Below are 51,508 nucleotides of genomic sequence, written 5' to 3'. Positions count from 1 at the left end.
TCGTGTCAACGACGTAGTCACGTAGCAAACCTGGAAAAAACTTTAATAAACTCCACATCCCATCTGCATCGAGAAGATAATTACGACTTGATAAAGAAGGGGAAAAAAGCGCAGAAGAGAATAAAATCCATTTTAAAAAATAGTTTAATTTAAGACGGATCGAGCTAGATTTGCATATAACAACTCACCAGCAGAAGTCATAGCCTGAAATCGAGATAGATCAGTTTGAGGAGGAGGAGGAGGTTGACGAAGATGGGATGCTGTAGTGGTGGCATAATACCTATCATCGGCACCCGGGGGTGGCGGCGATACCGGAACTTGAGGGGTTGTAGCAGCGGGATACACTTCCATGAAGACTACAATGACCTTAGAGCAGACTACACATAACCCGCGACGTACCACTTCAGCCACACGAAATCCAATGGCATTTCAGTAGTCGGTAGCGCCCTCCAACTTCAACAACTGCTCCTTTCTCCGCAATAGGAATTTTTTTTTCCCTCTTGTTATCTGAACACTATCCAGACTATTTACGCTGTTATGCAAATTCTTTCAATAATTCCTCGTAAGTTCCGACGCTCTCGGTAGAAGTAATGCGTGTGTATATACATATAAATGTAGTGGAAATATTTAAAAGGTCGCTTCTAATCGATCTATTTTCCTTTCCGCGAGAGAAAGGGAGAGCGAGTTTTAACAAAAAAAAAAAAAAAAAAAAGAGAGAGGGAATTACGTAAACTGTTATAATTTAATTAATTCCGACTTAAATCTTCCACGTTTAATGATAAAACACGCGTTATTTTTATTTCCTTAATTAATGAATTTGGAGTGCGCTGAATCAAAAACATTGCAAAACCTAAACTGGATTTTAAGTGAGCGATTGATTGAAATTTAAATATAATTAACACGAATTCTGATAGATGAATTATATCTAGCGTTAAATTTATCGCTAATTTTGAACGGGGATTAACGATTTGTCATCATCATCGTCGGGGCGACGCTTTAGATTTTCTTCATCCATAAATCTTAATATTCCTTTATAGCTGGGGAATTTCTTCGCTCATAAAAAGAAATTATTAAGGTATTTCGACTTATACGTGGAACGGGAAATTTTTAAAAAATTGCTACTTCTAACGTTTCCGGAGCTTCAGTTTTTTTTTTTTTTTTTTTTAAATTCGTACAGAACTGTACTTGTATTTTGCCTTTAAACTAAGTCAGCGCGATCTACTCAAACGTAGGGGATTTTTATTTAAAAAATTTATACGATATAACGTATTAAAAACCGAAGAAAAAGGCAAAAAAATATATATATTTAAAATCAGCTTTAAAAAAGTTTATTTTAAAGCGTAAAGCTCGAAAGTTGCGTAAGATTCAATTTAAAACAAATTTAAGGTTACAATATAAATGTTAATATAATTTACTAATTTACACTTTAAATATAAAACTCCTTGAAATCTTAATTTAAAAAATTAGCTTTATTCAAGATTACTCAGGCATATTTTGTCCTAGAACCAGTATTAAAATCCGTTAATTCTTGTGTGAATTTCACAAGTTTTACGGATTTTAACAGTAAAATTTCCACGTAAAAGTACACTTATTGCAATAAAATTCGCATAGAAATATATGGTGTATCTCACAGAATTGGATAAGAAAATAAACTGTATTAAAAATTTAAATTAAAAAAAAGTCTTATCCATTTTCAACTAAACAAAAGGCTAATATATATTTAAAATTTAGCGCAATTTCTTCTAAAATTTTAATACACTTAAGTTAATTATCTATTTAAGCCCTATAAAATTTTTCTAATAATATATATCAATGTCATCAATTCATTATCATTAATTAGATTTTATTGCCACTTGGAACAAAAAGAAAAAATTGCTAAATAAATTAAGTAAATTGATGAAAAACTTAATTAAAATTATTCCTAATTAAAGACAAAATAATAATAATAATAAAGATTTCCCTTAATTAGGAACAAATATTAATAAAACACTGCTTAAATATAGAAATTCTATGCAAGTTTAAATCTTAAATATTTTTAATTAAAACCATTCTGTTTTTGGAATTAATAATAATATTTCATATTAATTTTATAATTGGTTTCACACAGGAAACACACAATAATTAGATTTAAAAATTACTTATTTCTTACTGAGGCTTCTATTCAAATTAATTTTTTTAAATTTTAATTCAAACTGATTAATTAAACAAACAAAATAATTAATTTATCTGATTTATAATTAATATAGCATAATTAAATTTGCAATGAAGACATCAATTATTTAAATCTACACATTTGATGTATGATTCATGATTGATGCATATATTAATAATTTGCATATAAATTTGTTATATATTTTTATCTTTTATTAATTAAAAATCCTTTTCATGTCTTAAACATTGTCTTTAGGCATTGACAAAATTGTTTTTAATTAAAAACTTAAGGGCATATGACATAATTACTGATATAATTAATTATATATGATCTTCATAGTTTGTTTACATTAATTTATTTAGTTTAAACCCCATTCAGCTATGTTTAATATTTATTGCATTGCTCAAAGCTGCTATCAAATACAAGATTTTAATATAGATTTTAAGCAGGAGTTTGTCTACAAATTTAAGAATTTTATATAAATATAACAAATGTAATTGACTGTAAAAGATCATTATAGTTTATTTTGATTAATTTATTTAGTTTTAAACCACATTTTTCAGCCATATTTAATTTTTCACATTAACTAAAATCATAATGAAGCATTTAAAAATATGGATTTTAAACAGAAAATTAAACAAAAATTCCTCGATTTTATATAATTTCGAAGTTACATTTACAATATTGACATTAAAAAATCATTTATATTTACGAATAAAACGTATATTTGAATTTTGTATGTAATGAATCACACGCAACCAGGAATTTCGTGAGAATTCTTGGTTCAGGAGAGACATACAAGCGTTTAAATTTAATATTAATCGTGATTTATATTGTTACAATCATATTTATAGAGAGAATAAAAAGGTTTTGTCAATCCTTCGATACTAACACGTTAAAACGCGGCGCGAATAGTCGCCTCCCGTCGCATCAATACACGCAGCGCGCGTAGAACATATATCCTATAAAAAAACAAAAATCTGTTTCGTTTCCTTTAAACACGCAGATATTGTTTAAAAAACGTAACTTTAACATTGGGAATAAGTTTTAAAACATTATTTGGTTAATGTTACCTATGGTTCCAAGATGGCGGCTCGTCTGATTCCAGCAAGGAAACAGTGGAGACGCACGTTCTAGCCTAGCCTAGCCTAACCTATTCTAATAATTTTGTTGGTAATAATTATGGTAATTTATTATAATAGGTTAGGTTAGGTTAGAACGTGCGTCCCCACTGTTTCCCTTCTTCTATTTGTTGGAATCAGAGACGAGCCGCCATCTTGGAACCATAGGTAACATTAACCAATTATTTTTATTTAATAGAATTTATAAATTATTACTATTATAGAAATGCAACCAGCGCGCGTTGTGACGCGACGCGACTCAAAGTGTAGATAGCGTAAGTACTTTATCTCGATAAAGTTTAAGTTATTCTAAATTAAATTAGGATTTAAAATTAAACAAGAAAATTTAACAGTGTTTTTTTGGTCAGTGCATCATTACATTATTTAACACATATATTAAATCTGTTAGCTTTTGAATGAATATTCATATAGACGATTTCCAACAGAAACATTATAACTCAGCAAAAATTCAGTTATAACATGAACAGAAAAATACCTAGAAAAGAAATTTTAAAGTGTTCTGTGCTGAAATTTTACATGAGAATAATCGAAAGTTCACTTTGTTTTAGTAATTAGTCAGCAGAATATTTAATGAATAATTACATAAACTAATGGCGCTAAAGTAAACTCGTATCCGCCGCACAAACTGACGCATTCTATAAAAAATGCATAACAGATGTATTAAGTGCTACCTTTTTGTCACCCAACACGCTCAAAATGCGCATTTAATCTTTATTTAAACTCGAAATTAACGAATTTCTTCTAGAGTACGCGGTGTCATTTTCTGTTGCGTCACGCGCAAATTATGTGCATTACGAATGTACAAGTGCTGTTTGAGTGATTTGACACTCAAAACGCACTCTTAACCTATATTTAAACTTAAAATTACCAAAAATAAAATAAGGAAATTGAGTAGAAATTAAGCTTGGAATAATTAAGATTATTAAATGGCTCAATCGATGGCAATTATAACATTTTATTAACAAAAACCTTAACGATCTTTAGCCCACTCTATAAATTTAAGAAGTTAACTTAATGGTGTCAAAACTTTATGCGTTTCTTCCTATCGAAAATACTCTTAACTTGATTATAATTAATTTTAAAATATTAAATATTGAAATAAAATCCTTTAAATTGTTTAAAATTACTTTCTTTTAGAGCGAAAAAAAAAAAAATTCAATTTTCCCCCTTCGGCCTTTATCCAATATTTAAAACACGAAGAAAAATATCGATCCGCGCTCTCTTATACAAATCTCTGCCATTAGCAAGATGCATTTTCCAACCGACTTTACGACAATTCGTTTATAAATTATCGAAAGCAAATAATTTAATCAAATCTCGTGTAAATTTTATGATTTTCTTCCTATTTATAAACATTTTAATGGTTATTATTAACAATTTTACCGTCGAACTACATTTTTGCGTCTGTATATTACATAAATAAACGGTTAAATCGGGCGTAATAAGTTAGAAACAAACTCTCCTCCTTCCAGTTTCAAATATCGAATTTTTCACGCAAAAATAAATAAAATTAATTATATTAATATCGATTAAAGTATTTAAATTTTTATTATTTTGGAATTATAATAAAATTTTGAAAAATCCAAAATTTATTATTATTATTTTTTTTTACATATATTGCAGCCATGGCCATAGACATCGTTGGCTGCAATATAACAACTGCGCATTTACATATGTTTTAAAAAAATAATAATAATAATAAAATATTGTTAAAAAATTAATTCAACGTTTATGTAAAAATATTTATAAAAATATAATGTATAACATAATCGAATTTAACTAAAATAATAAAATTCTAAAAACGTAAAAGAATTAAGTATAAAAAAGGGACAGAATTTCGGAAACACCATTAACTTTACCTAAGGGAAATTTTATAAATTGCATGGCAGAGGAATAAAAAAATTTTTTCTAAAAATTATCTTGGATTTATTAATTACGAATAAAAATGATTTTTTTTTTCATTATTTTATTTTTTCTAATAATCATCAGTAAAATATTTTTAAAAGGAAGAGCAGCAAGAAAGTGGGCTTACTATTTTTTTTTTCTTTTGTATTCAATCTGACATTAATTTGTAGCCTTATCTCTAGAGAAATTCACTTCCCTTTTATCAAATTTCTGAATTTAAAAAAAAAAAAAAAAATCCTAATGGATCTGTCAATCTTTTGTCATAATCAATTTAGGACAGATATTGCTTTGAAAAAAAAATAATTTTTTTAATCATAAATCTTAAAATAGCAAAAAAGTGAATTAAATATTTTATTAATGTATAAATATCTGTCTAAATATAATTAATAGCAATTAAACTATTTTTTCTTCTGTTATTTTTCAGATAAAGGAAAAAATTCACAGGGTGGTCCATATTTTCTTTTTTTTTTTACACTAAAGTAATCATAAAAATAATAACAATGCTTCTTTCTCTATAAATAACATTTGACCATGCTACTTCACATAACTGGTTAACCAATTTTCTTATTAAATTAATACAGTAATATTACTAAATGCAATTAATATAATTATAATTGATTTCAGAATAAGTGTTAGAAATGATATGTTTAGACCAGTTATTTATGAATTGTTTAATCTTATTTGTATATTAGTATAGTTATTATTTAAAGCATTTAAATAATCAAACTTATGACCTGCACTTAAAAAATTTGTTATTAAACACAAATTAATTAATCAAATTAATTTTCAATGAACTAAAGTTCTATTTCCTGAATTAGATAAGTAGAGAAAATATATTAATAATGATACTCGACTTTATCAATATTATAATGCAATTAAACATTTTCGAAATTAATTAAAAATGTATGACGAATTAATTAACGCACAACAAAATTATAACATTCCTCTACAATTATAATAAATGATGTACTTACTATTTATAAACCAATACTGTAATGGATAGATTTGATTCACATATTTTAAAATCAATTTTATTTTTATGTAGGTGGCATTTAATAATACAGGTGTACGAGCATCTCTTCTGTTTATTTTCAGTTGCTAATTATATTTTTTGTACGTCAGTGCTTCGTGTTTATCTTGTTTCCTTCAAATACGTCGCCTACTGCTTCCCTTACTGCCGATACGAAACTTACTACATATTATCATTATGGATTACATATTTTTTTCTAATTAAACAGAGTAGCACAGAGGTTTATCTATATTAGACATCATTCATTAACTTAAATTTATTAGAAAAATGGTTAGAATATATATTGTCAGCCAACTTTGGCGTATAAATGAAATCTGTCTTAACAATATTAATTTTCAGAATTTTTGAATACAAAATCGTAAATTAACTTACTATATTTATGATCATATTACTTATTTGGCAAAAATACAGCTTGTATAGTTTATATTTGTTTCTGTTTTGTTTGGTGATATTAAAGTGTAGTGAGGAACTAAATTAAAAATGTGAGTTATTTATGGCACCGAAACAATATACGTTTCATCTTATCTTATCTAACTCTAAAATTACATAAAATTAATATTTATAAGTACAGAAAAAACAAAAATTCACTAAAATAACTTTTCATACAATAATACAATTTAGTTTTAAGGAAAAAAAAACTGAGAAATTATAATTGATTACCTTCTAAATAATTCATCATTGGCTTCTCTCCTTCTGCCATAATTGTCAAATGTTGATAAAGATCTTCTGGAGGAGATATTGGTGTTAGAAGATCACCACATTCTGGATCAGTTCCAGTATGATCTCCATATAAGGAAAAAAAATGTAAAACAAACTATAGATACGGTACCTGTTGATTAATTATATTCATAAAGAATATATATACATATACAAAATTACAAATGAATAAAATTCGAATTATTCTCTCCGCTGAAAAAAATCAAATACATGAAAATTATAATAAGAAAGCTGAAAGTACATGCACAGAATAACTGTAATTTTGCCAAAAAATTTAAATAATAATAATAAATAGATTAAATATAATTTAAAATTATATTATCTTTAAAATTTGTTTCTTAGATTATTATTATTATTATTAAAGGTTCTTAAAATAATGTATTTGTATGTAACATTTAGCTTTATTTTGCAAGATAAAAAAATCAATTGTAATAAAACAAAACAAAAAATTATACAAAAAAAATTGAAAATTAACTTTAAATTTTTTATCATCATCTTTTTTAACGAATATGGAAGAATATAACCATTTTACAATTTAAGTATTATTATAATACCAATCTTTATACATAGAGATTATTAGGAATAAGAGGTTATATACTAAAAATACATTGATAAATGCAATATACCTTGATTATAGTTCAATCTTTTCAGCTGATGATGCTCTTCTTTCACCCTTGCTTTTGTCCCTACCATTATATTATATATATATATATATATATATTAATACAGTTATAAATGGAAGATATAAAAAAGCATATAATGCTGTAATTCGCTTTTAAAATGTCACAATAGAGCAAACATTATTGTCAACACTCCCACGACACCCATCAAGATCAACCATCAACATTAGAAAAATCTGTCCATTTCAATTAGCGCCATCTGTCGTACGATAATGGCTATCTGGAAAATTATTAAATATTTTAATTAATTTTATTATTGTAATTTTAAATCTTATTAATAATTTCCGTTTATTTTGTGTCAAGGTAATCATTTTTGCAAGTATTAAAATATTTCAACAAAGTAAATCCATTATTTTAAATCTTTAAACATACACAATTTTTAAAGATGCTTATTGGTTAATCTATAATTAATTCGATCCTTTAAATAAATTACATTAAAATAATATGTATTTGTTTAGTAACATTAAGAAATATGTAAATAAATTATGAACGTTTTTATGTCAAGGTAGAAGTTCTTTTGAAATATTTATATTCATGTAAAATAATTGAACGATGATTTAGTATTTTCATTTTGCATAAATATAAATTTGATAGTAATATTATTTAATTTATTGCTATTAGTAAATATTTTAAATTAATACACTTATATATTCATATTTTATATAGTTTTAAGAAGTTAAGCTAGGTCACGTTTGATCACGTGATTTAGGTATTAATAATTCATATGTAGTTTTTTAAAAATTATATTTAAAACATGATTATAATTTATTATATAAAGGCAAAACACTTATAATATTTATTTAATATATAATTTACTTATATCATATTAATTAAAATACAGTAAAATATTCTAAATAAAATTTAATGCTTCCATCTATTGACAAGAATATAAATTAACTCTAAGATGGAAATAGAAAAAAGTAAATATTTAGATGTTTCCTATAATTGATAATTTATTAATTCTTAAATTGTAATTAGAAGTAATAGTTTATAAAAAAAAATTTAATTTGTTTGAGCCTTTTAATAGTTGACAAAATGCTCACCAGATGGATAATATTTGAGTACACGTGTTTACTTGCTTTGGTTAGTTTAGGTTTTTGAAATTGTTTTTTCTCTCTTATTATCTATTTAAAACAAGAAATTTAAATACGTTTATCATGTCTTATATGAGTGGTTTCGGTCAGAAGACATTTAAGCCTGTTCCTCCAGAAAAAGGAAGTTTTCCATTAGATCATGAAGGTCAGACAGTAAATTTTTATATAAACATCAATTTTTCAATGTATTTTTAAAAATAAAATTTCAATTCTGATTGTTTTTTCGAACAATTTCAGCCCTGCATGTGACTGTGATGATCTTATCAGTATTATAGACCATGCCCATAGAAAACATCTCAGTATTATACAATACAATATAAAACTATGGTCATTATTTTAGCTCTGTCAAACACTATTACATGTTGCTATGGTTGGAAGCCATCCCTACACAAAAATCAATGTTTCCTTTTCTTTAAGAATGACTCTTTATATCTTTCAAAACTTCTTTCTTGCAATGCTGAGTTTTAAAAATTGATAAAGATTTAAAATAAAAGAAACTCTAACAGTATCCGAGAGCATATTTTCCTCTTTTTGACACGAGACTAAAAATGCATATGTAATGTGGCATGTATTAACTTGCTATTGTGTATTTAATGCACAATATTGAAGCTGTATAGTGAAATTGACATCTTGCTTTATATATAAAATATGTATTATAACGTTCTTCCTAGCAAATAACTGAGAACCCTTAAAATAAATTTGATCAACTTTTCAGATGTCTTCCAGAAATATCAGCCGAAGCAAAATATATTTTTCATTTTTGACACTGCTCTGTGGGCACTCAACCTGTTTTGTCTACTTTCATTTTTCATGAAGACTTGCTTCTTTTATAGGCTATATTTCATACAATGGTAGTTCCAATGCCAATGATTGGAATAAAGTAATATTTTTTTGCCAGTAGAAATTGATTGGCAACCAATTTTACTTTCTTGGCTGTTATGATGTAATATTGTAATTGTCATGTATGACCCTCTGGGTATTTGAAATCTTGATGTTTTCAGACTCTCAAACCCAAAAAAATCAAAAAAAAACAACTAATATCATGTGTGTCATTTAATATCTCATTATGGAATAAAGGTTAAACAAAATTCAGCACAGTAACTTATATATGACAGGCATTAATGCTATTAAGTTTTGTTGGTTAAAGGTCAAGGGATGGAGAGATAGAGGGAGGTCATGTCATGTCTAGAGTAGTCAGACTTAAATGAAAATTTTACTCATTATTGGCATTTACAATATTTTTAGAAATTCTACCCTTAAAGTTAAGGTTGTTTTGCTTTTTTATAATAGAATCTCATAACAGCCAGGAAAGTTATGTAATTTATTGCTGATTTTTTTTTAATCGCAAACAACTGTAGTCTCCATTGGCAAATTTCAATAATTAGAGAACATTTCTCCAAGAATGCTTTCTTTTGAGCCATTGATTTTTGCCATAGAACCCATACTGATGAAAAAAAATTGGGAAAAAAGTGATGCTTTCATGACTTTTAAGAAAGCAGCATAGTGAGAAAACCTACAGATTACAAATACACCTATTGCGCTTCTAAGAACTCATAAGAATAAATGCAATAATATTTCTTAATGTATTCTAGGAGAATGCTCGAATATCTGTTGTGTTTGCACCAGAGTGACGGTGACAATTCAATGTGTCGCTTAATAGCTAAGGAATATCTTCAATGTAGAATGGACAAGTAATTTCAATAAAATTACATTAAATAATAATAATAATAATTATTATAAATTAAAACATTATTTGTGATTATCAGGGATCTAATGAAAAAAGAAGAATGGTCTAAATTAGGATTTAATAATAAAAATGTTACCAGTAATGAGAAGTAACAGTTTTTAAACGTAATTATTTTTATGGAATTTATTTTTTAAAATATATTCTATTTAAAGCTATCGAATAAATATTTTAAGATGTAATTGTTCTCCCTGATTGGTTTAAAAACTTTTTATTACAGACACTCCCAAATTTCAGACCGCTGAGCATCAGAGGAACTATGTATATAAAACAAATATAGTTAATTGGAACATTTACAAAATATATTAAATCTCTTTATTCCTAGATATTCAGTCTTGAGAAATACTTTTTCAGCATCTGCATCTTACATTAAATTTTTGTGAAGCCATCAAACATTCTAAAGTTAACAGGTAATGTTTGAAACTGTAAAGATCTCTTTTGGTAGTAAAGAATTAAATTTTTACAATTTCAAACCATATGTACAGTACATAAATAATTTTATAACAATTATTTATACAGTATTTACATTTGGCATAAATATACATTGTAATATATTATTTTCTGCCTTAAAAACAATATGTTCATAAAATGCCAAACATAATAAAAGACTATTGCACACGAATTCTTTGTCGGTTATGTAAGCTGCCAACATATGGGGGCAATTAGTTAATTGCACGCCAGGAAAAACCTAGGGACCGATCGTATGTGGGTGGTGGCGGCAGAGGCAAAGATGACAAGTGTCTTACAATAACCGTTTATTTTAACATCAAAACAAACTTACAAAGTAGGCCCACAATACAAGATGCGATCTAGATCGTCTGCGGCAGAAAGCACTCCGGATGACGGCGATCGGAGAATGCTGTCGGAGTCGTCGGTAAAGCCCCGGGGCAGTCGGGTAGGAGAGTCTGATGGGGTCGGTGACGGACGTCGGCGAAGGAGTAGGTGGCTGGTTGGAGTACCGTCGTCCACTTCCTGGTAGAAAGCTCCGTCGTTCCCCCTCTGACCTTGATTCGGGGGTTTTTATACGATTTTCCCTCCTATCTTCCCCTCTTGATTGGTCTTGAGTCCCTTTTTCCTTTTTTCGATTGGTCAGTCTACTGTTTCTAAGCAAGACGAAAACCAAATTCGGCCGGGGACGGCGCCCGGGCGTTGACAGCTACTCACATAATTTACACAGTTTGCCCCCCTCTCGCGGACATCGGGCTGAACCGATCCGCCAAACGTTCTGTGGCTGCCCCCCCCCTTCGCGACGATCCCGGGCTCATATGGTCTAGCAGGTGTCCTTGACCATCTGTCTCTCTTCTTTCTGCCCTTTTTTTGTTAATTGTTTACATCTCGACTCTTGTATACGAGCACCGCGACATTCCCTTCGTCGTTTATTACCGCGTTGTGTTTGTTTTAGAAGAAATGCTTTACAGATGTCTGGTTTATAGCCCGATGCGCGTTCTTGCTCCGATTGACTTTCCGAAATTTCCCGAGGTAGCGATCTTGAAAACAACCGAATTCTCGGCGCCATTTTAGGATCCTCACAGGGCTCCCGACCTTTTAAAAATGTTGCTTACATTTTGGCAACATTTTACCCGGCAGCTCGGCTGCCAGTTCGATCTCCACTTTGCCGGAAGTAGTGATCCTATTTTACTTCTCCCCGATGAATTCCATTTATTCTTGTTGACCACCGTCTCCGTTCTTGTTCGCGACAGATCAGTTTTTGTGTTAATTGTTAGACGGTTCATATAGCAAAAAAAGATTTAATATAAAAATATATATATATATATGGACAAACAGATTTACAAACTACACTACAAAGAATACAACATAATAGACAAACAATGACGAAAGAAGAAAACACATACGGCACATCCAGAAGTCGGGGCCTTCGGGTTTCTTTTCTCCGGTCTTCGAGGTGTCCCCGCCCGGCCATTTCATCGTGGGTTCGGAGACCAGCCCCTGGCTCTTCCCGCCGCTGGGCACCTCTGGTCCCGCTCTTGTGGAAACCGCTGGGGGAGCTCCCGCATCATTCCGAGGCCTCTTCCCATGCCTCGCAGAGCCCGAAGGGAAAAAGCCCCCCTTTCCTCCGTTCTCAGAGGCTCCTGTCCTCTTTCCTCCTCACGACGTTGGCCGCTCTGGGCCCGGAGTCTCCTCTCTCGAAAATGTTTTGCCCTTTGCGCCGCGTACCTCGCCGCTTCTTCCACTTCCCGCCTTACTTCAGGGTCCACCTCTCCCTGCAGGGGTAGGACCACCATCTCCGGAATAGCCTCGTCGGGGGCACTTCTAATGCGAGCGATAGCGTGCCGCACAGCCGTCGGACATACGTGGAACTTTTCCTCCTCTTCTTCTTCCTCGTCACTCCACCCGAAAAGTTCGGCCGCGGTATCTAAGTCTAACTCTTCTAAATCCCAAGTTTCTGCTGCTTCCGCCATGTTGTTTACTCTTGTCGCTCTTTTGTTGTTTACTTGTACTTTTGTTTCGTTGTCTGCCAAATATAAAGAAAAAGGTTTTATTGGTTAATGATGTAGGCGTCCTTTATTGGCGGGTTCTCTCCTCTCTTCCCCCGTCTCTTTTCGGAGATCGGTTTCTATTCGCGATTAGGGTTGCCTTCTCATAAAGAGGAGGTCCGTATTTCCTGGCGTTAGGGTCCTTTTCCTCACCGCACACTCTTGACAACTATCACAATAATGGGTGATGTTCTTATTCATCTCTGGCCAAAAGAACTGTGTCTGTAATTTCTTTCGCATCTTTTTCTTACCTACATGTCCCGAACTAGGGATATCGTGAAACAGTCTTAAAACGTAATCTATCATAACCTGGGGTACGACTATTCTATCCCATTTCTCGTTTCTCTCGGGATTTTCTTTTCGGTGATAGAGTGTTTCGTCGGCGTCTAAGTAGTAATCCGCGATTTCTCGGTTTGTCTCCTGGGAGGACGAGTCTCTCAGTAATTGTTGTCTGATTCGCTTACAAAAGGGATCTTTTAACTGTTGCTCTTTTATTTGCACCTTACTGTATATAGGTTGCATTTCGCTGATCTTTGCCACGGGCATTCGACTTAGCGCGTCTGCGTTCGTGTGGGCCTTGCCTGGCTTATGGATTATTTCGAATTGATATTCTTGTAACGCCAAATTCCATCGACTAAGTCTCGAACTTTCGTCTTTAACATTAATAAGCCACCTAAGGGGTCTATGATCCGTTATTATTGTGAATTTTCTCCCGTAAAGATAGGGTCTAAAGTGTTTGATTGACCATATCACGGCCAAACATTCCTTTTCTGTGGTGCTGTAATTCCTTTCGGCTGGTTTTAACAGCCTACTCGCATATGCCACTGGGAGTTCTCCCCGTTCATCTTCCTGTGATAACACAGCGCCTATCGCGGTGTTTGAGGCATCTGTTGCTAACACAAAAGGACGGCCAAAATCTGGGGATCTTAATAGGGGTGCAGTTATCAAAATTTCCTTTAATTTTTCGAACGCGGCTTTGTGTTCCTCGGCCCAGTGGAACTTTACATCGTTCTTAAGTAAGTCCGAAAGGGGCTTTGAAATTTTTGCATATTGCGAAATGTGACGTCTATAGTACCCTGTCAGTCCCAGAAATGCTCTAACATCTCGCTCATTCTGAGGTTGGGGAAAATTTCTAACGCACTCGATCTTAGACAGGTCGGGCCGGATACCATCTTCCGACACTTCGTGCCCTAAAAACTTTATTCGCTGCCTCAGCAGCTGGCATTTTCGGGGCTTCAACTTCAGACCCGCTGTCGCCAGGCGCTGAAGGACAATTTCCATCCGTTCTAAGTGAGTTTCGAAGTCTGGGCTAAATACCAAAATGTCGTCCATGTAGACGAGGCAAATTTTGTTCTTCAGACCGCTTAATATTAAATCCGCACATCTTTGGAATGTCGCTGGGGCACAGGTAACGCCCATTGGCATCCGATTGTATTGGTAGTGCCCCGAGGGAGTACTAAACCCCGTCTTTTCTTTCGATTCGGGGCTCAAAGGCAACTGCCAAAATCCGCTTAAAGTATCCATGGAGGAAAAGTATCGCGATTTTCCCAGCAAACTCAATGACTCCTGGATATGGGGCAACGGGTACGGGTCTACCTTGGTAACTTTATTTAATTGTCTATAATCCACAACTAATCTGTAGCCTTGGGGCTTTTTAGCGACTAATAACGCAGGTGCCGACCAGGGGGAACTGGACGGTTCAACTACGCCGTTTTTGATCATATTTTCCACTATCTCATCCATTATTTCCCGTTGCGCGTATGGAATTCGGTATGGGGCACGACAAATAGGGGGACTGTTTCCAGTGTCTATTTTGTGCTCTACTAAATCACAATAGCCTAGATCGTAATCGTCTTTCGCGAATACTTGTCTGTATTTGTATAATAAATCTACCAAAGGGGTTAATTTGTCCTTTCCTACTTCGCTAAAATCGAATAAATTCGCAAATTGAACTCTAGTCAAATCGTCTGCATTTGATCGCGTCATCTTATTTTGTTCTGCGCTTTCTTTTGTTTCCTCTTCCGCTAAGAGGAAATTTCCCAACTTACTCCCTCTGTTTAATTTAACCGGTTGTGTTTTTACATTCATTATTCTAACGGGTACTTTACCAAATTGCCGTGTTTTAACTAACGTGCTAGCAATAAACACTCCCTCTCGCTCCTGAGGTGTTGGTTCAACAACTCCTAATTGACTTGTCAGCTGGTTGTGGACCTTCCCTTCTACAATGACTTCTGATCTTGGGGGAATAACGTAGTCGTTGACTAACGTTACTTCCTTAGGAGAATCGTCCTCTCCCCGTTCTAGGCTGTCAACCGTTATTTGTTTTAACTTCCCCCGTTTAGTCTTTCGCTTATATTTTTGTGTACGTTTATTTTTCCTTTTTATCCCCTTGCTTTCTAAAACTCTATTTTCGCTGTCGCTATTTAAGGGTAAACTTAAATCGTCTTTCGGCGGTACGCTTAGCTCGGCGCTTGGTTGCGTGCGATTGTCCTCGGTGATTTCCTTTAATTCCGAACCATTGTCGGGTTTTTTCATATCGGCTAATCCCCAAAACGTCACCGTGTCTCCTGAGGGGAAACTGAGCGTCGCGTTTTTAACCGAGATTGTAACGTCATATTTTTGGATAAAGTCCCTACCTAAGAGTCCATCGTTAGGCATGGTAATTTCGGGAGACACTAAATAACAATCATGGAAAAAGGTCAAACGTCCGATTTGGAATTTTAACTTAAACTTTCCGAATGTCTCGATAACGTGTCCGGTAACACTTATTAACTCTACCATTCTAGTCTCCGCTTGCTGCGATTGCGCCGTGTCGGGAAATAGATCCCTAGAAATCAAGGTAACAGCTGCACCCGTGTCTATCGTCAGCTGAACTTTCCTATTTTCTATCTCACAAATCATGGTACAAGGAGGTAATTCTCTACTTCTTGATTTATTGATTCCCGCTAATTGTGGTACGTCGGGACCTACTGACGGTCGATTTATTTCGCTGTTTCGGTCTCTAAATGCAACTGATGTGACTCTGTCGGGGTCTCGCGTTTGTTTATTGTCTACCGGTCTATTTTCAGGGGCAGGCAACGCTAAAAATCGAGGAGCGGCTACGTTGTTCGGTGTGCGCTCCATTTCGAAGCTACTTCCAGGCCAACCTGGACCGTAACGCGGGGGATAAAAGGGCAACGGGGCACCTTGTCGGTTGGTTTCGTATTCGAATTGTCTAAATCGCGCAGGGGAAAAGGGTATTTGTCCTGACCGACTAGCTCTAAAGGCGTTTGGCAGATTTCTAATGGGGGTTTGCCATTCGGGGGCTTCTTGATTCGCTCCCCACCTCCCGGGATACTGAGGAAAAGCGTTTCCCCCGTACCAGTCGAGTGGCGACGGCATATAACCTCCGTATTCTGCCCAATTAGGATTCATCGCGCGAAATTTTGGTGATCCATCCCCACTCCCTCTCCAAGGGGGCATTGGACCTTGTTCCGAATAGGGACCGTAGCAAGGATATCGCGCACGGGGTTGTCTTTGCAGATTGGCGGGCTGAGATCGCGAGGGAAATTGTTGCGACGGGCGTCGCTGCGCATTCGGGGAATGCCGTGGATTTCGCATCCCATCATTCGCTCTATCAGTTCCTTGTGTCCGGTTTGTTCGCGAGGGCTCATCTGTTTGGAAATTGTTTATGGGCTTAGGCGCGGGCGATTGATCGAGTCTTTTCCCTATTGTCGCTAATTGCTTCGAAAGCTGCGCGATTTTTGCGTCGAGAGCCGATTCTCTTCGTGAGTTTGATTCTTCCGCCAGCGTGTCGTGGCTTTCCACTGCATCAGTGATGCCGGCAATTGAATTTCGCGTCTTTCCCGCCAATTGATCTATCGTTTCTTCGCGAATAGCTATTTTTAATGCATCAGCGAAAGTTTCTGGGTCATGAGTCATGACTCTTCTTTTTAGCTTGTCAGTTAAGCCATGCAGGAACTGAACGCGCAATTTCTCGTCCAGTTCACGCTGTTGGCAGCGTTTGATAATTGCGTTTTCCTCTTCGTTCGCACCCGTCTGATCTATGCTTGTCGCGCTAGCAAGGGACTGCAAGCGGACCGCGAATTCTTGGACCATCTCGTCTCTCTTTTGAGAGCATGTATGGAATTTCTGGACACGTATGCTGTATGGTTCTTGGTCAAAACGCTGGATCATCAGCTTCCGAAAAGTTTCAAACTCCGTTACGCTCTTCATGCTGAGGTCTCGCCATGCAAAATCTCGGGCTACACCCGCGAGTTTGCACTTGGCTATGCTCAAGCACTGCCGAGGGGTCCATCCTGCCAGACTAGCAATCTCTCCTAACGTATCGAAGAAATCGGTGACGCGCCCTGATTCACCCGAAAACGTCGGGATCAATCCTCCAAACGCGGAAAAGGAGGGAAGAGAACCGCCACTGCCACCGTCACGAGGTCGCGTCGGGACACTCGCATCTGCCTCCATCGTTCGACCCACTTGTTAGAAAAACTCTTTGTCGGCGTAACCTACTAAAGTTTTGTGGGGCTATTAAATCCCGAGCTTCTGACACCAATGTAAGCTGCCGACATATGGGGGCAATTAGTTAATTGCACGTCAGGAAAAACCTAGGGACCGATCGTATGTGGGTGGTGGCGGCAGAGGCAAAGATGACAAGTGTCTTACAATAACCGTTTATTTTAACCTCAAAACAAACTTACAAGGTAGGCCTACAGTACAAGATGCGATCTAGATCGTCTGCGGCAGAAGGCGCTCCGGATGACGGCGATCGGAGAAGGCTGTCGGAGTCGTCGGTAAAGCCCCGGGGCAGTCGGGTAGGAGAGTCCGATGGGGTCGGTGACGGACGTCGGCGAAGGAGTAGGTGGCTGGTTGGAGTACCGTCGTCCACTTCCGGGTAGAAAGCTCCGTCGTCTCCCCTTCTGACCTTGATACGGGGGTTTTTATACGATTTTCCCCCGAATCTTCCCTCTTGATTGGTCTTAAGTCCCTTTTTCCTTTTTTCGATTGGTCAGTCTACTGTTTCTAAGCAAGACGAAAACCAAATTCGGCCGGGGACGGCGCCCGGGCGTTGACAGCTACTCACATAATTTACACAGTTTGCCCCCTCTCGCGGACATCGGGCTGAACCGATCCGCCAAACGTTCTGTGGCTGCCCCCCCCTTCGCGACGATCCCGGGCTCATATGGTCTACAGGTGACCTTGACCATCTGTCTCTCTTCTTTCTCCCCTTTTTTGTTAATTGTTTACATCTCGACTCTTGTATACGAGCACCGCGACATTCCCTTCGTCGTTTATTACCGCGTTGTGTTTGTTTTAGAAGAAATGCTTTACAGATGTCCGGTTTATAGCCCGATGCGCGTTCTTGCTCCGATTGACTTTCCGAAATTTCCCGAGGTAGCGATCTTGTAAACAACCGAATTCTCGGCGCCATTTTAGGATCCTCACAGTTAAATTACTACGAAAGTACAACTTTCTGAGTGCCAGACCGAAGGACATTTTAGGAAGCAACGGCAAAAAAGGAATGGTCTCCTTGTTTAATAGTTTATGAATGATGTCCTGGCCGGTTACCCTTTCGTTTCCAACTTGTATTTGAAAGACACTGGATAATGAGGAGTTTTTTATGGTCACCACCTTAAGATGAGTTGGCAAAATATCTTCAGAATGTTTGAATTGACTTAAGATAAACAATTCTAGTGCAGTCTGCCTTATCGTGTACGGCACGTGAGTCAAGTGCTTAGCACGTAGCCGTTTCTGCTCCATTAAGTATACGTCGGCTTCGGGTATTCTTGATACTAAGTTGATTGCCTAAAATGAAAATGGTACTATTAATAATTTTGTTATTAAACCGTATAGAAAATCAGTAATTATCAAATTATGCCATATTATTTGATTGAACAATATTTATAAAATTGGTCACAATAATTTACTTTCTAATTATATTTTTAATTAAAGAATCTTAAACTTTATTCACTTCTAAAATATTTCATTATGGTCATAAATGCAAAACAATTTTATGAATTTTTGCTAAATGTAGAAAATACTTTTGACTTTTTTTTTTTTTAACTCTTTCCGCCCTGTGGGCACTAAGAGGGCCTCTTTTAGAAGGCCCATTATGGGTTCGGCCAGGCCCACAATGGGGTGACCGGGTGGTGAGGGACGGGACCCGACATATCCGAACAGACCACCCCCCGAAAAATTCCTGGGGATTATTCGATCCCGGGTCCCCCAGAGCGGTAGGCTGCCACCTTGACCGCTCGGCCATCCGGCCATCAAATACTTTTGACTGTACTGAAAACTTAAAACTTGTAACTATATTTATATATTTATGTTTAATATACAGTTATAAAAATAACAATAATACAGACTGTAGATATATCTACCAGAAAACGTTTGTTGATTTGATTTTGTTTATTTTCACACCAGTCACAGGCTGTTGTATTTATCTATTATCTATATTCATTTTAAAAGGTTTTCTTTTAACTCCCTTAGACTGGGTGGAAAATACAAAGTTTATGTAAATATATAATATTCCTAGCATTTATTGTCAAATAAATTATCTAATTGATACATTCCCAGGTTCTTAAATGTTACATACTATTATTTAGGTTCATTCATGTGGTATTTTCTATCAGAGGGTTGCCAAGTATGGTCAATTTCCTCTAATAGTCACTGCCCTTTTGTGTTGTTACCTACATAATTCGAGACTAGGCACACAGGTCTAGATCTTCCTCTTGTCTTTCCTTCTAATTTGCCTTGAAGCAGTCTTCATTTCTCAAAGACCCTCTTGTATTGTGCCCTGCATTGGCTGTTTTCATTTGCATTAATACCTTTCCTAGGCTTTTTTTATTTGCAGTATGTATTAAAGATCATTATTAAAAGTATTGCATATGTACACTGTACACATCTTATGTGTTGGTTGTTACATTACAAGCACTAGTCATTTGCAATTATTTTTTATGGACAGATTGCTGTTATTTGTGCATATTATCTACGTTATAACAGATTTCTGTAGACTGATGCTCTGTGTTCCTTTTGTTATAAATTTTTTTCTTATTGTTCCTGCTATTGTAATTCCAAGACACAGTAGTTCTTTTGAATAATTCAACACTTGTGAAATATTTGTCTATTGTTAATTTTAGTACAATCTACAGAATATCAAGAAAGTTTTAGAACATTCGTAGTTAGATGTTTTTGTTTCTCTGTTCGAAGCTGTTTTGGGGATGTCCATAAATGATGTCTATATTGGAAGGGAGGGAGGGGGTTTAAACAAGTCAGGCAAAAGGGAGGATGGGGTTGAACTTCAACACACATCCATTTTATTTCATGAAATTTTATACAATTTATGCACTTTATTATTCATATAGTGATAAAGGTTACGAGGGGAGGTTGAGTTTTGTTGGATGTTTGAAGAAGGGGTTAGGAAAACTTGGACAAACTAGGACAATGGGAGAGGGGGAGTAAAAATTTCAAAAAAAAAAAAAACATGGACATAATTTATGGACAGTCCCTTTTCTACATACATTTTGCCATTTATAGGACAACCAGTTTCAGATTCACAAAAAAATTTAAGGTCGTATTTACCTGGCTTGCTGAAGGCATGTATGGAATAGATAAATTTCTTCTGGATTTCAAAGGCAGATATTTATCGTCTGTAATATTAACTTTTGGTATTATGAGTGTTATATATTTGAAACTATTTCTTAGTATAATTTAGATCCGTGCTAGTTTGTCAATCTTAAAAGAATTTGGTTTTGAGAGGTTATCATCAAATCTCAAAAATCTGTTTTCAAATTATTCACTGGTATAAATTAGAATAAATAAAATTTGACAAGTTATAAGAACAGGAACATTGAGCTTTTATCTACACCAGCCATTAGCAAAACATCAAAACATACATTCATTTCATGTATTTTAGAGAACAAAACTTGTACAACCTTACAATTGGTCAAGAGTATAATTTCCTGTGCAATATTTGATATTATAAATTTTTTCCATACATTCAAGTGTGTAAATGTTTCATTTCTGCATGAGTCCTGCTTTAAACTGTATATTATCACGAGATCTAACTCAGGAAATTGCCTTCAAGAAGAATGTCTACCGTTCAGAGCAGTCAAAAATTTAATGTTTCTCTCTAATTATTGTTGGTATTGTAATTCACAAGAAGAATTATCATCAGAAACTAATTTGAGTTATGGATCAATTTTGGTGTCTTCATTTATATAATCGTTATCTCCATATTCTGATTCTGCATTTAGAGTTTCATAAAACTGTTACATTACAGTTTATTTATATTTTGTATTTGAGTATTGTACTGATTTTCTCTTTACAATATTACTTGTAGATGCCATAATTAAAATCCAAAATTCAAATATTAAGAAACACAGTATACACTAAAACAAAATTTAAAAACCTACCTAACATAGATAACCTTTCTGCATAATAACAAGAGCTCTTCTTATTGACAAAGCACGAGAAACATCAATGATGATAAGCAACAGAAAGAAAAGCATTGTGTAACTCGTTATTAAGAAGGTAATTAGATAATTAAAGAGGTATTTTATACCCAGGCTAAGCATCCTTAGGTTTACTGCCCTAAAGCTGATTTGTTAAATTCTTCAATAAGTTAAATAGATGATATAAAGAACAAATAAAACTTACGTAGGTTATCTTTATATACTTTATACACTTTGCCACATTTATCATATCATTTCCATATTTTTTTATTATTATGTTTGGATTAAATAGTATGAAAACTTAAACAGCATTAGATGATCCCAAGTTTTGATACATATGTACAGAATTTTTCATATGTCAATTATTGTATTGTTAATCAATTACATGAATGAACAATGACAAATGATAATACATTTTCTTCTAGTAAAAATTTCTTTAATATTCATATTAAATTTCTTCATACTGTAAGTGAAATTAATTGTTATGATGCATATTTGGAAAGTAAAGATGCAAGGCCAGGAGAAATCCAAGGAAAATTATTTTTTCACAGTTTGCTGCTTCTATTAGGTTACTTCTGTCATATGACTCAGACCCTAACTGCATCATTATGTTTGCAGTGTGTGTTTAAAATAGTTTTGTTCATTTGTAATCCTGCAAAGTGCAAGATTCATTCAATGATTTGATTCCTTTTAGTGCCAAATGGAGAAATTGCCACTGAAGTTCATTGGCAGCTTGTTTCTGTTTACAGCAAAGATGTTATGAATAGACAAAAATGTAATAAAATGGTGTCCAACTGCATGATAACACCTATTTTCACACTGCTCACAGCATGAAAATTGTTACAGATTTTGAAGTGGGAAGTTTTGGAACATCCGTTGCACATCCCAGATCAGCTGTGCATCAAGTGATTATCACTTGTTTCCAAAATTGAAGGAACATCTCTCTGGAAAGAAATCTGATAAAGACAAGGTTCAAGAGCAGATGATATGGTTACAAGAGCAAGCAGGAGATTTCTATGAGATCAGCATCAAGAAATTCATTTCTAGATTCACTAAGTACATTGAGATTCATGGAGATTATATTGAAAAATAAAATGCTTTAGAAATATTTTCTGGACCTAGTATCTTTACCTATGCTTTGTGATATTATGAGACATCAAGCACAAATGACCAAAATCATTTTTACTATGCACATTTGAAATTTATTTGCTCATTTCTTTTGTGGGTGCTTTTGGTTAACACACTGATCAATATGACATTTTCCAGGTTTAACCATAATACAACTGTATTTCTCATTGGTTAAATCAGGAGAATGCCATGCTGATGAATGTCAACTGAAATATATCCATGGAGGCATTGAGAAATTAAATGGTAAACTGTATAGTAAAAATGCTTTTTGTCAATGGATATATTTCAGTTCCAATAAGAAATTTCAGATAAGTTAAAATTACCAGATTTAACTTACTTCTTTATGTCTAGAATAAAAAAAAAATTAGTTTAGAATAAAGCTTGATTTCATAATATCCTTTCAGTCTGTATGTGTTATTTTAGAATACAGATTGTTCATTAGCAGTGCTGGATGTAAATTGCATGCTGTTGGCATTCTTGAAAATGTCATTGATTGGGCCATACTTTTTCAGAAACGATTTCTATGCCATGTCATCTCCCACATTTCTAACCAGAAAAGGCCATCAAGTTTGTATGATTTGACATCCTGCAACTTTTTCTTTGGGGGGGTTTATGAAATCCCATATCTATGCTAACAATCCATGAACAATTCCTGGCCTCAAGACTGAGATTTGGCATGTTATTGGCAGAATTGGGCCAGAATTATGTGGCAGTGTCATAAAGGAATTTTATGAAAAGAGCACATGTGTGCCACCAGAGTTGTGACATTTGGCAAACATTTCTAAGCATGGAAACAATGACTTAGCACTGAAATGGATTATAATGTTAATTTGCACTGAAATAAAAATATCAGCTATTCAATAAACAATGTATTTTATTCTACAATTAAATCCAGCACTGCTATTGGGATACCCTACATTTTGAAGTTAATGCAGAACATTCAGATTTTTTTATAACTATAAAAGCTATTATTATTCAGACTTTTATACATAATTTTTAAATGTATCGGTTGAAATTTCACTTCTGTTTTTAACAGTAATAACAATAAACCTGATTAAAGATATTTAAATACATTTATTTAAACTTACCTCACTGTAACAGGCATGGATATCATATTTAAGATCATTCGAAACGGGAATTCGTTCCCAGCTGTGAAGCACCATGTCTCGACTCAGATGCGAGACTGTCAAATATGGAAGAGTTAAGTCCAATCCCACAACACTTTTAATATTCTAAATAAAGAGAAAGCACATATAATTAAACTACTCAAATCAATACATATTTTTAGAAAAGAAACGTTTTATTTCTTTAATAAACATATTATTGCTTTTATACATATGGAAGTTGTTATACAATGCATCACTAATTGCTTAAATGTCTAAATAAAAGTTTTAAAATATAACTTGTTGAAATTAACTAGTAGTTATTAAGTTTTATTGTCTGCGTATAATGTCATAGGCCTTGCAGCCTAAACACTGCATGCCAACATCAAGCATAGAGGGTACTGTAGCCATATTTATGCCATTCAGAGGGATCCTACCTTTCTCTACTGTCTCCCTCCTTCCCCTTACCCTCTTTTCTGCCAACCAAACACCTCATATTGCCGATGTCTTTCTTGTATGTATATAATGTCATTTAAAAATAGAATAGTTAACATTCAATGAATTTGATAAAATAAATCAACCCACAACTGTTTACAATGCAGGTGCATTGTCCATTGCATTACTTAAACCAAGGGTGGCGAACCTGAGGCACGTAAGGAGAAATCATCTGGCACATAATGTATCATACAATTTTGATTTGTCACCTATCTTTTTCAATCAGCTTTTTTATATTTTAATTAAAACACATTTGATTAATTTCTTTAAATATTGTTATTCAAAGTCTTTGGCACGCATACACATCTTTAAAACTAAGTATACTTACTATATGGTATGCAGGCTCGAAAAAGGTTTACCATTTCTGACCTAGACTATCTGATCTTCACTTCCAAACTAATTAATTTAGAACATGGTTCTCAATGTTTCTTGTGTCACAGACCCCTAAAATCCCCACACCACAATGGACCGTGGACCCTCGCACAGGTCGAGAAAGGCAGATTTATAAGATATAATCATACTGGTCACACTTCATATTGATTACATGTCTGTGGTCTTATATAAATCATTTAAATTTTAAAAGACAAAACTTCCAAAAAAAACTAGTTTAAGCGTATGTCAATTCCATGTAAACAACACGACTCTAACTCCTTTAATCGACTAAGAACTGTATCCTTGTTTTCATTAAAAATAAGAAAATAAAATTTCCTAGTAAATATTTTTTGGAACTCAAGATTCTGCAGAACACAGTTAAGGAACTACTTCTACAGACTAATAAACTATTTAAATCAAAATTGACCTGGAATTTTTTGTATACTGTATTTCTGAAACAGTATGTCTATTTTGCTCTCTTTATCATGTATTTTATAGCAGAACATCTGCATGTGGCAACATTGCAGAAAGGACATCTGGGGTATTTGCCTTTACATAGTTAGACATAATGACCAACTCAGTCAGTGTGAAAGTGAGACAGAGGTGGATTGTGACATTTTTGCACAATGAACACATCAAATCTGTCAAAATTTACAGTTGATTGTCACATCAGTAGGGAGAGAAGGTGCAGTTCATTTAATACAGGACAAGAGCAGGTTATGAATCTTTCTGATTTTGCACACCCTCAGACATCAGTGATTTTAGAAAACTGCCATATTTCAGTTTGAGATGTGGCCACAGAAATGATTATCAGTTATGGTAGTGTGAAAAGCATTATTCACAATCACCTTTGTTTTCGAAAGGTCGCTGTCCAATTTGTTCCCAAAACTTTGATATTTGATAAAAAGATGCAGAGTAGAAGCAGCCAGTCAGCTGTTGAAACAATATGAAAAAGGAGGTGATAGTTTCTCAAGCAGATTATCACCTGTAGTGAAACATGGGTGTGCCATCACACACTTGAGAGCAAACATGCAAGTATGGAACGAAAGAATAGGAATTCATTGTCTGTGAAGAAAGTGAAAACTGAAAAATCAGCTGGGAAAGTCCTTGCAATGATTTTCTGGAACTGATATCATGTCATTTTAAATCAATTTTCTAGAAAATAAAAGTTACAATCATTTCCCAATATAACTTCAGTTTGCTGGAAACCAAAGTTAAATCTGCCCTCTGGAATAGAATCATCCTGCTTCATGACAATGCAAAAACACTTATTGCCATTTATACTGTTCAAACACTGACATCTTTCGGTTAGAAATTCTGGGTCGCCTACCATACAGTCCTAATCTTTCACCACACGATTATCACTTGTTTGGATCCATGAAAAAGCATTTCATTGCAGAATTTGTTGCCACCAATGAGATTGAAGCAGCTGTGCAACAGTGGCTATGGCAATGTCCCCAAAGTAGTTTCTGATTAGCAATTAAATAATATCAAAACATTCTTTTACCTTTTGACTAAAACTTCCTCTCTTTGCTAATGAGAAGCTACATCAGTATAATAAGTCCTATTAATAAACAAGGTCCAAGTAGACAATATAAAAACAAAAAAGTTAACAATTTTTTAATTGATATTTTAATCTAAAAATATTGTGATGTGAACTATGTTAAAAGAATGTGATTTTACTATAAACAGATTGCATGCCATATAAGTTAGTTAAGGCACTAAATATATCTCTGTCACTTTAAAGACCAGAGTTGGAATTTGAAAATTTTGAAAATTTTTAATAAACAATCTGATCGAGATAAAACTCTATTTCTCTTTATTTGTTCATCCCCACTTGCAATTAAGTCTGTTCATAAAACGGACAAAACTGAGGCCGACAGTAATAATCCGTAGCAAATTAATGCCTTGTGTCAACGTATCATTCAGAATTTAGGCCTCATACACTGTAGAGCATTTGCCACAATGAAACAGCATCACAAACCAAGCACTAACATATATTGTAGTGTGTACAGGACCTATAACATCCATCAAGTATAACAGAATCTGTTCAGTACTATGGACGGAAGCCACTCTCTCTAAAAATGCTCCACTCCACTCCAAAACATCAAAGAACAAACAAGTCGTCGTTCGGCCAGCGTGGACATCGTCCGTCGAAACAATATTCCGAGCATCGACGCAAACACACACTTTTCCTTTCCACTTCTACTTCTGGCTTACCAGTTTTATTACAAAAGCTCATTGCGATTCAGAGCTCGGCTCGGGCTACCCAACCAAACAGAGCATCAAACTAAGCAGCGGTCTGCTCGGGTGCCGTTACATTAAAAAAAAAAGTTTTATAGTCTGTACGTGGCTTTAAATTTAACAAACATATTGATTAAAAAGATGCATTTTATTAAAATAATATGTATTGTATTTTTATACTTACTCCACATGCTTCTGGAGGTACAACTGGATTAATTATTAATTTATTCGCTTCTGGAGTCTTGTTTGACTTCTTATTTGTACTAGTTTTCTCGCTAACTTTCTGTAATTTATCTACACCAATACCAGTAACCATAATCAATTCGGAGAGTGTCTTAAAAACTCCGTATCTTCCTCTATGTTAAATCAATCGAGAAATGTATTTCTCTCCTATATTGTGTTGTTCTACTTCATTTTTGTTGGCCTTGTTAAAGAAATGCAGAAAAGAAATATCTTCGAACCTTTAGATTCTTGAATAGAAGGACGAATCTATTAAAAATATAAATTTCAATGAAAAACTGAGCACTCGTCTTCGTAACACTTGCTACAAAGTATCGTGTAATTCACATTAAATCAATTTGCTTAAATTAAATACATGCAATTTTCTAAACTTACTTTAGAAGCAAGCGTGCAGTATCTCGGGATGCAATGGCAGTTGTTTTTTAATGGTGAAAATAAATAGAAATTCATGTTGAATGCTTTAAATCAGCATTTCTCGAACTGGGCGGTGAGTAAATCTAGGGGGGCTGGAGGCAGGGTACTGAACGGTGATCAAAGGAAAAAGTTGGGGTCACTGACAGCAGCTCCCTTTCCTCTGTTAAACAGATAAGAGGAAGCATTGCGTTTAATGGTTTCCAGATGTTGAGAACAATGTACGGTAAGGGCACAAAGTGTGAGAATCATAGGAAAGTTTTCCTAAGAATATTTCCAATCCTTTCTCTCACAAGAGAAAATGGGCTAGGGGGCGTTGGGTATAATTTTATGGAACAAAGGGGCAGTGGATCAAAAAAGTTTGGGAATCACTGCTTTAAATGAAGTCAACATCACCTCCCTTTCCTTCTTCTTCTTCTTAATATTGTCGGTTGGACGCTTGCTGCGAGGCTTAAGCGTCCCGTAGATGTTTAGTTGCTGGCTGGTCGCCCTCTAGCGGTGAAGTCAGGCAACAGCTTGTAGGTGTGTATTGATGGGAGCAGCGGTGACACCCACTAGTAGCAGAACGTTTTGATGTACTCTTTAAAAAAAATAGTCAGAGCTTCCTGACAGGTGGAGAGAGGATTGAGGTTAAGATAGTTGGAGATCTTGGGGTTATGTGACATGGTGAGAGGATAGTCGTTTAGAATTTTTTGCCGGATATTGTTGAAATTGGGGCAGTAGTCGAGACGATGCGAACACATTTCGATCTGGTCGGGGCAAGTACTACATTTGTCCGTCTTTTTGATTTTCCAGGAGAAGAGAAAGTGATTCGTAAGCAGCGAATTGGTCCTGGCGCGGTTGACGAGGACTTTCATGTAGCGATTGGTGATGGAGGGAATGCTGGTATGCGAAGAGTCATTCAGCCAGGGGTAATTGGAGTGGTTACGGTAGTGATTCCAGTCTTCCATGTTCTGTTGGTGATCATAGCGCAAGATCACGGAGAGGTCTTCAGGTGTGATGTAGTTGGAGTTGACAGAGGTGGACGGGTAACTTTTGGCGAGGGCGTCAACCTTTTCATTGATTCCGATGCCTAGATGAGCTGGAGTCCAAACGAGATGTAAGTTTTTGCCATGGCAGTAGTGGATGTGGAGATGTTCGTGAATGCTTCGAATGATGGTAGGGGAGTTGACATTATAATTAATCAAGGCAGAGAGGACAGATTTGGAATCTGTGCAGATGACGGCATTGTCGCAAGAGGTGGTGGCATAAGCAATTGCTTGCCGGATGGCATAACCCTCGGCTGTGAAGCTCCGCATGAACTGAACACAGCGCCCTCTAACTTTTACGATTCTCTAAGTTGAATTAAAACCTAAATGATCGTAAATTGACCCGGCAAAACAACAACAATAATAAATCAGCAAAATTTTATATTTCTTTCGTATTATTAAATTGACACATTTTTCCGAACGTCGATAGATTTTTGCATTCCGTGAATGAAAAAACTTTCCTGATTTTTTCTTGATCCATTTTCGTACAGCAGCTTAGAGTTAGGCATTCGATGAAAAAGACTGACCCTTCTACACTTCTTTTAATTTTGGGAACAACCAGAAGTTTGACAATACCAGATCTAAACTGTGGAATTACATTCAATTTCTGGGTCTTAATTAAGCGTCTTGATGTTTTTTACAGTGCGATCTTGCTGCAAAACTGAAGACTTTTTCTGTCTTGTTCTGCGAATATTTTCTTGAGTACTCGTAACATTGGCGGCTTTCTTTATGCAACGCTGCTCGATCACTACACAGCAAAGCATTTTTAAATGAAGCGCTGTCATGTAGCGAACCGTTTTTAAAGAACTACAATATTTAAAAAATATATATATATAAAACATTAAGCATTTCTCTTTGAACAAAGTAAAGAGTTAGAATATAGATAATTATATTTAAAATATAGTATTTTCTTATTCTTAGATGACTTTGAGAATCATTTTTAAAAATTTAATCTTTCTTAATCTTTCCATAATGTTTTTGTCGACAGTCACTTTGACTTTTTTATTTTCACAGCATAATATCGTATTATATACCAGCGCCGTAACTAGCCTTTTATGCGCCCGGTGCGAGCTTCTGTAATTATGCCCAAAAACTTGATCCAGGTCATTTCTATGTCCCCCCGGGTCTGCGCCCTGTGCCTGGGCACCGCTGGCACCGCCCCAGTTACGGCACTGTTATACACACAAGCTTCCAGTTTACTTTAGGGGTTAAAGGTGCTTTATATTTGCTGCTGCGACCCCTTGCAGCAAAAGTTTAACTAAAGCACTACTTTCGGCTGTAACTGGATGTAAAGAATAGATTACGGCATCCATGTTTAGCTCGAGCGGAAATCGTTTCTAAACTATAATGCAGCGACGTGTAGCGATAGCTGCTCGTGAAATCATTTTCGCTACACCCTCGCTACATAAAGAAACGCGGCCATTTTACAATCGTTCAGCAAATTGGTTATTTCTTCCTTTAAGCGCAATCTTCCGACTCAAAAATTCAATTACTGATCGTTGCTTTGTACGCTTTAAATGAGAAAGAGGAATCCGTATTCAAATTTGCCTGTTACGAAACGATACAAGTAACTGAGACCGCGCACGCATGGACTAGATTAGTGGTGTCTGTGACCTCCGGCCAAATTCGGTCCGTGAATGCATTTGACACATCACTTATAAATGATAGAAATAGGTTAACATTTTATATATATGGAATATACAAAATATTTATAGCCAAGTAGTGAGGAACGGAAGGACCATCCCTGAAAAATGTCTTAATTTTGAGAATATATATAGAATTTTGATAAAACAAATTTATGAAAGAATATACGCACAGATTTATATATAATTGATAAATTAAAAATTTGGATTTTGAAATTATGGATTACTCCAAAAACATCTGATATTTTTCATTTTAGGCTCTTCATCCTGTGGACTCTACAAGGGCCTTTATCATACCTATCGTGGGTTCGATCAGGATTACAATGCGAACGGTGGGATAGTATGGTACGGAGCTCAACATATCACTTCTCGAAAAATCCTTGGAGTTGCTCGCCCGGATTCCTTTCCGGGTTCCCCAGAGCGGTAGTCTGACGCCTAAGGCTACGTCCTACGTGGCAGCGTCCAACTTACGAGCGACTTCTGTCCATAGTGGACTCGTGTTGTTTACAAAATGGCGGCGAGACGACTTCGTGGAATGCTTGCTACGGAAAATATGACAAGCATTAAAACGGTAAATTTGACAGGTAATTGTTATCACTAACTAGATACACAACAAATATAAAGAATCTTCACAGAATAATAAGTTTTTAAAAGTTTTATTTTTAAAAAGTTACATTTATACAAAATCAGAAATTATTAAACTACGTAAAAGATTATTAATTAAAGTGCATACAACATGTATACACAATTTATTTGTCATTCTGTTTTTACTTATCTACAAAATCAGCCATTTTCTTCTTTGGAAGCGTGAGCAGTGGAAGCGGAGATCAAACTTGCTTGATGGCTGCTTCCCGCACGCGCCATCTGGTGCGTCATCTGGTGGTCGCTGCACGCTAAACGCGGTTAAGCCTGGTACTCACATGCGGCAACGGACGACGGAAACCGTCGACGGAACCGCAAAATGACGTCAGTTTTGCCGTCGAAGCCGACGGAATACGAAGTTCAAAATTTTCAACTTTTGCCGTCGCGCGGAACGGCAAAAATTAGACCAATAGGAAGGCCGTTTAGCAATGTCGTCATAAAGATCACGTGGGACGATAGCATTCGAACTATGGCAGTCGGTAAGGAAAAAAGCTTTATTTGTACACTAATACCCTAATATATTTCATTTATACGCTATATTACTATCCGATTTAAATATTAATGTCAAATGGATATACTTACTACGTAAAGTATTAGGAATGGCATAATCGTAATTCGGTGACGAAAGTATTCGATATTTCTAACTTTCGATGATTTAGAATATTTTTCCTATCCAAATTATTCGTTTTTTAGGTATTTTTATTTGCGATAAGATCGAAGGCAAACTTAAAAAAGTTTAATTGATATCCCGGTAGACACCATTTTCGACTACCTACTGTAGTAGCTTGTTTATAGGGTACGTTCGTGAAGTAGAACGAGTTAAACGAGAATGACGTCATCGTTATTCTTATTTCGTTAGACTTTTCGAACGATTCGTTTATAACTAAATGCTGTTTCTAAAATCGAAGATACGAATGTTGCTAGTGCAGCCTTATCCAAAGATTGCTGCACTAGCAACATAGATTGCTTCGGGTGGACAGTTATTTCAATCATTCCACCTTTTAATTCACAATTTAAACACTCGAGTAGATCTAGAAACATCGATATCGTAAGGCGCCATTTTCTTAACGAAGTAAACTAACTCTTTCGTTCGTGAGCTTCGTTAGAGTTTCGTTCAAAACGTCATCACCGCAGAGCATGCGCACTGAGCGAGACTACTACTTTTCGAACGATTCGTTACTAACGCGTTTAACTCGTTTGACTTTACGAACGTACCCACATTTACGGCTGGCAGATGGCGCGTTTCAATTGTAGGGTAATTTCCGCATGATAGTGCCAGGTTTTATCCACCTCGTCAATCTAGCCACAGGCTACTGGTAAACTTCTTTAAATAGATGTTATGTAAAAACAAAAATTAACTAAACTAAATTCAATTTTCTTCTTGACTATCAATAGACAGAGCTACCGCTCTGAAAAACTCGGAATCGGATAAAAAATTCTAGGCATTTTTAGGTATGTTCCACCCGGATATGTCGGATTCCGTCCCTCACCACCCGGCCGGTCGATTACTAAAAAGGTCCACTTAGTGCCCACAGGTCAGAGAGTTAAAAAAAAAGCCATAGCTGCAGAACCTCCTAGCTTCAATTTAATATTACACTTCAACATAGACTTATTGTAAACGTTCCAGAGAATTGATAACCTGACGATGGCCTGTTGATCAGGTTGAAAATGTTCGTTTAAAGCAGTAAAGTAAGTTGTCAGCAATATAAGGTGTATGTGTTATAATATCTATAATATAATATTACATTAATATTTTATGTTTAATATTCAAAATAATCGCAGAAATGATTGTTGTTTCATAAAAGTCTTCCCGATTTTATTGAATTTTCAAACCCATAATATTTTAGCTGCTTCGAAAAAAAATAATAATAAAGTTAACCTTTTCAGTGTAAACAGAACGGAAAATATACTACAACATGGATAACAACTATTAATTCACAATTTTAAAAAGTTAAAGTCTGTCTCCAATTGTTCATCGTTGCCAACATACGTTTAGAATCTTTTCGATATCCCGGAGTCGAGATCATTTTCATATCGTTGCAATCACATTTTCAGTTTCCAGTGGAAGGTTTTGCGCATCACATTATTTAACAATATACAAGTAGATACAATTTTGATACACATTGTAGCTAGAAATTACAATTACGAGATAAATTCCAATGAAAATTATCTAGATGACCGGATGGCCAAGGCGGATAAGAAGTCAGCCAGAAAGGATTCTGGATCGAATCCGAAGAATTTTTGGTCTCTCTCGGATATCGCGAGTTCCGTCCGTCACTGAGTCTGGCCGATCCCACGTGGGCCTAAAAGAAGATCCACTTAGTACCCACTTACTTATGTTTGATATAATAATAATAAGCTGCATAAAATTCTGTACGTAATAAATGCGAAAATTTATCATCCAACGTGGCCCAACTGTGGTTGCGTAACACTGGTTGTGTCAGACCTACAGACTGGATGGCTGAGTTATCCGAATTTTCTTCACCTAAATATGGTCCAATCTCTAGGAGAGGCTTTCCCTTTTTAGCATACCTCCCTTTTGCTTCCTTGCCGCATTCCGTCACACCAAACCATCACCATTTTATTTTTTACGATGATTTTTTTTATATATAAGTCGGTTCCGAGACTTAAAAATGCTAGTTAATTCGATGAAACAACTTTTGGGCCACGCAGTATATACAAAAAAATTTAATGTGGTAAATAAAAGAACAAAGAGTGAAGTCAATATCGAAACAAATAACCGATTTTAAATTTTACGGTGTAAAGAATAATGGTTAATCTTTAATACAGTGGCATAGGATGTGATTGATAACATAAACTTTAAATATAGAAAATTCCTGTGATCGGTCCCGTATTAACTACGTATGGTATTAAGAATTTAAAAAGTTCTAATGATTTTAGTGATAATCAATGGAAAAATAAAATAAAAATAATCGAAGATACTTCTGCTTATTTTAAATATTCTGCAGTTAATTTTTACATCAGCCATATATTTACGATATATTAATCTTCCGTGAAATCATTTACATGTGATATCTTAATTATACAGCTTAAAAGATTTATGTTGATGGGAATTCTTTTTTAATTTTCGTTTTATTTCCTTTATTCTCTTCACGATAAATAAATTTCCTGCCATTTTCCCTGTAAACTAAATCAATATTAATTGAAATTCTTCCACATTTAACAGTTCTTTGCAGCTTATAAACTAATGTAAACAGAGCTTCATCTTGAAAATCATAAATATTAATTAATCTTGGTCCAAACAAAATGTCATTTCCCAAATTTTTTTAATGTTTTATACTTAAAAAATTTAAAACAGTCTGCCCTTATTTTATATTAATTTTTAAATTCATTCTGAAAGAAATAAATTGAGTACATTTTAAAGTATTTGTATAAATCGCCCTTAGTTGCATTCAACAGTGGTTCTCGATCGGTGGCACGCTATTGTGCCATAAAATTTCAAAAAATATGTGTAGAAATGTTAATTTTTGTCTACATTTTAATAATATTTATGTATTTTTATACACAAATATTATTAAATCTCGGTTACCCACTTAGTCTCGATGTATAAGAACCAATGAGCACGTAATTGAATAATCCAGCATTGTAATCTTCGCTTTTTCGCTGGAAAACGAAACTTTCTGCATCCTTTTCGATCAGAATTAGTGTAATTTGGTGCATTAAAGGTTGATATCTTAAATTATGGATCGTGGTAAATTATATAAATAATACACAGCTACAGCATCGTAGGATAATGTCGCCACACCGTAGAACAAAATGGCGGATGCGCATACTTGTATAGATTGAGATGCCCCAGTGTTTACTATTGCATCAGTTTGACGTCGTTCTTAAAGTTTTCATATAAAATAGTGTCGTAAAAGCGTAAATTATTTAAGCAAAACAAATTTATCTTAAATAAGAACGTAAGTACAATGCAGTAAATTATATACAATTATATTTTCATTAAAAAAAATTAAAATTAAAATTTAAATGACAATACATTTATTTTCCTCCCTAAATAATAAGAATTATTTATTCCATAGACCCGAGGAGCGTATGTTTTCTCGGAATAGAGCGCACTTTTACATCGATTTGGCGTCATATTTACTTTTCAGTAATGATGACGTAAAAGTTTACGTTATTTTGACAAGACGAATGCATCGTTAGCGTGTGACAAACGAACGTACCTTTTTATCTCGTATTAAACCTACCAAAAACTATTTTCTTTTATTTAATTTAAACAAAGATAATTTAGATGTATTCTACACTCTCGAATTTATACATAAATCTACATTTAATACGTTCGATACCACTTTATGGAAACTAATGATAAGTGTTGGAGAAGACCCGTATATAGAACTGTAAATTGATATTTTAAATTATTATTTCGCCGTATTTATGTAACTAAAGATTTTTTCTAGTGAGTAAGAAACGTTTCGATTCTATCAATAGCTTCCAGACACACAGACCGACCTTTTACATCATTTTCTACACTTTCATTTGAAGTGTGATCACGCATTTCACGCGTTTATCTTCCCCTTTTTCCCCCAACTTCTCATCAGATATTTATTACGAACTTACAAAATTTTTCTGCTGAATACTTTTTTTTTATCATTCATCTAAATATGCTTTAGGACCAATAGTTTACTTATACTTTATGATAGTCGTTACTCAAATATTTATACATTTTTTACACACTTTCTGATATACCTTCTAAAGTTGTGACTATAAATTCTATAAAAATAAATATTTAATTTTAATATTATTCTGATTTTTTTTCTGTTTTAACGTGTTTCTAAGATTGGAAACGATGTAAATATAATGTAAACTTCTAAATAATGTAGTTTAAATGTAAATTTGTAAATTTGCAAACCCTGCGAGAAACTAGAGAAAAGGCCTTTTTAATTATTAATTGAATAATTGATGAATATTTTTTTTAGCATAAATTCTACATTTTCTAATAACGAACTGACTGGATTTAATTTTAAGAAATCGGCTTACCAATTGGCCCAATGAATAGAACCACTGAACATAATTGGTCGGGGGTTCGCGCCACGTAGAGTTTTCGGGTGTATTCCGGCCCCTATTTAGTATTACTAAGAGAAGAAACTGACGTATCAATGTGGGTCACCTTCAGTGGTCTCTATTGACACATCATCATCCACACTACTCATGGTAAATTAGATGGATCTAAATAGGGTCCTATAGAGATCCATCGTCACCTTGACGGCACCAATTATCAATTGACGTTAAAGAAGATTACAAGGGGCCTTTTATTTTGTAATTAGGTATTATAAATAAGTGAGAAATAACGAGATGCGAATTTGCACTGAATGAAACCTGCTCGAAGACAAATATATTTCGAAAAGTAACAAACGTAAAAAAATTGCAAAAATCAATTCATATTTAAAACTATGATTGTAAGAAATGGGGAAACGTGTATCTTAATACCGAATATCTCATAATTCATGATATAAGTCGAGTAGAAATAATTTATTACTGAGCTTTTTTTTTTGTGAGGAAGTTCATGAGAAATTTCTACGGCATTAAATCTTGTTAGAAATATTTTGTTTATCCTTACAATTTTGGGTATATAATTCAATTTATTAAATTTTTAAATCTCAATAAACTTATTAAAATTTCTAAACAAATGAATTTGATTGATAAGAAATATTAAATTCCGAGAAAATTTTATAACTTTGGTTAGTCGGTTGTTAATGGAATAAAGCAGCTCGAGTCTTGGGCCATCTGTCCAGAGAGGTGTGACTCACGTCAGGACTTTCTATGGGAAACTGGTCCCTATATAAGTGTTACCCAGAAAATTAAACGTCAGTCGATCAGGATTTAGGGATTTTATGAACTAGTAGGTCCCATAATAGGAACTGCTAAATTGTATAGAATGGGGCCTAGCATATCTGAATCAACGCATCCATGAAAATTTTCGAGTCGAAACTCGAACCCGGATCCCCAAAACACTAGGATGACTTTACGATCCAGTCATTCGGCTCTGTGAAATTTTCGAGATTGTTTTCGAAAAATAATAGAGTGGATTGTCAAAATCATCATTGTTACAAATGTTTTGTTGTTAGAAAATCTTAAAACTCTAATCTCGTTTTATCGCTGTTTTCTTTAGGAAAGTGCTGAAAATTTAATTTTTCTCTGAAACAGTTTTTAATTCAGTCAAGTAATTGTTTATGCAGCCATGTATCTTCGAGACATATTTTTGTTTCTTGTCGTTTTTGCAGCAATTTCAGAAAATGTTTGTTTTAAATTTGTTAAGGGAGGTAAGAACAATAATAATAAAATTCATAAATAAAATTTTTATTTTATATTTATTCATTTGTTTGCAGATAATGCGCAAGAAGACGTTCCATCCGAATCGAAATCAAAACGTGAATGTAAGCATATTTTATTATTTCATTAGAACTGAATTTAAACAATCTACAGCATAGGTCCTCACGCTGAATGGCTACAATTTAAGGCCTTGTATCTTTAAATTTATTATTATTTAATGAAAGAGGAAGGGCTTCTTATGTGTTATAGCATAGGATTACATCGTGTCTAGATCCGATCCTGCATCAATTACTTCTATATCATTCGTACCATTTATTTACAGATTTCACTGAAATTTTAAAGACATTTCAACAAAAAACTAAAAATTTAACCGAGAAATATTTACAAAATCTAAAAATTATTCCCCTATTAATTGAAATTCGGTCGAGAATGAAGTTATACACTAATACATTTTGGCAATATTTTCAATGCATACCTCCATTCAACGAAATTTGTTCAGGGATGCAGATATACCTGAACACATTTTGTACACGTTTCTGGACACAAATTAAGCCTCTAACGATCGAAACTCTTTATGGCATGAAGATAACAACTTACAAATTCTTCTGCATAATGGAGAAATTTAGCAAAATGGGAAAGAATCTATTCTATCCTTATGAGCACGAAGCAAAGGAAACGTTTTTTGAAAAATTGTGTAATTTTTGGATCATTTCTATAATTTTTAATGTGATTCTTGTCATTCTGGTAAGCTTATTTTAAAAATTTGCCCATTCTTCTATGATAATCATATTATAACCACTCTACAATCATTTTGATATTCTTGCAGCTTGTAAGAAATTATTTTAAGTGGGATTCTTCATTAGTTGATACGCTAAGAAAAGGTTAGTCTTGATTTTTATTTATTTATTTTTTTTGTAAGTTATATTTTTTAACGGGTAAATATACTGAAGAAATTAGTTATGGTCAACGAGAATCCATGGATAAGAATGAACAGAAGGATGAGCCAGAAGTAGGAGAATTAACAGTAGACATGGATGATCCAGAAGCAATATCAGTGATTAGAGATGATGAATCGGATGCAGAAGATTTACAGGAAAACGACAAAATTGTACATGATGATTCGGAACTCGAAGGAAATAAAATCAAATTTAATCTTTCCTCAAATCTATCTAATTTGGACGACTCATTTATACTACTGAAACTTTCTGTTTCAGAAAATCAAGAAGTACAGTAGTACCTTAAACGATTAAAATCTAATAAAATTAAATAAAGTATTTCCTGTTATTTCTTGTATTCTTCGTTTTAAAATTATAATTGCGAACAAGTGTTGGGTCTAAACAATCGAGAAAAGGGGGGTTAATGACCAAAAGGAGTTCTGTTAAGTCATGTAAACCCGAACTCGTTCAGGGGTAAATGGCCACAAGAACATCTGGTAGACCGTTTAGGTTCAAAGACGTCAGAGAAAAGGGCCACAACAGAGTAAAATACAAGCACGGACTTCAGAAGCTCCGTCAACACCTCTCGGGCCTTTCCCGACCCGGATCGGTCTCGGGTTTCGCTTAGAGACAAAAGAATGACCAATCGGGATAAGGGAGAGGGCGAACAGGACTAATCAAAAGGGTAAGATGCGGGAAAAAAATCTTATAAAACATCCAAGTCTCAAGGTCAAGCGTCGGTTCTCCTCAAGATTTTGGTGCATCCCCTCCGAACTGTTTCGAAGTGCCAACACATCTTAGCCGACCCCTCTGGACTTTAGATCTTGTGACCAGAAAGATCATCCCACCATCTACGCCTGCCCCGGGCTGCAGCACCAACCTCGACCGAAGGACGACCTGCCAAAAATCGTCGAAATCAACGCGGGCTCGAAAGCAGACTCTTTTTGTTCCTAGTGTAAGTTACCTTTATGACAAAATAAACGATTTTTGTGTAAGACACTTGTCATCTTTGTCTCTTGCCGCCTCCACCCACATACGATTCGCCCCTAGGTTTTCCTGACGCGCAATTAACTTATTGCCCCTAAAAGTCGGCGAGCTTACAAGAATATGAAACTGGCACCTCTTTAGGTGTTCGACACGTGAAGAAAACATGGACAACTGTACGATGCCAACCCATTGGTCAAGCGTAAACAGTTTCTACAATCAACTACCAATTCTCAGTAGTGTTATCTATTTGTCATACATACTGTTAGGAATAATTTCACAATTCTACTTCTCAATTCAAAAATTGTAAGAAAGAACGTACTTTTTGTCTTCATATTGCAGACAAATGTACGTTCTTTCATACAATTATTATTAATAATCACTTTTAAAACGTGCAAGAATTAAACTATTGGCAAATAAAGCGCTATTTCTCACCTTGTGGTGACTTTTAGCACCAATTACTTTTTTACCAGTAAATCAACTCAATAAAAATATTACACTGCAATAATAAATTCTAAGTAATTTATGAAGAAATAATTATTTTTAACAAGCAAAAAATCACAACAGTTTTATTTATAACCGAAATAATTAAAACTAAATCATCATAGTTATTAATCACGGGATTAAAAATACCCAAAAAATATAGGAAAAATATATATATATTATATATAAATATTAAAATATAAAAAAAAATTAATAAAATTGAAAGAAATGCGTTAAGAGTACCCGGGATCAGTAAATAGAATAAAGTAGTTGAATGAAAGGTTGAAAGTTGTATAGTGGATGATACTTTTTTTTTATCTTTCATTTTTCTAATGCTCTTTATACAAGTCATATATTATAAAAATGATTAGACCACAAGAAAATAACTTGAGAAGATTCTATCCAAACGTATCTAGTTCGATTCTGTCAAGAGACATTATATGATCTCGTATATCATTTCTTAGCATTTCCAGCATCTTCAGTCTGATCACGCATTTCAGACGTTTGTCTATACTCTTTTCCCTTCTTCTTCCTCTTCTTCTTCTGTTTGCTGTTATATATTTATTGCTGACATATAAAATTCTTCGAAAGAAAATTTCTTAGATGATTATATTTTTATTATCCGTCACAAAATGTATAATGAACAAAAGCATGGCGTTAAAGTATGGCTTAACTGAGCTGATGTTGTACAGAATGAAGTGAATTTGATTATGTTCTTATATTATTTAACCGCTTAAAATGTTTTTAATGTCGTAAAACTTAATTTAATTTTTTTAAATTTAAAAATGACGTCAAACTGACGTAAAAATCCCACACTACTCAGACAAAATTACACTTTTTTTTTGTTTTTTAAATATTTATTCGTATTATATGCATTTTTATATTATATACTGTAAAATTATATATTTTTAAATCAATATTTATAAATATAATATTAATAATTGTTAATTATTTCAATTTATTTAGACATAAATTTAGAAGTGATAAAAATTAAAAATTATTTTAAATTCTAATTTAAACAATTAGTTCTGTGTTTAATTATTAATTGAAAATATTGAAATATATTCAAATTAACTATAATTGAAGGAAAGTTTAATTAAAATATATAATTGAAAAAAAATGCAATTTATATACGTGGATAATTGATAAATAAGACGGATGATTCTAGTACAGTTGGAGTTGATTTTCTATTGATAGACACATAAATTAGTAATTTTAAGCTTTTTTTGTTTTTAAAATAAGCTTTAAAATTAAAAAACCTATTAAATTATAGAATAATTTATTAAATATAATTCTTCATATCCTCTTGCGCTTCTTACTTTACAATTTGCGTGTTTTTTAAAATTTTTTTCGAGTTTTTAATCACATTTTTATCTACAAACGCACATTTTAATACAAGAAACTTAAATAAAGGACATAGAATTGAAATTTCTAAAGATCAATACTCGTAATGCCTGCATAAACTTAACATTTATCATGTAAATTTGCACAAAGTTCAAATATGTAGTTACATATTTGAACTTTTAATGTTAAAATTTTCAGGTTTATGATTTCAATTCACCAAACTAATCTAAAGTGGAAGCATTTTGCGGTTACGAAATGATACTAAATGATTTATCTTGTTCATCAAACAGCAGTAGAATGTTAAAATCAATTATTTTATTAAATACAGTTATTTATGAATGTAAATTCTAACGAATTTTTCGAAAGAAATATTCAAAAAAACTGAAATAAATAACAGCTTAGACGTAAAATTCTAGCAAAGAAAGGGGAAAAGAAACTACTGGAAAAGAGATTTAGATGGTTTTTCACGTCAGATAAATCAATCGCTTCAGAGAATGGAGAAGGATTACAAGATAATTCGTTAATCTAGGATGGAAGAAAACTGCTTCGAGTAAATATAACTTAACGTTTTCCCTCCCTCTTTATCTCTGAGTAAATTTGTTACAAAATGTGTTTGAAAATCTTTTATTCTTTTAATTGTTGACTTCGCGCTCTATGGTCATCACAACCTTTAATCATACCGATCATGGGTTTGGCCATGCCCACAATTGACGGCTGATGGAGAGCGGTATAAATTACTCTAGAAATTTATGCAGTTTTTGAGTGCCCGAATTTGATCTCGGGTTCTCCAGAGCGGTTAGTCGATACATAATCTCTTCGGCCATCCGGTTGTCTATGTTTGACAAGAAGAATTAGAATTTCTTGTTTTATAATTCTTTTCCTCTGTGAGCATTAAAAGAGCCTTTCTTTACATTAAACAGAAGGTTGAACATAGTCAAGATCGCCTTGATATAATGGTATGATGTAATTTTTTTTAACTTTAATATATAAACTAGACATATTTAACTTAAATATGGTATATAAAACGTTGTTTCTATAATTAAATAATTATAAAAAACTTAATTTAGGCAAAATATCTTATAAAATAGAAGATTTCTATGTATTTTTACAACTCTTTTCGTTTTTTAGACACTTAAAGGGTCTTTTCTGTGTGCTCATTAATTTGGTCGGAACCACAGAAAAAGTCGAATGATTAAGAACAAAGACTTCAAATTCACAGGAAATCAATCATAAAAATTTTTGACCACAGTTCAAACTCGAAACCCCCGGAGTCAGATGGAAGCTTCGGTCATTCGGGTTTCATATTTTCTGCTTGATAGTATTTTTTAAAATACTTTCTCCGCCTTGTGGGCACTAAGAGGGTCTTTTTTTTCCATGTCCGTTATAGATTTGAAAGGCCACAATAGAAGCTGCAGGGTACTGAGTGACGGGACCCGACATATTTGAGACAGATTATCCGCGAAAAGTCTCTGGAGATGTTTCGAGTACCCAGAGCAGTAGGGCTGACTTCAAAGATAATTTTTAATTTCTCTGTATGCAATCGCTAAAAAAGAAAAAAAAATCATATACAATTTTAAATTTGGTCAATTTGTATCTATATATATAATCGAGACGAGTTGATGATGATGATGATAATGATAATCATAATAATAATAATCATTATCATCATCATCAGCGCAGAGCCCAAACGGTTAGGAGTTGAAAGTTGAAATTTGGTACACATTAGGGTACGTCACGAGAACGCACACTAAGAAGGGATTTTTCGAAATTCCTCCCACGGGGGAGAGGGACAGGATTAAGGCTTAGCACTTCCATCAACAATGGAAGTGTTAAGTAACAATGGAGAACAAGAGAAAGCGACGTGCAAGATTTACGAGCTCTGGGAAAAAAAGAAAAAGAGTAATATGTTAGAACACATTCGATTTTCAAATTTAAACACATTAGTTCGGTTTTTCTCGACTTTTCTTCTTTAGAACATTCGATGAAAATCGAACGATAAAATCAGAACACGTCGTGAAAATCGAACAATATTAAAACATTCGATTTTCAAATTCGACCTTTCTTTAGAAATATTTAGTTTGTTGATGAAATTACTCTTTTTCTTTTGTGATTATAACGTAATAATCTTAATCTTCGCTATCGTTACTTTTGCCCGAGCAACGTCGGGCCTACCTGCTAGTTTAAAATATTTATGTATGAAAATTTGATTAAAAAATTAAAAAAATAATATTTTAAACCGTTTTGGCGCTACAATCGGTAACATAAATCAAAAATTAATCAGAAAATATTAAAAACTTAAAAATAGAAATTTCTTTTATTTTTGTTGTTTTAATATTTATTTTTATATTAAATATATTAGAATAAAAATTAATTTGAATAATATTTCCGATTTTCCTACAAAATTATTTTAAAACTCCGCATTATCGCTCAGCAGATGGCGAGTTGTAGGCGAGTTTGTATTCCAATGGAGTGAACCGATTCCCTTTTGGGGAGCGCTCCTCAATTCTTCCCTTCACGTGGTGTTTTTTAAATATTTCCAGATTAAAAAATTATTCAGCAATATAAATTTAAAAAATATATGGAAGTGTTAAGCCTAAATCCTGTCCCTCTCCCCCGTGGGGAGGAATTCAGTAAAAATGTATGTTATATTTATTTGCAATTTAAGTCACATAATATCAAGAAAAAAATTATTTTACTGAATTTTAGCGTTTATTTAAATGAAGCGAATCAAAATGATAAAACTTAAATTTTGGTGAAATTTTAAATCAATTTTTAAAAAAATAATAAAAATTAAATAATTTTGATTTCTGCTCATGAAAATTTTCATGAAATAATTATATTTCAGCCCATTATAGATTGCACATATCGGATGCATCTTGTACAGCTGTAAAAATAAATAAAAATAAATTAATTTTAGTAAAATCTACAAGAAAAAAATAATGAAAGTAGTAAATATTGATAAAATTACTTTCTAAAAGAAACTCAATGATGTTTATTCCAAAATATATTTCAATCCCTTGGCACTGAAAGATAATTATATTTACTCAAAATACAAAAAAAATTAATATAGATAAATACAGTAATTGCTTATTTTTTCATTTTACTTACGATTAAAATAGTAGCCAATGCAATGATTCCGGGTATTTTCCAAAATGCGCAAAAGTCACTCTCTCTTACAGTATTATATTGCTTCTGTTTTGAATGAATAATTTTCAGATCTTCGGGCTTTAATTTTTGCTTCATTTTTGCAATATTTTCTTCCAAAATACATAATAATTTATAAATCCATTCCTTCATAATAATCCAGGTAATTTGACTCCATTTGCAAATGATACTCGAAGCCACGTGCATCCATTCGATGAAGTATTCTTGTGCAATGGATGTGTATACTTGCAAACGGAAGAGAAATTTGTAGAAAATATATTTTGTATTATCTAACATACAGCTCAAGTTTTCTCTAAGCTTAATGTAGAGCGGCGAGAAATAACTCTTCATGCAAGTATGGAAGCTCAGGATGGATCTTTTAACGTTTTCAAACATATCTAGAAATATTAACTATTATAATTTGAGATTTACATTTAATAATTTACAATGTTTTAAAACAAATATTTAATTCAAAACTCTGCAAAATTAATTTAGATAATATAAAGAGTAAACATTTAAAGTCTAACCATTAAAATCCTCACATGGCAGCTTTTGACTTTTGCACGAGAAGTAAGATCGTCTTTTATCTGTTTTCTCACCTATATAATAATAATAATGTAATTATCATTATTATAATTAATGTTTACGAATTTGTTTGTATCAATAATCGTTTGAAAAAAAAATATATATATATAAATCACCTGGGGCATCTCTTGCAAAGAAACTCAATGCCACAGCACAGAATGAGAAAAAAATTAACAGAAGAAAAATCTTTTTCATTAACTTCATTTTCTACATAAAAATAAATATAAAATATTTATCAAATTAAAAAAAAAAAACTTATATATGAATATATACGACTGGATGGTGATGCTGTTAAGGCGTCAGCCTACTGCCCTGGGGCAGCCGGGATTGAATCGGAGCCAGCAACATCCAGGAATGTTTCGTGGGTGATCAAATTCCTAATAATTTGAGTCTCGTACCTCACCGCCCGCTGCTCCCATTGTGGGCCTGACTGAACAAGCCTGACTGAATGGGTAGGGAATTTTTTCGAACCCATTGCCGGTTCGGTCAAGCCCACAGTAGGGCGTTTTATTGCCCATAGGCGAAAAGAGTTTTTAAAAATACGTAAATATAGTGTCTAAAAGTCCAAGAAAAAATATTTTTGAATAAGTTTTATAATAATTTGAACAATTACGCTAACTTATATAGGGTAGCCTAAAGGTCAGTTAACAGTGAATATAAATCGAAAACTGAGTTTAGAAACATGCGCTTTTCTTTTACAAAATCGGTGAAAACAGTTTAAACGCAATTGTTTTTATTTTTTTAGTTAATTTAGTTAATTGCAACCCTGCAATATTAAAAATTAATTAACGAGTTTCCTTAGAAACGAATATAGCAGAAAACAATTCAATGATTTATATTCATTCCGTATTGGTGAAAATATTAAAAACTTTATTCTTTAACTCTCTTTTGATCCTGGTAATGATAAAATATTCATAGTCGCCATTATTTTTTTCTTTATTGAAATGTATGGATTTAAGTAAGCACCAAAGCATTGTATTAAGGCAAGATTTTAATGCACAATATATTAGCTTACATCTATCTCAAAGACATCTCGTCTCACCTTGACGCCTACCCTAATAAACCCATAGCACAACACTATACATCAAAGCTGACACAACCACGCCTTCATTGATTAGCTCTTTGCTTGCTTTGGCAATTTCTTGTTTCTATCAAATCCTCCCACGACACTAACTCTACAAAGTCCAGATATTAATTCCCATGAAATTTCTCCAACTATTAGATCGAAACACCCTCAAAACTACGTTAGTTTAACTTGTTTATATCGAATTTATCATAAATCCGGCTTATAAACTATAATCTTTAGACGAAAAATTGAACAAATTCGTATTATTTTGGCTCAACTTAACCTATTATTATCCCAAATTTATTGTAAATTAATGCACGTTCTATGGAAATAATTAAGTCGAATTTTTTCTTACCTTTTATAACTAAAAACACGAGATTCCCCTTCAAAACAACCGGAATTTATTGTTTTAATCAACACTAATATATTTTTATTGTAACAAAAGAATTAAAGAAACTATTATCATTCATTGTTACAATAACAAAGAATACAAACAGACTTAATTAAGTTAATGTACTGTATAGTTGATGAATTATGTATAAGCGCTGCTTAAATATGATTATCAATTTTATTTCTGCGTAAATGTTTAATAAATATATCATAATTAACCGTATTTTAATAATTAAAAGCAATATTTCACTGCTAGCAGTTGAAAGTTAAAATCGTAAACTTTAACTGTCAACGTTTCAATTTGCTTTTGTTTGAGGTGAAACGGAAAAAAAAAAGGTTTATTTTTAAGTTCTTTACTGATTCATTGAATGCAATTTTCGCTTAGAAACAGCTTTGAAAGTCACCATTCACTATTACATTAATAGGATTTTTCTTCTCTTCTTCCTCTTCTTCTTCCTTCCTCTGTAGCCCTTTGACGTGTCATTCTAAATGCCATTATTCTTTCGTATTTCAGCATCAAACGATGGAGATGAAAGCTTGAAATTTTCTTTTATAAAAATACATTTTTAAAATTATTATTTTAAAATATAATGAATTTAAATAAACAATTCATTTTCTAAAGTAAAAATTTATAAATAAACTATGAATGTACTGAAAATAAACTGTAATTTACGATAAAATTTGTTATTTCTTAGAGTAAGTAATGATAAAAATCTTTCCTTAATGCTTTATATAAGATTAAAATAGAGTTTATAACAGAATAAAATAATTTTAAATCATTTATAAAGTTAGTTAAAGTCGTTAATTTAATACTGTTTCCATAAAGTTATCATTAGGATTACTGTTATCTTCCACGCATTCTGCACTCATTGCATTATAATTCTGATTTTACTAGCTTATAGTGATGAATTATACTATTGAAAATTACATAAATATTAAATGTTGCATCTCAAAATTATATACAAGTTATTTAATTTATGCTGAACTCTAGAGCTTCTTTTTGTATTGGGGCGAAGCTTACTTTCAGGGGCGATTCTATACCTTATCGTGATTCAAAGCCTAAAATATTGTTATATTTACAAATTAATGGTTTGGAAAGATGTAATTTTTCATAACCAGTTATTTTTTGTACTATTTAATTAAAAAAAATTAATAAATCAGAAAATAATTAAATATTTTCCTTATTTTTACCTCTCCAATTAATGCAAGAGTTGGGAAAAAAGTTTTAATTACGGAAGAAAAAAATGTTTCAAGGTAATTAACTAATTTTTGTAAATAATATCAAATTAAAAATCATCAATTTAACCGTTTATAAGATTAATTTTTTTCTTAATTATATTTAATTAAATGACAATTTCCGGATGCAAGTGGCGTAACGGAGATTTTAATTAAAATCAACGAGGGTTTCCCTTTCGGATAACCAATTATATGTTTATTAATTTGCTTTAACGAACATTTAAAAATTTTATTAAACAAATATTTAATGTGCTTAATTATTTGTCGGTTAATTAGAATCTAACTTTTAGCCCCTTTTACGCTCTCTGGCTCTTCACTCTTGACGTTTATGATGAATGATCAGCTTCTGTTTTCGTGCACCAGATGGCGTGCCGCCGTCTCTAGCTTCATCCCATCTTCGTCATCTGCTCCGTTTTATCAATGACAATCTCTGCCACCTTTCATCTATCACCCCGAATATTTTAACGTCACACTAAATTTTGTATTCTTATATAACAATGTGGAGCACGTACTGAATATTTCTAATATTTATAATTTTAATTTTAATATCTTTTAAGTGAGATTTGTAGGTGGCGAAAGAGCAGGGGGATGATATAAAGAGGTTTACGACATTTTAGCTCGTTTCCTTGTTATTTAATGAAAATACAAGAATTTCAAATGACTTCATCGTCTCAGTTTACCTTATTAATCTTAAATTCCTTGCATTTACGAGTAAGAGTGAGTGCAATTATGATGTTTACGATGTTATGCAATTAAGCTCATGCTGTACATAGCTTTAAATTTAAAAAAAAATACTATTCTGCTGTGTAAAAAATTAAATTTAGTCATATAAAATATATAAAGAAACGATTTTTCTTAGTATAAAGTTTTTAATAAACAATTATAGAAAATAATTGAGTAATTTGTGAGCTGAAGGATAGCTCCTATAGAAGGAATATCATCAATGAGATTTTTGAAGAGTTTTGCTTGATAAAATTTTTATTTACAATTTAATAAAATGTTAAATATAGAAAACAATTAAGTAAATTGTGAGCTTCTGTATAGAAAATAATGAGAATACACATGAGTAAATTGTGAGCTTCTGTATAGGATCTATAGAGACATTGGAAATATAATTAATAAATTGCGAGCTATCGGAGGATATCTCTTGCAGAAACAGCGATTATCCTAGAGATTTACGAACAGTTTTTTTATTAAACAATAAATACAAATTTTATTAAGTGTTATATATATATAACAATTAAGTTAATTGTAAGCTGCTGTGTAGAATGAATAGAAAAAATGAGCGTGACACAGGAGAGTATTTTTATAGTAAACTATTTTATTTTTACTTTTCTAACGTTGATAAACAGTCCAAAAATATACCTTTTGATCCTTATAAAATGTGCATGAGAACCTATTCTACGAACTCAACGACAAATTTCCCTACAGTCCTGTCAGCTTTAGCAAGCGTTGAATATATATATACATACATTGTACCTTTTTCCATGTAATTTTTTTATTTTTACTTTTCGTCAGCCATTAAGTTGATTTGTGTACATGTTGTTTAGCTTCTAACAAATTTAATAAATAAAAAAATAAAATAAAAGTAAAATAAACATTCTTTTCAAATATTTATTTTTTAATGAATTATAAATTTTATTTATTTTTTTTTCCTTAAAAAAAAGGAAGAGAAAACTCATCAGTATAAATAATATTTTTATGATAAAAAAATATTTTTTCTCCTATTCTTAAAGAGGAAAAAATGCAAAACATTTATTTTTTTAAACTTGAATATTAATAATAATAACGATAACATTTTATATAAAATGAATAAATAAATAATTCAATATATTAAATATTATTTCTGTATAATAGAAACTTTTATAATATATTCTATTATATTAAATAAACAAAGGTTAAAAAAAAAAAAAATGGTTAACTGGCTTTGGACAACCCTGCGTACAGTTTCCGGCTGATTTTAAGTATTAAATAAGGTGTAATCTTTAAAATCACGCTTAAATTTATTGTACGAGTTAAAGAGCAGGATGCATTTATGAAATGTACCGTACAGGATGTCCTAGAATTCCTATTGTCCTATTAAAAATTATTATAGACGATCTTGTAAGTTGTACAAACTCAGTGTACGAATCTTATTCTTATACACGTGAAATGTACGATTAATTAACTTTTTGGGCACTCTTACTTTTAAATTTACACGATAAATTAATATTTTAAAGACTTTTTTTTAAGAAACAGACTTATTTAATATGTAAAAAAATAAAAATAAAAACATCAGAAACTACAATTTATTTAAGAAATAATTCTGATATTTTAATAAATTCTTTCTTATAATTCACTTTAAAAATATAATTCTTTTTTTTAATATTAATTTTAAATAAAAGTATAAAAGAGAGAAGAATTGTTACGGGAATTAAATCGCCTTAAGGTATTTTTCTATGTAACTAAATTGATTTTAGGCATATTTTTCATCATCTCTTGTAAATTTTTCTTTATAAAATTAAAGATTTCCGAAGATTTTTAATAAAAAAATAAGAAGGAAACAAATTAAAGATTGTTCTTAAGCCCTAGAACTTGATAGAATGAGCAATGAGTTAGTTATATTATATACATAAGATATCTTTTTACTATTTAGTGAGGTATTAATCATAAGTAATATTCAGTAGAAGTTAGCTAATATCATTATAGAATCCGCTAGTGGTTCAAACGTATATATAATTCATGCCCACTCATGCATATTGATGAGGTTAGCATTGCGTGACCAAACTGATGACTATTATGGGATGCACCTGGGCTTGGTTGATTGTAACCAACGCGACACAAAGTCGGCATTGGTAATTACTTAAGACCTTCTATTAGATAAGATGTGAATTGGAGGGTGGAGAAAATAGATAGAACAGAAAATAACTTTTTACTTTCCCGTCTTTTCAACTTTTCTCTTCCTTCAGATGGATTTTTATCCAACTTATCTTCAGCTTCTCTTCTTCTTCTTTTTCCTCTGCTTTTTATGATTATTTAAAATAAAAAAATTCTTTTAAATGGATTTTTATCCAACTTATCTTTAGCATCTCTTCTTCTTCTTCTTCTTCTTCCTCTTCCTCTATTTTTTGTGATTGTTAAAGTAAAAAACAAAAATTCGATATTTTCTAGTCTTCCTATTTAAAATTCTTTATTAAAATTCCTCTACATAATAATAATACATTTTTTCCTTATTTTTTTTTTTTTTTTTTTTTTTTTTTTTGTAAATGGGAGGAGGAAAAAGGAAAGAAAATTTGTTGCTTGAATTAATGAGGAAGTAAAAAATAAACATTGGCTAAACAGTAGAACTTTTAGAAGGTTGCATTTTAATCGTTTCATTAGAAAAAATATATTTAACAATAGAAAAAAAGGTAGAAAAATCTGCCTTTGAATTCTTTGTAAATAAATATCTTCGTCTGAATAAAATCTCTCAAAGTTGATTTTTTTTTTTCGTTTAAGGATTAAAATTGGGATATTTTTAAAGCTCTCTATCTCTCTCTCTTCCTTCCTCTCCCTCCTCTTTCTCTGCTGCGAATAAAACGTTATTAAATTAAATTCCGATGATACTAAACGATACATTTTATTATAAATTTAATTAATTTTTAAAGTGAGTAGACGACTTTTAAAATCTATTACTTATCTCATAATTAAAAAGGTGTAAAGAGACATTTTTAAAATCGATTACCGATAAGAGTCATAAATTTTTCAGAATTTAAGAAGATTAAAATTAAAATTTGTTATAAAGTCGAATTAACGTATAATTTACATAAAAATTTTTCAAAAATATTTTTAAAATTATCGGTTTTAACGAAGAAAATGCGATTCGTTTTATTGACACCAGCGCTAAAGTCGTTATAGAATTATATAAATTAATCACGCGCAGCTCCGTATATCTTATATAGTTGTAAATCGAAAACGAGTAAAGGGGTGTGTAATAAATATATTCGTTAATAATTATTTATTTTATACAATTTTATATAAATTACTTATAAAATTCGTAAGAAATTAATTAAATGATAAATTCTGAGGTAGTGACAAGATAAATAATATACGCGTTGCTTAGTAATGTTGACATTGATCAATTATTAAGGATAAAGACACGTTTTGTATGGTTGAACATTTTAAAAAAAATGTTTTCGTCGAAATTCTTCGCTGTATAATAATCTGTCTCTAACAATCACTCGCAGGAAAAGAGTTACGAGGAGAGTCAGTCACTAGTGGAAATTGGAGATTTTTTTCCCTCCTCCTCTTCCATAACTAGACTTCATGTTTATCCGAGAAGAGTTTATATATATATACGTTAAGATATGTTATAAG

General features: G+C 32.8%; 2 protein-coding genes and 2 long non-coding RNA genes across 4 annotated transcripts; 2 read left to right on the top strand and 2 right to left on the bottom strand.

Moving 5' to 3' along the window:
- Nucleotides 1–8,679: 8,679 nt before the first annotated feature.
- Nucleotides 8,680–10,790, top strand: LOC136983597 (cytochrome c oxidase assembly protein COX19-like). The gene is made up of 5 exons (XM_067280387.1): nt 8,680–8,905; nt 8,958–9,047; nt 10,313–10,411; nt 10,487–10,571; nt 10,685–10,790. The coding sequence occupies exons 1-4, from the start codon at nt 8,784–8,786 to the stop codon at nt 10,557–10,559; spliced, it is 384 nt and encodes a 127-aa protein (XP_067136488.1). The 5' UTR covers nt 8,680–8,783; the 3' UTR covers nt 10,560–10,571; nt 10,685–10,790.
- Nucleotides 10,791–18,115: 7,325 nt separating this feature from the next.
- LOC136983609 (transcription elongation factor, mitochondrial-like) lies at nt 18,116–27,186 on the bottom strand. Its single transcript, XM_067280403.1, has 3 exons — nt 26,933–27,186; nt 23,623–23,766; nt 18,116–18,758 (listed from the first exon to the last, which is right to left on the bottom strand). The coding sequence occupies exons 1-3, from the start codon at nt 27,062–27,064 to the stop codon at nt 18,267–18,269; spliced, it is 768 nt and encodes a 255-aa protein (XP_067136504.1). The 5' UTR covers nt 27,065–27,186; the 3' UTR covers nt 18,116–18,266.
- Nucleotides 27,187–36,779: 9,593 nt separating this feature from the next.
- On the top strand, nt 36,780–37,891 carry LOC136983660 (uncharacterized). The gene is made up of 4 exons (XR_010882075.1): nt 36,780–36,996; nt 37,063–37,110; nt 37,329–37,750; nt 37,833–37,891. It is a non-coding gene; the product is annotated as an uncharacterized lncRNA (long non-coding RNA).
- A 5,975-nt stretch (nt 37,892–43,866) lies between these two features.
- On the bottom strand, nt 43,867–44,691 carry LOC136983604 (uncharacterized). The gene is made up of 3 exons (XR_010882071.1): nt 44,598–44,691; nt 44,424–44,495; nt 43,867–44,294 (listed from the first exon to the last, which is right to left on the bottom strand). It is a non-coding gene; the product is annotated as an uncharacterized lncRNA (long non-coding RNA).
- Between the last annotated feature and the right edge of the window lie 6,817 nt (nt 44,692–51,508).

This window comes from Centruroides vittatus, unplaced genomic scaffold (assembly GCF_030686945.1).
Source record: "Centruroides vittatus isolate TY-2023 unplaced genomic scaffold, ASM3068694v2 contig_884, whole genome shotgun sequence".
In the NCBI taxonomy this organism is placed as follows: Eukaryota; Metazoa; Arthropoda; class Arachnida; order Scorpiones; family Buthidae; genus Centruroides; species Centruroides vittatus.
The sequence above is the reverse complement of the archived record's forward strand: the minus strand, read 5'-3'. Positions and strand labels throughout refer to the sequence as shown.

Bases quoted from the DNA above. Each gene is read 5' to 3' on its own strand.
- LOC136983597 (XM_067280387.1), top strand. From the start codon at position 8,784: ATGTCTTATATGAGTGGTTTCGGTCAGAAGACATTTAAGCCTGTTCCT. The intron at 9,048-10,312 runs GTCATTATTTTA...AATGTATTCTAG, and splicing joins CAATACAATATAAAACTATG to GAGAATGCTCGAATATCTGT. The intron at 10,412-10,486 runs GTAATTTCAATA...TGTGATTATCAG, and splicing joins CTTCAATGTAGAATGGACAA to GGATCTAATGAAAAAAGAAG.
- LOC136983609 (XM_067280403.1), bottom strand. From the start codon at position 27,064: ATGGTTACTGGTATTGGTGTAGATAAATTACAGAAAGTTAGCGAGAAA. The intron at 23,767-26,932 runs GTAAGTATAAAA...CTCTTTATTTAG, and splicing joins TACCTCCAGAAGCATGTGGA to AATATTAAAAGTGTTGTGGG. The intron at 18,759-23,622 runs GTAAGTTTAAAT...TTTTCATTTTAG, and splicing joins TCCATGCCTGTTACAGTGAG to GCAATCAACTTAGTATCAAG.